Below are 72,089 nucleotides of genomic sequence, written 5' to 3'. Positions count from 1 at the left end.
AATGTTTTTGATATGAAATTTTTTGTTTGCAGTGTTTTTGCACCTAAGAAAACAGTACTAAATCCAGTATCATGAAACTTTCTCCCTATACTTCTGGGAATTATTGTAGGTCTTACATGTTTAGGTCTTTGATCCATTGTCAGCTAACTTTTGTGGGGTTTTTTAATATTTTAATTTTTTAACTTAATCCTCAATGTGGTATCCGTTAACTTTTGTATGTGGTATAGTAGTAAAAGCCCAAATGCATTCTTTTGCAGTATGGTGTCAATTTCTACCAGAACTATTTGTTGAAAACATTCTTTTCATTCTTCATTGAATTACCCTGGCAGCCTTGGAGGTCTGTTGACCATATATGTGAGGGCTTACGTCTGGACTCTCAATTCCATTCCATTAATCTACATGTTTATCCTTAAGCCAGTGCCACGTTGTTTTGATTACTACAATTTTGTAGCACTTTTTGAAATCCAAAAGCGTTACTCCTTCAACTGTGTTCCTTTTTTTCAGGGCTGTTTGGCTATTTGTTCTTTCCATTTCTATATAAAGTTTATGATAAGCCTGTCAATTTCTGCTATGAAGCCAGTGCTAAATTTAAAAAAAAAATCAATGGAACTTGTTAAAGCATAGTAAGGCAGACTTTATTCAGTACCATCACGTTAGGTATAGGGACCACTGCAATAGGATTTTGCAGTGGAGGTGACAGAGTAGGCTAACTCTGAATATTATAGCATGAGCAAATGGGAATTTATAGCCAAGTTAAAGAGTAAAGGTCAGTGAATGGAAAATTGCTAAGAGGAATATCAGGGGTATGGAGGACGGTGGATAAACTGACCTAACATGATGTCTGATCACTTTAGCCTATAATTGGTAGATAGTAGAGATTCAGGAACCTGATCAGCTATCAAGGGTGATCTGATACTGAGGGTGGTAGGTTCTTGTTGTACTGGCTTAGCAGGGTTCTTGCTAAAACTCAGTTTACAAAAGTGTACACATGGGCCTAAGAAAAGTTTAAGGAGCTTGACTATAGTTGAGTAAAGCAAAGACTCTGTCACCATCTGGAATTTCGATAGGGATTATGTTTAATCTATAGACCGACTTGGAGAGTACTGCCATCTTAAAAATAATATTAAGTATTCTTGGTCAGGTGTGGTGGCTCACGCCTATAATCCCAGCACTTTGAGAGGCCGAGATGGGCAGATCACTTGAGGTCAGGAGTTCAAGACCAGCCTGGCCAACATGGTAAAACCCCGTATCTACTAAAAACACAAAAATTAGTTGGGCATGGTGGCACATGCCAGTAATCCCAGCTACTCAGGAGACTGAGGCAGGAGAATTGCTTGAACCCAGAGGCAGAGGTTGCAATGAGCCGAGATTGCACCAGTGCATTCCAGTTTGGGCAACAGAGCAAGACTCCATCTCAAAAATAATAATAAGTATTCTAATCCATGAACATGGGGTGACTTTCCATTACTTTTAGTCTTCTTCATCAACATTTTGTAGTATTCAGTATGCAAGTCTCACACATCTTTTATCAAATTTATTCCCAAGTATTTTATTATTTTAATACTATAATAAATGGAATTGTTTTCTTTTCTTTTTTTTTTCTTTTGGAGATGAAGTTTCGCTCTTATTGCCCAGGCTGGAGTGCAATGGTGCCATCTCAGCTCACTGCAACCTCCGCCTCCTGGGTTCAAGCAATTCTTCTGCCTTAGCCTCCTGAGTAGCTGGGACTACAGGCATGCGCCACCATGCCCAGCTAATTTTTTTTTTGTATTTTTAGTAGAGACGGGGTTTCACTATGTTGGCCAGGCTGGTCTTGAGCTTCTGACCTCAGGCAATCCACCTGCTTTGGCCTCCCAAAGTGCTGGGATTACAGGCATGAGCCACCACGCCCAGCCAGAATTGTTTTCTTAATTTCATTTTTGGCTTGTGCCATGATAGTATACATAAATACAACTGAGTTTTCTATGTTGATCTTGTTACCTATAACCTTGTTGAACTTGTTTATCAGTTTTAATAGTTTAGTGGATTCCTTAGGATTTCCTACATAAAAAAATCACATCAGTGGATAAACTTCTCCATTCCATTCTGGATTCATTTTCCTTTCCTTGTTCACTTACTTTTTAAATTCCAAATGGATGTGGAAGTTTTCATCTTCCCTCACAATACTTTCCTCTCTCTCAAATGTAGTAATTAGTTGTGTTGAAAACATTCCTGATAATAAGCCATTCTTGCAATCCTAAAGTAAAACCGGTCATAGGGTGCTATTTTTTCTCATAACTGGATGAATTTTGCTAGAAATTGTATTTAGAAGATTTGCATACAAATGAGTTTTCTTTAAAATATCATTACCTAGGACTAATTTAATCTTACTAAGTACCACTAAATCTTATCATATTTGAATGGATGCATTCACTTATTTGATTCTTACAATACCAAATCAGGCAGCTTATTACAAAATTCATCCACAGTTTACAGAAGATCAGACTGAGGCAAGAGAGGCCATTCAACTTCTACAAAATTACATAGCCAGCAAGAGGCAGAAGCAAGACATGTACTCTAGCAGTCTGACTCTATTCTGTACTTCACTTTGCTCTATGACCAGTACAGCTTTAAAAGTTTCCTCACCTTTTCAAATATGTTGACCTCTGTGAAATGCTCTGAGATATTTCTTGTTTTCTTTTTTTTTTGAGACAGAGTCTACTCCATCACCAAAGCTGGAGTGGTGCAATTTCAGCTCAATGCAGCCTCCGCCTCCTGGGTTCAAGTGATTATTGTGCCTCAGCCTCCCAAGTAACTGGAATTACAGGCATGCATCACCAAGCAGGGCTAATTTTTGTATTTTTAGTGGAGACAGTGTTTCACCATGTTGCTCAGGCTGGTCTCAAACTCCTGAACTCAGAGTGATCCGCTTGCCTCAGCCTCCCAATGTGCTGGGATTATAGACATGAGCCACCATACCTGGCCTGAGATATTTATTTTCATGTCCACCTGGCTGAAATTAGTATATATTTGGAGGACCAACTCCCCTTACCTAAAATTAATGTTTCAGTACGTCAACCCCTATCCTTTTCTCTTGTTTTCTCTTCATTAAGATAAAAGTCCCAGCCACGTATGTGGCTCATGCCTGTAATCCCATCACTTTGGGAGGCCAAGGCGGGTGGATCACGAGGTCAGGAGATCGAGACCATCCTGGCTAACACGGTGAAACCCCGTCTCTACTAAAAATACAAATAATTAGCCGGGCGTGGTGGTGCATGCCTGTAATCCCAGCTACTTGGGAAGCTGAGGCAGGAGAATTGCGTGAACCCAGGAGGTGGAGGCTGCAGTGAGCTGAGATTGTGCCACTGCACTCCAGCCTGGGCAATAGGGCGAGAGTCTCTCAAAAAAAAAAAAAAAAGAAAAGGAGATATAAGTCCCTTAAGGAGGCCAGGTGCAGTGGCTCACGCCTGTAATCCCAGCACTTTGGGAGGCTGAGGTGGGCAGATCACAGGTTCAGGAGATCGCGACCATCCTGGCTAAGATGGTGAAACCCCGTCTCTACTAAAAATACAAAAAAAATTAGCTGGGCGTGTTGGTGGGTGCCTATAGTCCCAGCTACTCGGGAGGCTGAGGCAGGAGAATGGTGTGAACCCGGGAGGCAGAGCTTGCAGTGAGCCGAGATTGCGCCACTGAACTCCAGCCTAGGAGACAGAGCGAGATTTCGTCTCAAAAAAAAAAAAAAAAAAGTCCCTTAAGGAGACCACAAGGATATGAAAAAGGCATGTGAGTCCAGGCCTACACACAATTCCGCTACATGAATACCTGGAAGCCATTCCACATTTTGAATCACCATGCACACACACACAAACACACACACACACACACACACAGTTCCTGTGTGTGCGGATGGTGTGACCTGGGAGCTTGAGCAGCTGGCTGCACGCAGGTAACAAACAAGCTAAGAGGGCAGAAGTCTAAGAAAGCATTTCACATAGCCATCCAAAGAAACTTTAAGGTTGTTCCTTTTCTCTCAGCCCTTAAAAAATGTCATTTAATTTGCTCTTTGCCTTTATGGTGGTGTGCTTTTTTGTTTTTGTTTTGTTTTTTGTTTTTTGTTTGAGACAGAGGCTCACTCTGTCACCCAGGCTGGAGTGCAGTGGCGCGATCTCGGCTCACTGTAACCTCCAACTCCCAGGTTCAAGTGATTCTTGTGCCCAGCCTCCCCAGTAGCTAGGATTATAGATGTGTGCCACCACGCCCAGCTAATTTTTGTATTTTTAGTAGAGACAGGGTTTTGCCATATTGGCCAGGCTGGTCTTGAATTCCTGACCTCAAGTGATCTGCCCACCTCAGCCTCCAAAAGTGCTGGGATTACAGATGTGAGCCACTGCACCTGGCCTATGGTGGTTTGTTTTGCTTGTTGTTTTGAGACAGGGTCTTGCTGTCACCCACGCTGGATCACAGTGATGTAATCATAGCTCACTGCGGCCTTGAACTCCAGGGCTCAAGTGATCCACCTTGGCCTCCCAAAGTGCTGGCATTACAGAGCATGAGTAACCATGCCCAGCCCTTTATAGTTTCTGATAAGAAATCCACAGTCGGCCGGGCGCAGTGGCTCACGCCTGTAATCCCAGGCCAAGGGGGAGTGATCAAGAGGCCAGGAGTTTGAGACCAGCCTGGCGAACATAGTGAAACCCTGTCTCTACTAAAAATACAAAAAATTATACAGGTGCGGTGGCGGGCACCTTGTAATCCCAGCTACTCGGGGGGCTGAGGCAGGAGAATCACTTGAATCCAGGAGGTGGAGGTTGCAGTGAACCGAGATCATGCCATTGCACTCCAGCCTGGAGTGTGAGACTCCGTCTCAAAAAGAAAGAAAGAAGGGGGGGAGAAAGAAAGAGAAAGGAAAGAGGAAAGAAAAAAGAAAGAGAAGGAGGAAGGGAAGAAAGGAAAGAGAACGAAAAGAAAAAGGAAGGAAGGAGAAGAAGGGAGAAAGGAAGGAAGGAAAAAAGAGAAGAGAGAGGGAAAGGAGGAAAGGGAAGGAGGGGAAGGAAGGGAGGGAAAGGAAGGAAGAGAAGGAAAAAGAAATCCACAGTCAACTGAACTGTTCTTTTATTTATTTACTTCGAGGCAGGGTCTCTATCACCCAGGCTGGAGTGCAGTGGCAGGCTCACCGTTCACTGCAGCCTCTACCTCCCGTGCTCAAGCAGTTCTCTTATTTTGACCTCCCAAATAGCTGGGACTACAGGCACATGCAACCACACCCGGCTAATTTTTTTGTAGGGATGGGATTTTTCCATGTTGCCTAGACTGGTCTCGAACTCCTGGGCTCAAGTGATCTGCCTGCCTTAGCCTCCCAAAGTATTGTTGGGATTTTACAGGCATGAGCCACGAAACGTTCTCTTATAAGTAACATGTTATTACTTCCCAGGCTAATTTCAAGATGTTCTACTTATCTTTAGCTTTCACAACTTTAATTATTGTATGTTTTGGCTTATATTTCTTTGGGGTTATGTTTTGGGTTTATTAAATTTCTTGAATCTGAATATTCGTGTCTTTCATCAAATTTGAGAAGTTTTTCATCGTTACCTTTTCAAAAACTTATTGCATCACACATCGTCCTCTTCTTTTAGGACTCTAATATCATGAATGTTAGCCTTTTGTATGTTACACAGCCCCGTGAGGCACTGCTACTAGTATGCTGAATAGTTTGGGTTTATATTCAGGGCACTTTGAATATTGTAACACTCTGGGCCTTTAAGTCCTATGGAGAACGTAGATTTTTTTTTTTTTTTTTTTTTTTGGATGGAGTCTAGCTCTGTCGCCAGGCTGGAGTGCAGTGATGCGATCTCGGCTCACTGCAACCTCTGCCTCCCGGTTCAACCGATTCTCCTTCCTTAGCCTCCTGAGTAGCTGGGATTACAGGCATGCACTGCCACGCCCAGCTGATTTTTGTATTTTTAGTAGAAACGGGGTTTCAGCATGTTGGCCAGGATGGTCTCGATCTCTTGATCTCGTAGTCCACCTGCCTTGGCCTCCCAAAGTGCAGGGATTAGAGGCATGAGCCACTGCGCTCGGCTGATTTTTTTTTTTTTAATCTGGACAGTTACCCAGTTGGGTTCAGCTTGCAAGTTTTAGTCAACACTCTGAGTTGTGGTTTCAATGGGAGCTTTATTTTCAAAGATTTTGTTGTACTCTTTGTGTCTACCTGGAGGCTAGACAACACGGAAGGTCATCTATCTCACAGTCCAACTCTCAAAGTCTATGGTATGTCTCATTGCCACCACAGGATTGCTTGGAGGCTGGAACCAAGTAAATGGAGAAAACAAACTGAGGTATTTATCTCCCTCTCTTTCTCACTGAGCATTAGAAACCACCCCTCCCACCCCCTTGTTGATATTACCAGAACCAGAGGGTTTCTTCTGGAGCTCTCCATGTTGGTCATAATACGTGCCTCTGGTTTTTCAGCCACACTGAGTACAGACCAGATGAAACCAGAAGGGGGAAAACTGGTAAACTTACTGCCTACTTGGTGGTACTTTAAAAGCTGATTTTTTTTTTCCATCTCCTTGCTGCTATTTACTTTTTAGATGCTTCAAATAGCTGATACATTCTGTCCAGGTGTTATCCTGCATTCAATGGGACAGACAGGATAACTGCATTTACTCCACCTTTCCCTAAACCAGAACCAATTTTGCCAAGTCATACACACACACACACACACACACACACACAAACACACACATAAAATATAGGATGCATTCTCTTGTTACTTCTGGTTTCTTTCACAACATCATGTTTGTGAGATTCATCCACATTAGGGGGTGTACCTGTATAGTAGGCAGAATTCTGAGATGGTGCTTATGAGTCCTGCACTCTGGTATGCCTTGGTATAATCCCCTCCTGTTGAGTGTTGGTAGGATAAACAGTTTCCTCCTAATCAAGAAAATATAGCAAAGGTGATGCAATGTCAACCCTGTATTACATTATTTGGCAACAATGAAGGAATTTTGCAGATACAATTCAAGTCCCTATTCAGTCGATTACACATTACACAAAGCGAATAATCTCCTAGAATATCCCTAGGAGAACTTGATTTACTTACAGTATAGAGATATCTAGAGATATTCACCTGACCAAATTAGGTGAGTCCCTTCAAAGGGGATCTGGATATCAGAGACTAAAAAATAGCAGATGGCTGGGCGCCATGGCTCACACTTGCACTCTGGGAGGCCGAGGTGGGCAGATCACAAGGTCAGGAGTTCGAGACCAGCCTGGCCAATATGGTGAAACCCCGTCTCTAGATAAAAATACAAAAATTAGCTGGGCATGGTGGCGTGTGTCTATAGTCCCAGCTACTTGAGAGGCTGAGACAGGAGAATCGCTTGAACCTGGGAGGCGGAGGTTGCAGTGGGCTAAGATCACGCCACTGCACTCCAGCCTGGGCAACAGAGCGACACTCCGTCTCAAAAAATAATAATAATAATAGCAGACATACTCTCTGTTGCTGGCATGGACAAAATAAGCTGTAAGGAATTCTACAGCCATAACAAAATTAATTCTGCCAACAATCTGACACAGATTAGAAGCACATTATTCTATATTTTAGCCCCAACCTCTCCAGATGAGAAGGAAACAGTGTAAGAATTCTGCCACCATGAAAAAGCTGAATGTTGTGATACCACCAAAGGATCACTGTCACTCTACAGCAATGGTCCCTTTCCAAAATGGAGGCACAGAGATGACAGGTGGAGAATTCAAAGCTTGGCCTGCAGGGAAACTCAACTAGATCCAAGACAAGATTGAAAATCAACACAAACATAAAGCAATCAACAAAATAAGAAATAAACATCTTAAGAAGTAATTAAAGCTACAGGAACTGAAAACCTCACTTAAGGAATTTTAAAATAAAATTGAAAGCTTCATCAACAGACTATACCAAGCAGCAGAATTTCAGAGTTTGAAGACTGGTCTTTCAACTAACCCAGTCAGACAAACACAAAGAAAAAAATGTAATGAGCAAAGTCTCCAAGAAATATGGGATGATGTAAAGTGATCAAATTTACAAATTACTGGCATTCCAGGGAGAGAAGGAGAAAAAGTAAGCAACCTGGAAACCATACTTGAGAGAATAATTTAAGAAAATTTCCCTAATTGTGCTAGAGAGGTAGCCATCCATATATAAGAAATCCAGACAACATTGCCAGATACTACATAAAACGAACACCACCAAGACATATAGTCACCAGCCTAGGGTCAACGCTAGAGAAAAAAGCTTAAAGGCAGCTAGAGGAAACGGCACATCAGGTACAAAGGGAATCTCGTCATCAGGCTAATAGCAGACTCCTCAGGAGAAACCCTACAAGCCAGAAAAGGCTGGGGGCCTATTTTCATCATTCTTGAAACTCCAACCAAGAATTTCAAGCCTGACCAAACTAAGCTTCATAAGAATAGAATAAATAACATTTCTAAAGACAAGCAATCACTAAGGGATTTCATTACCACTAGACCAGCCTTACAATAAATCCGTAATGGAGTTTTTTTTTGGGGGGGGGGGTTGTTTGTTTTTCAGGCATTTCACTCTTGTTGCCCAGGCTGGAGTGCAATGATGCAATCTTGGCTCACGGCAACCTCTGCCTCCCGGGTTCAAGTGATTCTCCTGCCTCAGCCTCCCGAGTAGCTGGGATTACAGGCATGAGCCACCACACCCAGCTTTTTTTTCTTTTTTCTTTTTTTAAGTGGAGACAGGGTTTCTCCATGTTGGTCAGGCTGGTCTCGAACTCCTGACCTGAGGTGATTCACCCTCCTCAGCCTCTCAAACTGCTGGGATTACAGGCATGAGCCACTGTACCCGGCCCCTTAATGGAGTTCTAAACATGAAGACAAAAGAATGATACCTGCTACCACAAAGCAACCAAACCTAAGTACACAGCCCACAGACCTTTTGAAGCAAAAACAAAATAGAAACTATAAAACAACCACCTAACAGCTTCATAATAGGATCAGATCCTCACATATCAATATTAGCCTTGAATGTAAATGGTCTTACCACCCCATTTAAAAGGGACAGAGTGGCAATCTGGATAAAAGCAACAAGTACCATCCTTCTGTTATCTTCAAGAGACCTATCTCACACATATGAGACACCCATGGACTCAAAAAGTGGGAGAAAGAGCTATCATGCAAATGCAAAACGAGAGCATGGATCATTATTCTTTTCTTGGATAAAATAGACTTTAAACCAACAATAGGAAAAAAGGACAAAGAGCACTATATAATGATAAAGGGTTCAATCCAACAAGATGACAACCTCCAACATTAGAGCATTCGCACTCATAAAACAAGTACTTCTAGACCTACAAAAAGACAGCCAAACAAGAATAGTGGCAGACTTCAACACCCCACTGACAGTGTTAGATCACTGAGGCAGAAAACTAACAAAGAAATTCTGGACTTCAATTTGAAACTTCACCAATTGGACTTAATAGATATCCACAGAACATTCTACTCATCAACCACAAATACATATTCTTCTCATCTGCACACAGAACACTCAAAGACCACATTCTCAGCCATAAAGCAAGTCTCAATAAATTCATTCAAAATTTGAAAATCATACCAACCATACTCTCAGACCACAGTGAAATAGAAATAAAGATCAATACCAAGATCTGTCAAAATCACACAATTACATGGAAACTGAACAACTTGCTTCTGAATGATTTTTGGGTAAACAGCTAAATTAAGGTGGAAATGTAAGAATTCTTTGAAATTAATGAAAGCAAAGAAACAAGATACCAAAATCTCTGGGATGCAGCTAAAGCAGGGTTAAGAGAAATGTTTGGAGTGCTAAAACACCTACAGCAAAAACTTAGAAAGTCAGCACCATATGAAGTGAAAAAACAAAAAAGGAACATATCTCAAAATGATAGGGCCATCTATGACATAGCTACAGCCAACATCATACTAAATGGGCAAAAGCTGGAAGCACCCCACTTAAGAACTGAAAAGGCTGGGCACAGTGGCTCATGCCTGTAATCCCAGCACTTCGGGAAGCCAAGGTGGGTGGATCACCTGAGGTGAGGAGTTCGAGACCATCCTGGCTAACATGGTGAAACCTCGTTTCTGCTAAAAGTCCAAAAATGAGCCTTGAACCCAGGAGGTGGAGGTTGCAGTGAGCCAAGATCGCACCATTGCACTCCAGCTTAGGCAACAAGAGCAAAATTCTGTCTCAAAAAAAAAAAAGGAAAAAACTGAAAAAAGGCCAGGCACGGTGGCTCTTGCCTGTAATCCCAGCACTTTGGGACACTGAGGCAGGTGGATCATGAGGTCAGGAGTTCAAGACTAGCCTGGCCAAGATGGTGAAACCCTGTCTCTATTAAAAATACAAAAATATGCTGGTTGCAGTGGCAGGTGCCTGTAATTCCAACTACTTGGGAGGCTGAGGCAGGAGAATCGTTTGAACCCAGGAGGCAGAGGTTGCAGTGAGCCAAAATCATGCTGTTGCACTCCAGCCTGGGTGATAGGGCAAGACCTTGTCTCAAAAAAAAAAAAAGAACTGAAAAAAGACAAGGATGTGCACTCTAACCACTGCTATTCAACATAGTACTAGGAGTCCCAGCCAGAGCAATCAGTCAAAGAAATAAAAGGCACCCAAATAAGACTATTTGTCTTTACTGTTGATACGAGTCTGTACATAGAAAACTCTATAAGACTCCGACAAAAGGCCCCTGGAGCTGATAAACAACTTCAGAATTTAGAAAACTCAATTCAGTTCTGGATACAAAAATCAATGTATAAAAATCAGCATTTATTTGTTTATTTGTTTTTAAAGATACAGTCTCGCTGTTGCCCAGGCTGGAGTGCAGTGGCACGATCTCGGCTCACTGCAACCTCTGCACATCAGCCTCCCGAGTATCTGGGATTATAGGCATGCAGCACCATATCCAGATAATTTTTGTATTTTTACTAGAGACAGCGTTTCACCATGTTGCCCAGGCTGGTCTTGAACCCCTGCCTCCAAGTGACCAGTCTGCCTCAGCCTCCCAAATTGCTGGGATTACAGGCATGAGCCACCACACCAAATCACTATTTCTATACACCAATAATGTTCAAGCTGAGAGCCAAATCAAGATGCAATCCCATTTACAATAATCACAAAATAAAATACCTAGGAATACATCTAACCAAGGAGGTTAAGGTTTCTGCAAGAAGAACTACAAAACACTGCTGAAAGAAAATGGAAAAACATCCCATGGTCATGGACAGGAAGAATCAGTATCATTAAAATGGCCATAGTGCCTAAAGCAGTGTGCAGATTCAACACTATTCCTATCAAATTCTCAATGTCATTTTTCAAAGAATTAGAAAAAAAACTATTCTAAAATTTATACAGAACTTAAAAAGAGCCCAAATAGCCAAAGCAATCCTATGCAAAAAGAACAAAACCAGAGACATCACCCTACCTGATTCCAAACTACACCACAAGCTTACAGTGACGAAAATAGCATGGTACTGTTACAAAAACAGACACATACACCAATGGATCAAGGTTAAAAAATTTAAAAAGCCACATACCTACAACCATCTGATCTACAAAGTCGACAATAACAAGCAATAGAGAAATAATTCCCTATTCAAAAAATGGTACTGGGAATAACTCACTAGCCATCTGCAGAAGAATAAGACTGGATCCCTACCTTTCACCATGTACAAAAATTCAGGATGGATTAAAGACTTAAATGTAAAACCTAGAACTGTAACAATCCTAGAAGAAAACTTAGGAAATACCATTCTGGATATCAGCCTTGGCAAAGAATCTGTGAATAAGTCCCCAAAAGCAATTGCAATAAAAACAAAAATTGATAAGTAGGACCTAATTTAAATAGCTTCTGTACAGCAAAAGAAACTATCAAGAGAGTTAGACAACCTACAGAAGAAAATATTTTCAAATTATGCATCTGACAAAGGTCTAATATCCAGAATCTATAAGAAACTTAATTCAACAAGCAAAAAACAAATCCCATTAAAAAGTGGGCAAATGGTTTGGCGCGGTGTCTCACACCTGTAACCCCAGCACTTTGGGAGGCCAAGACAGGAGGATAACTTGAATTCAAGAGTTTGAGACCAGGCTGGCCAGCATGGTGAAACCCCCATCTCTACCAAAAATATAAAAATTAGCTGGGCATGGTGGCAAACATCTGTAATCCCAGCTACTCACGAGGCTGAGGCAGGAGAAGTGCTTGTATCCGAGAAGCAGAGGTTGCAGTGAGCGGAGATTGTGCCACTGCACTCCAACCTGGGTGACACAGTGAGACTCCATGTAAGCAAAAAAAGGGGGGTGGGCAGGGCAAAAGAACATAAACAGGCAGTTCTCAAAAGAAGACATACATGCAGCCAATAAACATAGGAAAAAATGCTCACTACTAATCATTAGAGAAATGCAAATCAAAACCACAATTAGATACCATCTCACACCAGTCATAATGGCTACTATTTAAAAGTCAAAAAACATGTTGGCCAGGATGCAGAGAAAAGGGAACATTTTTATACACCGTTGGTTGGAATGTACTGTGGAAAGTAGTGTGGAGACTTCTCAAAAGAACTTATAACAAATCTACCACTGTAACCAGCAATGCCATTGCTGGGTATATACCCAAAAGAAAATAGATTTTTCTGTCAAATAGACACATACACTCATATATTCATCACAGCAATATTCACAATGGCAAAGACATGGAATCAACCTAGATGCCAATCAACAGTGGAATGCATAAAACGTAGTACATATACACCATCGAATACTACATAGCCATAAAAAAGAACAATATCATATCCGCTGCAGCAACATGGATGAAGTTGGAGGTGATCATCCTAAACAGATTAACGCAGGAACAGAAACCTAAATACTATATGTTCTCATTTGTAAGTGAGAGCTAAATGAGTACACATGGATAAAACGATGGGAACAATAGACACCAGAGACTACTGGCGGGTAGGTGGGAGGCTGGGGGAGGAGAGGGTTGAAAAACTACCTATGGGATACTATGCTTACCACTTGGATGATGACGGATCATTCATTTCACAAACTCCAGCAATACACAATTTACCCATGTTACAAAAATGCACATGTATGCCCTGAACCTAAAGGTCAGAAAAAATAATGTACTACAATGTAAGCAAAAATTAAAAAGAAACTAACAAAATAGAACACTATAGACTGAACTGTGTATACCCTCCTCCCCCCACAATGTTCATATCTCAAAATCCCAATACCTAAGGTGTTTATATTTGAATATGGGGGCTTCTAGAGGTAATTAGGGTTGGATGAGATCATGATGATGGGGCTCTCATGATAGTATTAGTACCTTATAAAGAAGAGACACAAGAGAGTTTGCTGTATCTGTCAGCCAAAGCAGAGCCAGCAGAATGAGAGATAATGAGAAAGCAGCACTCTACAAGCCAAGAAGATGCCCTCACCAAAAACCAACCATGCTGGCACCCTGAAAACATTTACAGCCTCCATAACACTGAGAAAATTAATTTGTTGCTTAAGCCATCCTGTGATAATTTGTTGTGTCAACACAACTTTACTACAGAAATCAAACCAAAAATATACTATAATAATCAAACCCATTTATTTTGAAAGGAATTAACAAAACTAAGTAAATTATAGCAATATTAATGTTTTTCATAAAGGAGAAAAGGCACAAGGAAATGACATCAGGAATGAAAAGGGGTATGCAAAAGGTATGTAACAGCAAAAGCCACAAATACTTAAAATATCAGAAAATATTATAAACATTGAGCATAAATTTTAAAATACAAAACTACCTATAAAAACAACTCTTGCCATAACAGACTTAAGATGAAATTGGAAAAGAATAAATAAAAACTTTAAAAAGATGAAATTGGAAACCTTACTAGTGCCTACAAAATATAAAAATAATTGAGTCCATGCTTTGAATTCATTCCAAAACATGAAAATAAAATCCCATAACAATGGCAACAAGTAATCCAGATTCAGCTGATTCTGCCAGTGAATTGTGACTGATAATACTTGTAATAAGAAAGTACTGTATGAGTTAAGGAAAGGAGAACTAAGAAAAGAATATTGCTTGGAACAGGCCCCAAGCCTGAACATAAACAGGCCATGAGAAACTGGCCATAAACAAGATCTCTGCAGTACTGTGACATGCTCATGATGGCTATGATGCACACACTGGAGGTTGCTGGTTCACCAGAATAAGGGCAAGGAACACCTGGCCCACCCAGGGTGGAAAACTGCTCAAGGCATTCCTAAACCACAAACAATGGCATGAGCAATCTGTGCCTTAATGACATGTTCCTGCTGCAGATAACAAGCAAGAGCCTGTCCCTTGGTTCTCCATAAAGAATACATTCAGTTAATCTATAAACTGCAGAAATGATGTTTATCATGAGTTTACTGTCAATAAATAGGTAGGTCAAACTCTGTTTGAGGCTGTCAGCTCTGAAGGCTGTTAGCCCCCTGATCCCACTTTGCACTCTTATTTTTGTGTCTGTGTCTTTATTCCTCTAGCACCGCTGGGTTGGGGTCTCCATGACCAAGCTGTTCTCAGCAAGTGGCGCCCAAACATGGGCCCGAACCCGGGTCGAAGGGTCACCAGAGCAATAGTTGGAGAACGTGGAACTATGCTGGAGGACACCTGAGTACTCTTAAGCAATCCCCGTGGTGAGTAAGAAGGGGAGCTCAGAAGCATCAGGGTAACAATGGGACAAGGGTCAAGCAGGCACAATTGAGTCTGCCTCGGCAGCTCCTCAGAAAAGGAGGAGTGAAAGTTAGCACTAGCCGACTTATGCAGCTTTTTAGTGTGGTAGAGAAATATTGCCCCTGGTTTCCGAACTGAGGAACTATGGAGGTAGAGGTCTGGGAGGAGGTAGGCAGCACACTGAAAAAGGCATATAAAGATGGTACTGAGGATATTCCTGAACTGTCTAGTCAGTGTGGGCTCTGATTCATTCCACCTTGGAACCTTTTCACACTGATGAGGAGGAGGAAGGAGACAAGAGGGGGAGAGTGATAATGTTGTGGAAGAGATAAAAGAACAGATCTGTCCACCACTTAAAAGAGACCCAAGAAGGAGAAGCTTGTCCCTGCCCCTCAGCACCCCCTCAATACCTTGAAGATAGAGAATGGCCTGACCCTCTGGATCTTTCTTTTCCAGAGGACACTGAGCAAAAAGTAGTCTCCCCAACAACTGTTCAAGCAGCGCCCTGAGCAACTGCCCTCAGTTCTATTCAGGCAGGAATTCAGCAAGCTAGAAGAGGGTAATTTAGAGGCTTGGCAGTTCCCTGTTAGGATACATCCCCCAGATCAACAGGGGAATGTTATGGCTACATTTGAGGCTTTTCCCTTTAAATTACTGAAAGAGTTTAAACAGGCTATCAATCAGTATGGACCAGGTTCTCCTTTTGTGATGGGTCTGTTAAAGAATGTTGCTACCTCCAGTCAGATGATTCCCATTGGTGGGACGCTCTTACTTAAGCCTGTCTGGCTCCTGCTCAGTTTTTACAGTTTAAGACCTGGTGGCCAGATGAAGCTTCTACTCAAGCTGCCTGCAGTGCACAAGTTCAACCTCCAATTAATATAACTACTGACCAACTTCTGAGAGTTGGTGGCTGGGCTGCATCAGACGCACAAGTGGTCATGCAGGATGATGCTATACATCAGCTTAGAGGAGTGTGCATTAGAGCTTGGGAAAAAAATCTCTTCAGGTGGAGAACAATACCCTTCTTTTAGTGCTGTTAAGCAGGGGCCGAAAGAACCCTATGCAGATTTTATAGCTCGGTTACAGGAGTCTCTTAAAAAGGTGATTGCAGATTCAACTGCTCAGGATATAGTGTTGCGGTTATTAGCTTTTGACAATGCTAATCCCAAGTGCCACACTGCTCTGTGACCTATTAAAGGGAAAGCACATTTAGTTATGTCAAGGCCTGTGACAGTATTGGAGGTAATCTGCATAAAGCTACTCTGTTAGTGCAAGCCATGGGAGGACAGAGTGGGTAAAAGAAATGCTCCATTTCCTGGAGCTTGTTTCAACTGCGGGAAACATGGGCATACGAAGAGAGAATGTAGAAAAAATCAGAGGGTCCAACGGCCCATTGATGGAAAAAAGAAAACTGCTGAACCAGATCTATACCTGAAGTATAAAAAAGGAAAGCATTGGGCCAATCAGTGTCATTCTAAATTTGATAAAGATGGAAACCCAATTTCGAGAAACGCCATGAGGGGCCAATCCCGGGCCACATTCCAAACCAGGGCATTCCCGGCTCAGGCCACTCCCTCACCCCTGTATAATGCTTGTCCCCCACCACAGCTGGTAGTGCCACAGTAGATCTGTGTTGCACCAGGACTGTGAGTCTCCTGCCTGGAAAGCCACTGCAGAAAGCACCAACAGGAGTCTGCAGACCTCTGCCAGCAGGAATGGTAGGACTACTTCTGGGAAGATCTAGTTTAAATTTAAAAGGAGTGCACGTTCATACAGGAGTAATTGATTCGGATTGTAATGGGGAAATTCAAATTGTTATATCCACCTCTGTTCCTCAAAAGGCAGAACTGGGAGAGCATATAGTGCAGCTTCTGTTTTTACCATATGTGGGACTAGGAAAAAGTGAAACTAAAAGAACAAGGGGATTTGGCAGTACAAATAAACAAGGGAGAGCCACCTACTGGGTAAATCAAATTACTGATAACCGTCCTACCTGTGAAATAACTATTCAGGGAAAGAAATTTAAAGGTTTGGTAGATACAGGAGCGGACAGTTAAATCATATCTCTGCATCACTGGCCATCTGCATGGCCAATTCAGCCCACTCAATCTAACACAGTTGGAGTTGATAAAGCCCCTGAAGTATATCAAAGTAGTTATACTTTGCATTGTAAAGGGCCCGATGAACAACCTGGAACTATTCAACCAATTATAACTTCTATACCTCTAAATTTATGGGGGCTCTCCCCCCATAAATTTATTACAACAATGGGGAGCACAAGTTCTAATTCCTGAGCAATTATACAGCCTTCAAAGTCAACATATGATGCATGAAATGGGGTATGTCCCTGGTATGGAACTAGGAAAAAATTTGCAAGGTTTGAAGCAACCTCTTCAAGCGGAAAGACAAAGTTCCCGCCAAGACTTAGGATACCATTTTTGATGGTGGCCACCGTTAAGCCTCCAGAGCCTATCCCGTTAAAATGGCTGACAGACAAGCCAATATGGATCGAACAGTGGCCGCTGAGTAAAGAGAAACTGGAGGCTTTAAATGAACTAGTCAAAGAACAGCTTCAAAAGGAACATATAGCTCAAACGCTCTCCCCTTGGAATTCCCCAGTTTTTGTAATTAAGACAAAACCCGGTAAATGGAGAATGTTAACTGACTTAAGGGCCATTAATTCAGCTATATAACCTATGGGGGCATTACAGCCAGGACTGCCTTCTCCTGCTATGATTCCAAAAAACTGGCCTTTAATAGTCATAGATTTAAAAGACTTGTTTCTTTACTATCCCTTTAGCTCAGCAGGACTGTGAACAGTTTGCATTTACGATTCCTGCGGTAAACAACCTGCAGCCTGCTAAGCATTTTAATTGGAAAGTGTTGCACAAGGCATGTTAAACAGTCCAACAATTTGCCAGACTTACGTAGGGCAAGCAATTGAACCTACTCATAAAGGATTTTCACAGTGTTACATTATTCATTATATGGATGATACTCTTTGTGCTTCCCCCACTCTGAAAATATTACTCCAATGTTATGATCACTTGGAAAATTCAATTTCTCGTGCCAGTTTAATTACAGCTCCTAACGAAATTCAGACTACTCCTCCTTACTTCTACTTGGGAACCTTAGTAAATGTCACCACAATAGTGCCACAGAAAGTAGCCATATGTAGGATCAATTGAAAACATTGAATCAGACTTTCAAAATTTACTAGGGTATATTAATTGGATATGGCCTGCTCTAGGCATTCTGACTTATGCCATGAGTAATCTGTTTTCTATCCTTAGAGGAGATCCTAGCGTCACAAGCCCTTGGCAATTAACAAAAGAGGCTGAGACAGAGCTGCAACTAATCGAAAAGCAAGTCCATAAGGCCCAAATAAATAGAATAGATCCAGAGAATAATCTAGATTTGCTAACTTTTCCAACTCATCATTCACCTACTGGTGTTATTGTTCAAGAGCAAGATCTTGTAGAGTGGCTTTTCCTTCCACATACTAATTCACGGACTTTGACTCCTTAGTTGGATCAAATTGCTACTATGATAGGAAATGGGAGAACTCAGATTGTTAAATTACATGGATATGATCCTGGAAAAATTATTGTCCCTCTCACAAAGACACAAATACAGCAAGCTTTTGTAAATAGTCTTACTTGTCAAGCCCATTTAGCTGACTTTGTGGATATTCTCAATAACCATTTCCTAACATGAAACTTTCAATTTTTGAAATTAACTAATTGGATTCTCCCTAAAATAACTAAATTCAAACCAATTGAAGGTACTGAGAATGTCTTCACAGGAGGGTCTAGTAATGGTAAAGCCTCTTATTCTGGATCGAAAGGTAAAGTTTTTCAGACGCCCTATACTTCAGCTCAAAAAGCAGAGCTTGAGGCTGTAATTGAGGCATTGACTGCTTTTAATATGCCTATTAATGTGATTTCTGATTCTTCATATGTGGTTCATTCTACACAGTTAGTTGAAAATGCTCAGCTATGATTCCACACAGAGGAGCAACTGATGACTTTATTTACCCAATTGCAAACAGCAGTTAGGAGTAGAATGCACCCTTTTTACATCACTCACATTAGGGCTCATACACCTCTTCCAGGATCTTCGACTGCAGGGAATCAAATGGCTGATCGCCTAGTTGCTACTGCAATATCTAATGCTAGACACTTTCACAATTTAACACGTTACTGTCTCCAGTCTCAAACACAGATACAGCATTACCTGGAAAGAAGCTAAAGCTATTATTCAGCGATGCCCAACTTGCCAAATGGTGCATTCCTCATCTTTTACAAGAGGAGTTAATCCTCACGGATTGGAACCTAATTCTCTTTGGCAAATGGATGTCACACATGTTCCCTCGTTTGGGAGACTAGCTTATGTACATGTATGTGTAGACACCTTTTCTCACTTTGTCTGGGCTACATGCCAATCAGGAGAGTCTTCTGCCTGTGTTAAACATCACCTTTTGTGGTGTTTTGCGGTGATGGGCATTCCAGCTTCTATTAAAACAGATAATGCCCCAAGCTATACTAGCCAAGCTCTAGCTACATTCTTCTCTATATGGAATATTGAACACATTACTGGTATCCCATATAATTCTCAAGGACACACCATAGTGGAAAGAATGAATCTCTCCCTAAAACAGCAGTTGCAAAAACAGAAAGGGGGAGACAGTGACTATAGGACTCTGCACATGCAACTAAATCTAGCATTATTAAATTTTTTGAGCCTGCCTAAAGGCTGATTGTTATCAGCAGCTGAAAAACATTTACAGAAGACAGCTAAAAAGGCAGAAGTGGAACAACAGGTTTGGTGGAAAGACCCGATAACAAAAGATTGGGAAACAGGTAAAATAATAACATGGGGCAGAGGTTATGCTTGTGTTTCTAAAGGACCGAATCAACAGCCAATTTGGGTGCCATCAACACATCTAAAGCCCTACTATGTTGGGGTGATCAGACCGAACACCAGGCCATGGGGGCTATGAAGTATGGTGGAGTCAAAGGAATGAGACAAGAGTTCATAGGGTGGGTCCAGGGGGCCAATGCTAGTATGGAGGCTGTGAAGGCCCCGAGCTCTGGGAGCCCACACTATTGGTGATCAAAGAAGCAGGTGGTGAGGACATGCAGATATGGGGGTAGACAGGTGAGGACGTGGGGGTAGAAAGGTAGTGGTGCATCAAGTGTAGCTGTGATGGTTTAGCATATGCTCTGCTACTTGAGATAATGGAGAATAGGTTCTTCTAACTCAAGATACAATCAATTTATGAGCCACAAGGGGTTTTATGCCCTGGGCTTAGACTGTAGTGCAGCGGGGCAGCCTTCCACCCTTAGGCACAGAGCTTGGTGTTCCATAGGCCACGAGGGGTTTTGGACCCTGGACCCAGGACAAGTTCCAAGACTCTTTTACATTATGTCAGACAAGCAGGCCCTGCCTCAGCCCTTCTACCAAAACAGAAGTGGAACAATGGGTTTGGTGGAAAGACCCAATAACAAAAGGTTGGGAAACAAGTAAAATAATAACATGGGGCAGAGGTTATGCTTGTGTTTCTCCAGGACCGAATCAACAGCCAATCTGGGTGCCATCGAGATATCTAAAGCCATACTATGAGCCAGATAACCAGGAAGAGGTTTGGGGAGGATCCCAAAGACCCACTCGTGGCAGCATTATCCAAGTTGACACTGAGGATGACCCCCAGCTGTCACGAGCAACACTCATTGAACGCAGCCACCTACCTGGGGACAGATCAAGAAGCTGTCACAGATGGCGAAGAAAACCTGAGGAAAGCAGGACAACCAGTCACAATGAGTAATTTAATGATAGCTATGATAGTGGTGATCACCATTGCCATGAGTATTCCTTCAGCAAGGGCTGACACGGAGGGCAGTTATACTCATTGGGCATATTTACCTTTTCCACCACTTCTATGGCCTGTAACTTGGCTGGACCCTCCTAGTGGAGGTATACACTAATGATAGCTCTCGGATGCCTGGTCCTACAGATGATAGAGGCCCATCTCACCCACATGAGGAAGGAACTGTTATGAATATTTCTTTAGGATTTAAACATCTGCCCATCTGTTTGGGAAAGGCCGCTAGTTGCCTACCCCCTCAGTATCTATCTTGGCTGGCAATAATGCCTGGACGTAATCACTCTATGGCAGTTACACATGCTTTCTGATCTCAGTATTTACCATAATGAATCTGCTCCTCTAATTGAGGCACACCGCACTCAAAAACCTATTTGTAAACAGGATTGGACCTGGTCAGAAAAAATGAACATGCTTGTTTGGGAAGATTGCATTGCAGAACAGTTAGAGGTGCTGCATGTTTCCTATGGAATCATTATTGATTGGTCCCCTAAGGGGATGTTTAGCATGAATTGCACCTCTGTCTGCATGCGATGGCCACATTATGTTCAGCTGGTCTGAACAAAATGATCAGATGGTAAAAATGATAAGTATGGCAAGAGTTCCTATTAACTGGAAACATGGCGGTATAGTGACCCCTCAACCTCAAATGATATGGCCCACTGTAGGAGCTAAACAGAAGGATTTGTGGAAACTATTAATAGCTCTTGATAAGATCAAGATTTGGGTAGGAAAATGTACTATGCCATCATAATATAATCCTAATTACATTTTAGAACTTGTTGAAAACAGTACAATTTGGATACAACGTTGTGTTCATCCTCCTTTTGTTGGTAATGGGTGATCTAAAATTTGACACCCCTAATTATCATGTAACTTGCCAGGAAGGTAGATTGTTCTCTTATGTGAACTCTTCCTTATTTAATACTAATCATTCTATCCTAGTAGTGAGAGCTCGAGAAGGAGTATTGTTACTGGTGAAGCTTTCCCATCCTTGGGAAGCCTCTCCCTCTGTACATATTACTGAAATTCTTCAGAAAATTCTAAGAAGCTCTCAGTGTTTCATTGCTACTTTAATCTTGATTATTATGGGACTGATTGCTGTCACAGCTACTGCTGCAGTAGCTGGAGTTGCACTACATTCATCAGTGCAGACAGCAGATTTTGTAAATAAATGGCAAAAGAACTCTACTCTGCTGTGGAACTCTCAAACTAAAATAGACCAAAAGATAGTTAATCAAAACAATGATCTCCAACCAACTGTAATGTGGCTGGGAGATCGAGTAGCTAGTTTGGAATACAGAATGCAGCTGAAATGCGACTGGAATACTTGTGACTGTTGTATCACTCCTCACTATTATAATGAATCACAGCATGAATGGGAAAGAACTAAAAAAAGCATCCGGAAGGACACTCTGCAAACTTGTCTTTGGATGTTGCAAAATTAGGAGAACAAATATTTCAAGCATCCCAGGCACACCTGACCTTAATGCCAGGAACTGGCCGTGCTTGAAGGAGCTACAGATGGATTGGCAGCCATAAATCCTATGAAATGGATAAAAACACTTGGAGGTTCTGTGATTTCTATGATGGTTGTGCTATTAATCTGTGTTGTCTTTGTGTAGTCTACAGATGCAGATCCCGACTCCTGCAGAAGTAGCTCACTGTGATAAAGCCACCTTTGCTTTTATTGCCCTGGAAAAACAAAAAGGAAGACATGCTGGGAATAGGCCCCAAGCCTGCCCATAAACAGGCCATAAGAAACGTCATAAACAAGATCTCTGCAGCATTGTGACATGCTCGTGATGGTTATGATGCACACACTAGAGGTTGCTGGTTCATCAGAATGAGGGCAAGGAACACCTGGTCCACCCAGGGCAGAAAACCGCTTAAAGTGTTCCTAAACCACAAACAATGGCATGAGCAATCTGTGCCTTAATGACATGTTCCTGCTGCAGATAACAAGCCAGAGCCTGTCCCTTTGTTCTCCTTAAAGAATACTTTCAGTTAATCTATATACTGCAGAAATGATGTTTATCACAGGCTGTCAATAAATAGGTGGGTCGAACTCTGTTCGAGGCTGTCAAGCTCTGAAGGCTGTTAGCCCCCTGATCCCACTTTGCACTCTATCTCTATGTCTGTGTCTTTATTTCTCTAGTGCCACTGGATTGTGGTCTCCATGACTGACCTGGTCTCAGCAAATATTATATGCCAATGTTAATAATATTTTTTAAAAATCTTTACACTATAGGTATATAAAATATTCTAGCAAAAGAAAAGTTAACCCATTATACTCAAATTGCATTTTTCTGGAATTACAAGATGATGTAACATTGGAATGTCAATCAGTTATCTTTCCACATTTTAAAAAATCTTTTATTTACTTACACATTTAAATATTAGGTATCTATCAAGGGCAGGTTCAGTCAGTCCTAGGTACTTGAATTTTCTGAGTAAGGCAAGATCATCAAAGAGGAATCAGGGGAAAGCATTCAATAAATTCTTAAGCCATTCATGGGAAAGATTCCCTAAACAATGAAAAGTAGAAAAAAGCCTTGACCTTTTAAAAATCTACAGCAACCAATACAGTGATTAGTAATGATGGAAACATCTGCCATTAGGATTAGAAATAAAAGTATGCTTGTTTTACTACTTCTAGTTATTATTCTAGTCTTTTCTGCCTAGACAAGACATAAATGACCGAAGGTTACAAGTTAAGTCAGTTACAGATGATATGAAATATGGAAAACTCAAAACAATACATAAAACTAGGATGTTAAAGAATGTTGAACAAGGCTTCTAGTAAAATTCAGTATACAAAGATCAAGTGACTTTATACAGACAATCAGAAATCAGCTTCTAAAAAAAATAAAAAAGGAAATCAGCTCCTGAAGCTAGGCAATTTCTAGGCTATGAGACTAGAGTATCATTTCTTAGTGATACATCACTATTAGTCCAAGCACCAGAATGAAGCCAACCTACAGTATTGTCCTCACCCATGACCCACAAGTGCTCATACTCCAGCAACTGTGAAAAAGTTTCAGGAAGAACCTATAGGTTTTGAGACAATCAGGATGGCATCTAAGGACAGTCTATGAGGTGACAGAAGTCACACAAGGCAATTAAGACTAATCTGCGTCTTTTGTGTCACTGGCAACAGTTAAACGCAACAAAGATGGGTTAAAATAATCACACTCAAACCACAAGAGAACCACTATAAAACCCGTTCCTCTCCATAAGAAAACATGTAACATGAAAATGCATGGACCTCAATTGTTTTTTTTGTTTTGTTTTTGAGACAAGGCCTCTGTCACACAGGTTGGAGTCCAATGGCACGATCTGAGCTCACTGCAGCCATGACCTCCCTGGGGTCAGTGAGACTCCTATCTCAGCCTCCTGAGTAGGTTGGACTACAGGCACGTGCCATCATACCACGCTAATCTTTGTATTTTTTGTAGAGATAGGGTTTTGCCATGTTGCCCAGGCTGGTCTTGAAATCCTGAGCCCAAGTGATCCACCTGACTTGGCCTCCCGAACTGCTGGGATTACAGGCATGAGCTATTACACCCAGCTGATTCAGGATTGGTAAACTTACTGAAGCTTTGGATTACCATTACACTGGCTGGATTAAGAACCACAGAAAGAATCATCAAGAAACAACAGCCTTAATGGCTGTACATAATATAACAGAAATATTTAAATTTGTACCACTCAGACTGGAACCTGGTTATGCAGCTTTTGTGTGTGTGTATTCCAGGGCCACATTCAGGAAGTGCCAGTGATGGTGTCAAGCACAGCAGAATATCATGATCATCCATGTTCACAGGAGTTTTTCTGTTTTCATAGCACATGGACAAAATGAAAACCCAGAAATGGGTCATACTGCCAATCATAGCAGTTAACTGAGTCAGGCATATATGATTGCTTTGCCAAACAGTGGCATCAAAGACAACATTCGTGGTTCCCACCACCTCTCTGCACTGCCTGATAGTACAAGAGTTCCCACCTCTCCAGGTGAAGGGTTATGGGTGTCCCTCCATGGCCATGAAATCACGGTATCTTATGTTACTATCTGTTAGTTCACCCTTTCTCCACTCAGACCCTTCTTCAACCTTGACCATTTACCTGAAAAGATCAGATTTGAAAAGAGGAACAAGAGTATTTTTACATTTTAAAGCCGTATTATAACTTTTACCTTGGCCAGTGTGAGCCACTACAGGTGGACCATGTCTAAGAATATGACAAACCAAAAAGAGAATCTACACTGTTAAAACAGGATTGTCTGAATCCTGAAGGCCCACTTTAGGTCAGTTGTAACCCAGAGGATGTATAGCAACTAGAGTGGTGTTGCTATAGGAGAAAGACATACCATGCCAGGAATGAGCAGCAGGGTATGAGAAACTTCCAAAATAGTTCTATAGAACCACCCAGAAAGCCATGTCTTTGACAGGTTTCAGGGAAGCAATTCTGATATTCCATACATGCCCAGTTTCTCATAAGTGTGAATGCCCCTCATATTCACTAAAGGATGAAGAATATAAAAAATTACTTTCCAACATTTATTACCTTCATGAAGTTTTTCTCCACTGTGAAATTACAGGTAAACACCAAAGTATTTGGCAAGAATAAAACTTCTGAACATATCTTACATCAAACATATCTTACATAAAAAGGGTTTATCTCTATTCCAAGAACCCAAGGAAACAGTGAAAGCTATTTCCTTTTTTTTTTTTTTTTTTTGAGATGGAGTCTCGCTCGGTCGCCAGGCTGGAGTGCAGTGGCGTGATCTTGGCTAACTGTAACCTCTGCCTCCCTGTTTCAAGCGACTCTCCTGCCTCAGCCTCTCGAGCAGCTGGGATTTCAGGGGCGTGCCACCATGCCCAGCTAATTTTTGTATTTTTAGTAGAGAAAGGGTTTCACCATGTTGGCCTGGATGGTCTCGATCTCTTGACCTTGTGATCCACCTGCCTCAGCCTTCCAAAGTGCTGAGATTATAGGCATGAGCCACTGCACCTGGCCAGGTCTCTACGTTTCTAACATTGTACAGCTTCAGGTTGAACTCTTACACAGTGCAATGTCAGCAGATTCCAATGGTTCTCCCACATGCCTTTAACTTTATGGAGCATCTTCAGAGTGTAAGTTCTTTCCTATCTTTGAAGTGAACAGGGACAAATGAGCACTTTGACACAGTGCTTACATTGATGTTTTCTCACCAGTGTGAATTACAATGTGACAATTAAGGCATATGGACTTCCAAAAGGATTTTCTTCATTCCTTACATAAAATGGGTTTCTTTGGCCAGGCGCAGTGGCTCACACCTGTAATTGTACCACTTTGGGAGGCCAAGGCAGGCAGATTACCTGAGGTCAGGAGTTCAAGACCAGCTTGGCCAACATGTTGAAACCCCATCTCTACTAAAAATACAAAAAATCAGCCAGGTGCAGTGGTGCATGCCTATAATCCCAGCTACTGGGGAGGCTGAGGCAGGAGAATCGCTTGAACTCAGGAGGCGGAGGTTGCAGTGAGCCGAGATCACGCCACTGCACTCCAGACTGGGCTACAGAGAGAGACTTCATCTCAAAAAAAAAAAAAAAAAAAAAGTTTCTCTCCATGGTGTTTACATGTTCAGTAAGATGAAAGAACACCAGGTGCAGTGGCTCACGCCTGTAATCCCAGCATTTTGGGAGGCGGAAGCACATGATCACTTGAGGTCAGGAGTTCAAGACCAGCTTGGCCAACATGGTGAAATTCTGTCTCTACCAAAAATATAAAAAATTAGCCAGGTGTGGTGGTGCATGCCTGTAATCCCAGCTACTCAGGAGGCTAAAGCAGGAGAATTGCTTGAACTTGGGAGGCAGAGGTTGCAGTGAGCCAAGATCATGCCACTGCACTCCAGCCTAGGCGACAGAGGGAGACTCATTCAAAAAAAAAAAGAGAACTAGTGTTTTCCCACATCCCTTACATTTACAGGGTTTCTCTACAGTGTGAGTTTGTACATGTCTAGAAAGATTCAAGTGTTCAGGCTTTCTCACATTCCTTACATTGATAGTGTTACTGTCTCCTGTGAATTTTTACATGCTCAGTTAGGCTTGAGGAAACAGCAAAGGTTTTTCCACATTCTTCACATCCACAGGGCTTCTCTCTAGTGTGTTTTCAAATGTGCAATACGAGCTGAGAAAGAAGCAAAGGCCTTCCCACACTGGTCACATTCAAAGGGTTTCTCTCCCATATGAGTTCTTAAATGTTGAATACGTCCTGAGGATGTACGGAAGGCCTTCCCACACTCCTTACATTTATAGGGCTTCTCTCCAGTGTGAATTCGCACATGATTGGTAAGATCTGAATGACAAGTGAAGGCTTTCCCACAGTCCTTACATTTATAGGGTTTTATTTCAGTGAGAGTTTTTAAGCGATCATGAAAGCACAAGGAATTTCGAAAGGAATTTCCACATGCATTACATTCAGAGGTCTTCTCTGCAGCATGAGTTTTTAAGTGTTGAGTTAGTACACAAGACCTACTGTAAGCTTTTTCACATGCATTACATTTATAGGGTTTATATCCAGTGTGAGTTCTTAAATGATCAACTAGACTGGAGGAGACAACAAAGGCTTTCCCACACTCCTTATATTCATAGGGCTTGTCTCCAGTGTGTCTTCGTAAATGTTTAGTAAGATCTGAGCGTTCCGTGAAGGCTTTTCCACATTTCTTACATTCAAATGGCTTCTCTCCAGTGTGTCTTCGTAAATGTTTAGTAAGGTATGAGCGCTCAGTGAAGGCTTTCCCACATTTCATACATTCATAGGGTTTCTCTCCAGCATGTGTTCGTAAATGTCTGGTAAGATATGAGCACTTAGTGAAAGTTTTACCACATTTCTTACATTGATAGAGTCTCTCTTCTGTGTGAGTTCGCAAGTGAATACGAAGACAGGCAGAAGAGGTAAATGGTTTCCCACATTTGTAACACTTAAAGGGCTTCTCTCCAGTGTGAGTTCTCAAATGAGCAAAAAGAGATGAGAAAGAAACAAAGACTTCCCCACACTGGTCACAATCAAAGCATTTCTGTCCTGTGTTACTTCTTCTATCTTCGATAACACCTGAGGATGTACCAAAGGCCTTCCCATATTCCTTATGCTCATATGGCTTTTCTCCATTATGAATTCTCAAATGTCCAAAAAGAGATGGGTAAGAAATAAAGGCTTTCCCACAGTGGTCACATTTAAAGGTTTTCTCTCTGGCGTGACATCTTATATGTTCAATAAGGCCTGCAGATGTACCAAATGCTTTACCACATTCCTTACACCCATAAGGCTTCTCTCCAGTGTGAGTTCGTACATGTTCAAGAAAACCTGATGGCACAGTGAAGGTTTTGCCACAGTGCTTACATTTATAAGGTTTTATCCCAATGTGGGTTTGCATGTGATTATTAAGGTGGGTAGGGTATCTAAAATCTTTTCCACATTCCTTACGTTCATAGGGTTTTTTAATAATGTGTGTTTCAACATTTACAGCATGGCTTGTGGAGTGAGTAAATGCTTCCCCACATTGCTTCCATTCATAGAGTTTTTCTCTGCTCTGAGTTTTCCCGTGTGCTTCAAGGTGTGACTGATGAACGAAGGCTTTCCCATAGTCAATGCATTCAAAGGATTTATCCTGTGTACACTTTCTCTGGACCTGAACATTTAAAATCAGGCTGAAAGATCTTCCATGCTTACTGAACACAGAAACTTTCCTTATGGTAGAGGTTTTATTGTATAGAGAAAGGAGGTCTTTTGCATACTGAATACATTCAGACGTGTTGTCTCTATTTTGAGTACTCCTATTGGTCTTAGGGCATGAATGTTTACAGAAGACATCTTCACATTGCTTACAGTCATAGAGTTCCTCTCCATTTTGGTTTCTTGCCTGTTAACACAGGAATGAACAATAAAGGAAGCATTTTAGCAGACTTATTAATAGATACCACTCATCTAAGAAACATGATTATTATTATTTTTGCCACTTTTATAACATGCATATATTTTCTACCTTTTGGATTTCCTTCAACTTGAATAATGGAACCCTACTGTAAGAATCCTATGCCATCTGCTCTAATCTTGGAAAGATTCCTATAGCTTTTCATGAAGTTATTTTAAAAACTCAAATGTCTAGTTATACACATCAGAATGAACATTCATGGGAAGTCTTAAGTACCAAGCTTCACACTCGGTATGGGATCTCTCTCCAGATATTTCTCCCCTTGGGTGAATTGGGTGAATGCCACTTCTCTCAAATATCTATCATTTCTGCTGCTTTCTTTCTTTTTTTTGAGATGGGGTTATGCTCTGTTGACCAGGCTGGAGTGTGCAGTAGCACGATCTCAGCTCACTGCAACCTCCACCTCCTGGGTTCAAACGATTCTTCTGCCTCAGCCTCATGAGTAGCTGGGACTACAGGCACACGCCACTATGCCTAGCTAATTTTTGTATTTTCAATAGAGACAGGGTTTCACCATATTGGCCAAGCTGGTCTCGAACTCCTGACCTTGTGATCCACCTGCCTCGGCCTCCCAAAGTGCTGGGATTAGAGGCATGAGCCACTGTGCCTGGCCATTTCTGTTGATTTCTACAATGCAATATCAATCTTCTCTGAATGTGAAAAATAAGAAAGTTCTTTTGTTAATCTTACCAACTGTATCCCATTTGATGTTTTTAAACAAAAATTATCTTGCCAAAGGGCTGGCCCATTGGTTTTCAGGCACATTTTCCATTCTGAAATAAAAGAAAAATATATATGAGAGTTTACACATGAAATGGTAGGTTAAATAAAAAGCAGATAGATTTGAGCAATTAATATAGGTCTAAAATTTGGCAATCATATGGGGTCAAGTTTTAATAATTTTTAGAACAACTTATTCTATGAAAATTAAACACAATAGTGAACAGAAACAGTACTATCAGGGAAGGAAAAGTAGGAAAAATTGGAACAAAAGCATACAATAAAACTATAAACATAAAGAAGGTCATTTGTTAGGTAACAGGGAAGTCTGGATAGATGCAAAGCAATGGAGGATGAAAAGTTAAGATATCCCAAAACATCCAAGTCCAGTGGACTCAGCCTTCTGATTCAAAGGGCATCTTATAAAACTTCATTATGCTTCCAAACATACTGAGAACTTCTCATGGACCAGGGTTGTTCTTCACAAACACTCACCTTGGAGAACTCTTGGCAATGTGCTCAACTCTTCCTCTTCCTCCAGCCAAGAGATCAGACTGGGTTTGAAGAGCTGGTAACCTGTACACAGGGAGATACACCAATGGAAGAGGCTCATGCAAGAAATGGCAAACTTTTCCATGAAACAGGGACTATGTTTCTAATTAAAGCAGTGAAAAGCACTTAAATTGCATATATCCCATCTTTCTGTTCTCTGAAGACACTGGTTATCTCTGACCTCTGAAATTCACATTCAAGTTTAATCCATTTCCTGTTCGCCCCAAGAAATAAGCACTAGCAGTGAGCTGCACTTTTTCTTTCTAAATGGCAAATGTTAAATACAAATTCTAAAAACCACTAAAACCTTTATTAAAATAGAAACTAATGGAAGCTCAAAGACAGATCTTGATTCTCCTGGGAAAACTCCCATTCCAGTAGTTCTGAACTTTAGAGTGAATTACTCATCTGAATACAGGGACCCAACAGCAGACTTTTTGATTTAGTACATCGAGTCTGAGAATGTACACATATCTAAGAGAGTGATGGTGATGCTACTGATGCAAACTACCATACAAGATTAAAACCCATTAGTACAGGAACTGTCTCTGTTATTTCCTATTTTACTTATTAAAAAAATTTTTTTTCAATATGTATATATCCCACTGTATTCAGATTTGACATCACTAATCCTAGAATACAGTAAGTACATAATTTGTATCTTGTTCCAGAATAGGCTACAAGGGATGATGCCAGACTTACCTACTGAGGACAGGTTCTTGTAGTTCTCCAGCATCACATCACTGTACAGGTTTCTCTGAGTTGGGTCCAGTAAAGTCCACTCTTCCTGGGTGAACTCCACAGCCACACTGTCAAAGGTTACCAGGTCCTAAACCATCAGACACATGCTGATTTGAGCCAAGTAACATCTCCACCAATGTTGGCTGAAGAATGAGGAAGGGGGACCCAATCCCTGTAAAGGGTACTGAATGCTCCCACTATCTACACCCCAAGGTTCAATGGCCCTAGGAACTCTTCTATCCACATTCACTGTCAATTTCCTCCAATAACATGGCTGTAACAGAACCTCTTACACGTAAACTTATCAACCACAACTAGAGCGGGAGCTCATCTCATTTGATTCCTCTCTATTGCAATACACTCCTGAGCACATGACAAATACTTGATAAATGAGGATATGGATAAATTCCTTAAGAAAAGAACACTTTCATACCCCTTACCATCTGTCCTGGCACCCAGAAAAATAAATGTGCAGCTGGCACCAGGAAAATGAACACTAATTCGTAACTACAAAAGTACTGAGATAATTTCCAGGGTAATTCCTCACCAATATGAGAGGTATGACTTTCTGGGGAAAATTCAACTAGGGTCTATATTTGCTTTAAGGAAGAATACAGACAGGAGTACCTACAAGAAAATGAGTCTTTGTTGATATCATTACTCCAATTTTAGAAGGATACAACTTTCACACTAAGTTTGGATCTCCCCAAATTCATCATTATCAGAGCATCTCTCCAGAGACATTGCTCCCTCTTGAGTGAATGCTATTTCTCTCAATTATCTTTTGTGCTTATTTTCTATATTGGAAGTCCCAACATTCTCTGAGTGTGAAAAATAAGAAATACCCTTTCTTAACATTACCATTTGTATCCCATTAGAAGTTTGTATTTTCCAAAAATCCTGCTGCAGTGCTGAAACACTGGTTTGATGTTTTATTGCCCAGTCTGAAACAAAAACATAAACTGAGGTTTTTTTTAAAAAAAAAAAAAAAAAGGTAAAATGAAAGAGTTAAAAATTATAGGCCTCATTCATATTTGTTTTTAAAATAAACATAAGAAAAAAGAAAGCTAAATTTGAACATTTAGACTATGTCAAAAAATTGGCAATGATGAGAATAAAGGGTCAAAATTTTAGCTAATTTGCTACAAATTGACTCATTTAAATGTAAAACTAATGTTAAACAGAAAGAATGTTATTAGAAAAGTAGGAAAGATCTGGGCCAAAGCCATATTTCAAAGCAAAGAACTTGAAAAACAAAATATATAGTTTCATAAGATCATAGAAAGTTGGAGTAGATGGAAATTTAAAGAGTATCAGAAATTGAATATTTTCTAACTTCTGAGATAAATGGCCTTAACCTTGTGAGAGAAGGTGCATCTTAAAAAGTTCCCTCAGAGGGCCGGGCGCGGTGGCTCACGCCTGTAATCCCAGCACTTTGGGAGGCCGAGGCGGGCAGATCATGAGGTGAGGAGATCAAGACCATCCTGGCTAACACGGTGAAACCCCATCTCTACTAAAAATACAAAAAATAGCTGGGCATGTTGGCGGGCACCTGTAGTCCCAGCTACTCGGGAGGCTGAGGCAGGAGAATGGCGTGAACCCGGGAGGCAGAGGCTGCAGTGAGCCAAGATCGCGCCACTGCACTCCAGCCTGGCGGACAGAGCGAGACTCCGTCTCAAAAAAAAAAAAAAGTTCCCTCATTATGTTTCTGATGGTTTGGATGTTAGCTCCCTCCAAATCTCATGTGGAAATGTAACATCAAATACTGGAGGTGGGGCCTGGTGGGAGATGTTTGGCTCATGGGGGTGGGTCCTTCATGAATGGCTTAATGACATACTCGGAGTAATATGTGAGTTCTTGTTCTAAGTTCATATGAGACCTGGTAGTTTAAAACAGGAGTCTCCAACTCCGGAGCCATGGACCAGAACCAGGCCACAGCACAGGAGGTGAGTGGCAGGAGAGCAAGTGAAGCTTCATTTGTATTTATAGCTGCTCTCCATCCTAAATGCCTCCTGAGCTCCGCCTCTTGTCAGATCAGCAGCAGCACTTGAGTCTCATAGAAGAGCAAAATCTATCATGAACTGTGCATGTGAGGGATTTAGCTTGCGTGCTCCTTTTGAGAATCTAATGCCTGATGATCTGTCACTGTCTCCCATCACCCCCAGTTCCCCAAATGGGACCATCTGGTTACAGGAAAACAACCTCAGGGTTCCCATTGATTCTACATTATGGTGAGTTGTATAATTATTTCATTATATATTACAATGTAATAATAGTAGAAATAAAGTGCACAATAAATGTAATGCACCTGAATCATCCTGAAACCATCTCCCTGCCACTTGGTCTGTGGAAAAATTGTCTTCCATGAAACTGGTCCCTGATGCCAAAAAGGCTGGGGACCGCTGGTTTAAAAAACTGTGACACCACCCCCAACTTCTCTTTTACTCCCTTTCTCATCATGTAATTTGTCTGCTCCTCCTTTGCCTTCTGCCATGATTGTAAGGTTTCTGAGGCTCTCACCTAAAGCAGATGTCAGAACCATGCTTTCTGTACAGCCTGCAGAATCGTGAGCCTAAATAAACCTATTTTCTTTATAAATTACCCAGTCTCAGGTATTTCTTTCTTGCAACACAAGAACAGACTAACACAGCTTCCAAACATACTGAACTTCTCACTGACCAAGGTTGTTCTTCATAAATACTCACCTTGGAGAACTCCTTGCTGAAAGGTCCTCAACTCTTCTTCTTCCAACCAAGAGATGACACTGGGTTTAAGGAGCTGAAATCCTTTACATGAAGAAATGATACATTAATGGAAGAGGCTCAGGCCAGGCACAGTGGCTCATGCCTGTAATCCCAGCACTTTGGGAAGCTGAAGTGAGTGGATTACCTGAGGTCAGGAGTTCGAGATCAGCCTAAGATGGTGAAACCCCCATCTCTACTAAAAATACAAAAACTAGCTGGGTGTGATGGCATGTGCCTATAATCCCAGCTACTTGGGAGGCTGAGGCAGGAGAATTGCTTGAACCCGGGAGGCAGAGGTTGCAGTGAGCCGAGATCATGCCACTGCACTCCATCCTGGGCAACAAGAGCAAAATTCCACCTCAAAAAAAAAAAATTAATGGAAGAGGCTCATGCAAGAGATGATAAACCTTACATTATAGAACTGTGGTTCTTAGAGAAAGCAGTGAAATTATTTCAAATGGACTAAAACTGAAAATATCTCTTCTTTCTGTGCACCCAAAAATTGGCTATCTCTAACCTCTGCAATGCAAATTAATGCTTATGTACACATTTACAAAGCAATAACCGTTTAGTCACAGAAATAAGGTATGTTGTCAAACTCCTGAATAAAGAAAAAAAAGAAATAAAGTGAAACAAAGAGACCCTTGTATACTTGGAGAATAAAACTACACCAGTGATTCTTATAGTGCATCAAATTGATGTGGAAGGATAGTTAACACACAGATAACAATCCAAGTAGAGAGTTTCTGATTCAGTAGGTCAAAGGCAGAGACTAAGACTGTACATTTCTAAGGGAGTAACAGTGATGCTGTCGAAACTGGACCACACTTTGAAAACAACCACAGTAATTAAGACCTATTATGGCAGGGACAATGTCTCTGGTGAATTCAGTGTTGAACAAACCAATTCTGGAACATAGCAAGTACACAATGTATATCTCTTCCCTAAGAGGCTGCATAAAATCATGGCAGTCTTACCTACTTTGGCCACGTTCTCATAATTCTCCAGCATCACATCTCTGTATAAGTTTCTCTGAACTGGGTCCAGTAAAGTCCACTCCTCCTGGGTGAAGTCCACAGCCGTATCCTCAAAGGTCACCGAGTCCTAAACCATCACATACATGCTGACTTGAGCCAAGTAACAGATCAACCAATGTTCACTGAAGAATCAGTTAACAGAACCCAATGCCTATAAAGAGTTGTGAGTCTCTCACTATCTACCCAAAGCTTAATAATCCCAGGTAAATCTCAGGTATTCCTCTCTCTATCCTTGCTCATTCACTACTTACCAATTCCAGTTGTATGGCTTTAATGGCACATCTCAAACATGAACTTCTCATCACAAGCAGACTGTTGAGTGCTTTCTCAACTTATTTCCCTCTACTAAAAGATATCCCAGAGTACCCTGCATCATATACTTGATAAACAGTGATGAATGATTAGCCTTTTTTTTTTTTTTTTGGGAAGCAGGGTCTTGCTCTGTCATGTAGGCTGGAGTGCAGCGGTGTAATCATAGCTCACTGCAGCCTTGACTTACTGGGCTCAAGTGTTTGTCCTGCCTCAGACTCCCAAGTAGCTAGGACTACAGCCATGCACCACCATGCCTGGCTTTTTTTTTTTTTTGTAGAGACAATGTCTCACTATGTTGCCCAGGCTGGTCTCAAATTCCTAAGATCAAGCGATAATGCCACTTCTCAGCCTCCCAAAGTGCTGAGATTACAAGTGTGAGCCACTGCACCTGGCCAGGATTAGCCTTTGGGTAAAGGATGCTTTCATCTTCCTTTCCATCTGCCAGACTACTCAGCAAATAAGAAACATATACCTGGCACCAATAAGGGACAAAATTAATTAACAATTACTGAAATGCTTTTCAAGGATTACCAGTATGAGAACCTCCACTCCCTGGGGAAATTCAACAAGTGACTCAGTGCTTGAGTCTTTATTTACTTAAAGAAGCTCTGGAGACACATCTGCCTAGAAGGAAACGTGTTTACCTGGTGATGCAAGTATGTCATTTTGTGGAAGTATACATTTTCTGCATACCTGATAACAATTTGTCAGGGAGTAAGCCATCTTCCTTTCTGCCTCTGTCTTTTCTTCATGAAGGCAGATTGGGTTCCTAGAAAGACCTGGAAAAGAAAGAAGGCATAAGAACCCAGACATAATCACAGTTCCAACATTCGCATGTGTGGAAGTTATTCCATCCTGGTCCGAAATTCTCTTATAATTCATATAAACTCACACAAATATACATTACATCCATAAAATGCCACTGCAATTCTGTCTAACCTAGGGCAAGAAAAAGGAATTGTGAGCCAAGCTGTCGTAAGTAAAAGTATAATATCCTCATTGCACAGATAAAGAAACTTTTTTTTTTTTTTTGGGAGATGGAGTTTTGCTCTGTTGCCCAGGCTGGAGTGCAGTGGCATGATCTCAGCTCACTGCAAGCTCTGCCTCCTGGGTTCATGCCATTCTCCTGCCTCAGCCTCCCAAGTGGCTGGGACTACAGGTGCCCACCACCACGCCCGGCTAATTTTTTGTAGTTTTAGTAGAGATGGGGTTTCACCGTGTTACCCAGGATGGTCTCAATCTCCTGACCTCGTGATCCGCCCAACTTGGCCTCCCAAAGTGCTGGGATTACAGGTATGAGCCACCGCACCCAGCCAGGTAAAGAAACTTAAGACCTGAGGAATGTAAGTCTTTTTGTGCCCATGGTAATATAACTCACAAATGAGATTATGCAGCACCTCTTCTCAAAGTACACACATAAGGGGGCTAACTTACACAACAGCCCTCTCTGGCCCACTTCAACACCTCAGAAAGGAACTACTAACGTGAATACTAAGGCCTAGAGCCCTGGATTATATATTCTGCATGGGGTACTGATATGGTGTGGCTCTGTGTCCCCACCCAAATCTCATCTTGAATTGTGATAATCCCCACATGTCAAGGGCAGAACCAGGTGGAGGTAATTGGATCATGGGGGCAGCTTCCCCCATGCTGTTTTCGTGATAATGAGTGAGTCTCATAAGATCTGATGGTGGGTTTTTTGTTTTTGTTTTTGTTTTTGAAACGGAGTCTTGCTCTGTCACCCAGGCTGGAGTGCAATGGCGCAATCTTGGCTCACTGCAACCTCTGCCTCCTGGGTTCAAGCAATTCTCTTGCCTCAGCCTCCTGAGTAGCTGGGATTACAGGCACGTGCCACCAGACCTGGCTAACTTTTGTATTTTTAGTAGAGACGGGGTTTCACCATGTTGGTCAGGCTGGTCTCAAACTCCTGACCTTGTGATCCACTTGCCTCAGCCTCCCAAAGTGCTGGGATTACAGATGTGAGCCACCGCGCCCGGCCGATCTGATGGTTTTATAAGTATGTGGCATTTCCCCAGCTTGCACCCGTTATCTCTCCTGCCACCCTTCTGAAGAGGTGAAGAGGTGCCTTCTGCCATTGATGCCACTCTGTGAAGAGGTGCCTTCTGCCATTGATGTAAGCTTCCTGAGGCCTCCCCAGTCATGCGGAACTGTGAGTTAATTAAACCTCTTTTCTTCATAATTATCCAGTCTTGTGTATTTTTTCATAGCAGTGAGAACAGACTAATATGGGTACCTAAAGCAGATTTTTGGAAAAACTTACCATAGGGCAAATCCATGGCTTCAATCCTGTGAGGCTGACAGTGAAATATGTCTGGACACAGTTTTTTGTGATTCCAAGGACATGTCAGGGTAGCTTATAAATCTAAGTGGATAACTGGCAATCTATTCCTCTTTATATAGAGTATCTGGACTCATGTAGACATCAATCATTAATCAACAAGCATTACTTATCAGTCATCAAATACCATATATTAAATCTTTACTGCTGGTGATATGTGTGAAACCCACTAGAAATACTATATGTTCTGTATAAAATGAGTATTAATAACACCAACTGCCATTTACTAGGGACTGTTATATGTTAGACATTACATATATATACACATATATATATGCATATACATATATACACATATATATATGCTCACTTATCTGAACAATATCCCTATTTAGTGCTGAAAAAAATCTAAATCCAGAAAACACAAATGACTCTTCTAATATCATCTACTTAGGAAGTGGTGAACCAGGACTTGAATGCAGTCAAGTTTGTCCCTAAGTCTAATCCTCTGTGGTTGTTGTTACTCCCCCATAATGACTGCCATATAAAGGACTCGGAATTGATACCTGGCTTACTTAAAATGTACTATTCTACTTTTGACTATAAAGAATTAGAACCAGAATGTCATGGCTTTACAAACAAGTCAGAACTCATTTCCAACTCTGGTTGCTTCAACAGGGTTCCAAGTAGAAACACTGAAGTTAGTGTTCTAAGCTCTGCCCATTGCTCCTGCAAGAGGACAAAAAACATGCAGAGCAGCAATGGCAAATCAGACTCTGCCCCCCTACATTGACTATTTGATGGGTCTTCTCAGAAAATCACCTCTTATTATTATTCATGAGTTCTCTTTTTCCTAAAACTTCTGCTTGTATTTTTATTCCTTCCTTCCTTTATGGTTCTTACAAATCAAATGAAAAACACAATTGAAATCATCAACAGCAGAGAAGGAAAAGAAAAAAATCTTTGAACTTGAAAACAGACTATTTAGAAATACACAAAGGAGAAAAAACAAAAATGAAGAAAAATTACACGATTCAAGGGACATCATCAAAAGAACAAATTTTTGAGTTACAGGAGTACAAGAAGACAATAAAGAAACAAAGAGAAAAGGCCGGGTGCAGTGGCTCACGCTTGTAATCCCAGCACTTTGGGAGGCTGAGGCAGACGGATCACGAGTTCAGGAGATCGAGACCATGGTGAAACCCCGTCTCTACTAAAAATACAAAAAAAAAATTAGCTGGGCATGGTGGTGGGTGCCTGTAGTCCCAGCTACTCGGAGAGCCTGAGGCAGGAGAATGGCGTGAACCCGGGAGGCAGAGCTTGCAGTGAGCTGAGATCGCACCACTGCACTCCAACCTGGGTGACAGAGCGAGACTCCCTCTCAAAATAAAATAAAATAAATAAATAAATAAAAGAAACAGAGAACACATACTTAAAGAAACAATAACAACGTTTCCACACTGAGGAAAATATATAAATATCCATACTCGCGAAGGGCAAACATCGCCAATCACATTCAATCAAACAAGGCTACCCTAAGATATAATATAATCAAACAGTCAAAAATGAAAAGCAAAGTGAGGATCTTAAAAGCAGCATGAAAAAAGATGCAAATCACATATGAACGAGTTCCAATAAGGTTATAAGCAGACCTGTCACCAAAGACGTTACAGGCCAGGAGAGAATGGGATGACATATATAAACTGCTGTCAGGAAAAACAAACAAAACAAAAAAACTGCTCATGAAGAATGCCATACCCAGCAAAGCTGTCCTTCAGGAATGAAAAAGAGATGAAAATTGTCAAAGAAAAACAAAAGCAGAGGTAGTTCATTGACACCAGACCTGACAAGAAATGCTAAAGGGAGTTCTCAAGCTTAAAAAAAGGACACTAATTAGTAACAAGAAAACAAAGTGCAAAACTCAGGTAAAAATAAGCACATAGCTAAATTCAGAATACTCAAACACTGTAATGGTGGTTTATAAATGAATTATATCCTTACTATGAAGGTTAAGAGATAAAAGTATTAGAAACAGTAAGAGCTAAAATAATTCGTTAAGGGATATACAATATAAAAATATGTAAATTACGATATCAGAAAAATAAAATGAGGAGAGGTTGAGTTAAAGTATAGTTATTTTATGTGATCACAGTTATTGGCTTAAAATATCCTGCTATAAGATGTTTCATGTAAGTCTTATGGTAACCACAAAGCAAAAATGTATAGCTGACACACAAAAGATAAAAATTAAAGAATCAAAAGTACACCACTAGAGAAAATTATTAATCACAAAAAAAGACAAAGGAAGAAACAAACAAAGAATATTTAAAAAAACCAGAAAACTTAACGAGCCAGGTACAGTGGCTCATGCCACTAATCCCTGCACTTTGGGAGGTGGAGGCAGGTGGATCACTTGAGGCCAGAAGTTCAAGACTAGCCATGGCCAACATGGTGAAACCTTGCCTCTACTAAAAATACAAAAATTAGCCAGGCATGGTGGTGGGCATCTATAATCCCAGCTATTCAGGAGGCTGAGGCAGGAGAATCACTTGAACAAGGAAGGAGAATCGCTTGAATCTGGCAGGCGAAGGTTGCAGTGAGCCAAGATCACGCCACTATACTCCAGCCTGCACTTTTTTTTCCAAAATGGAAAAAAAAAAAGAAAACTATTAACAAAATGGCAGTAGTAGGTTCTTACCTACAATGATTACTCTGAATGCACACACACTAAATTCTCCAATTCAAAGACAGAATGGCCAAGTGGATTAAAAAAACAAAGACACAAATGATATGTTGTTTACAAGAGACTCACTTCATCCTCAAGGACATACATAAATTAAAAACAAAAAGGCGGGGAAAAAAACACTCCACGCAGACAGAAACCAAAAGACAGCTAGGTTAAGTATTACTTATATCAGACAAAGTAAACTTTAAGTCAAAAACCATAACAGGACACAAAGGTCGTTATATGATAATAAAGGGATCTACCAATCAATAAGATAGAATAACTATAAATATACAATTGGCCATCTGAATTCATGGGTACCACATCTCCACTTATTAGGGTAGATTCAACCTGCCATGGATTGAAAATATCCAGAAAAAAAAAAAAGGCATGGGTCCAACTTTATTATGCATGTGCAGATATTATCCCTGCTCATTATTCCCCAAATAATACAGCAAAACAACTATTTACATAGCACTTAAGTATTACAGTAATCTAAAGATGTTTTAAAGTATATGAGAGGACATGCATGATTTTCAAACAAATACAACATCATTTTATAAGAGACTTGAACATGCCTAAATTTTGGTATCCACAGGTAGGGGAGGGGTTACAGGAAGAGGGGTTAACCTGAAACAAATCCCACACAGATTCCAAAGGATGACTATATATGCCAACAACAACAGAGCACAAAAATATATAAAGCAAATTAATAATAGATCTGAAGACAGAGATAGACTGCAATAAAATAATGGGGGACTTTAATACCCTACTTTCAACAATGGACAGATCATTCAGACAGAAAATCAATAAAGAAACATGAGACTAGAACCACACTTTAGACCAAAACAATCTAACAACATACACAGAACATTCCATCCAACAGCGGCAAAATACACATTCCTCTCAAGTGCACACAGAACGTTATCCAAGATAGAGCATATGTTAGGCCACAAAACAACAACAAAGCAAGTCTTAACAAATTTAAGAAGGTTAAAATCATATCACACATCTTTTCTGACTACAGCTGTATGAAAATAGAAATCAACAACAGGAAGAAAATTAGAAAATTCACAAATAAGTGGAAATGAAGTAACACACACCTGAACAAGCAAAGGATTTAAGAGGGCAGTTAATAGCAATAAATGCCTGTAAGAAAAAAGAAAATCACAAGTAAACACCCTAACACTGCACCTTGAGGACTTAGAAGAACAACAAGAACTAAGCTGAAAGTTAGTAGAAGGAAGGAAATAATAAAGACCAGAACTGAAATAAATGAAACTAAAAAAAAACACAAAAGATAAAGGAAACTAAAAGTTTTCTGAAAATATAAACAAACCTTTAGATAGACCAAGGGGCGAAGAAAAAAAAAAAAGGCTGGGCACAATGGTTCACAACTGTAATTGCAGCACTTTGAGAGGCTGAGGTAAAAGGATCACTTGAGCCCAGGAGTTCAAGGCCAGCCTGAGCAACATAGCAAGGTCCTTATCTGTACAAAAAATGCTTTAAAAAATAGCTGGGACTGGGCATGGTGGCTCACACCTGTAATCTCAGCATTTTGAGAGGCCAAGGTAGGCAGATTGCTTGAGCTCAGGAGTTGGAGACCAGCCTAGGCAACACAGTAAAACCTTCTCTACAAAAAATACAAAAATTAGCTGGGTGTGGTGGTGCATGCCTGTAGTCCCAGCTATTCAGGAGGCTGAGGTAGGAGGATAGCTTGAGCCCAGGAGAGAGAGGCTGCAGTAAGCCGAGATCATGCCACTGCACTCCACCTGGGCAATACAGCCAGAGCTTATCTCAAAAAAAAAAAAAAAAAAAAAAAGGCCTCAGAAATAACACCACACATCTACACCTTTGTACAAACCTGACAAAACAAGGTTTGTACAAAATCTTTGACAAACCTGACGAAAACAAGAAATGGGGAAAGGATTCCCTATTTAATAAATGGTGCTGGGAAAACTGGCTAGCCATATGTAGAAAGCTGAAACTGGATCCCTTCCCCATACCTTATACAAAAATTAATTCAAGATGGATTAAAGACTTAAATGTTAGACCTAAAACCATAAAAACCCTAGAAGAAAACCTAGGCAATGCCATTCAGGACATAGGCATGGGCAAGGACTTCGTGTCTAAAACACCAAAAGCAATGGCAACAAAAGCCAAAATTGACAAACGGGATCTTATTAAACTAAAGAGCTTCTGCACATCAAAAGAAACTACCATCAGAGTGAACAGGCAACCTACAGAATGGGAGAAAATTTTTGTAATCTACAAATCTGACAAAGGGCTAATATCCAGAATCTACAAAGAACTTAAACAAATTTACAAGAAAAAATCAAACCATCCGATAAAAAAGTGGGCAAAGGACATGAACAGACACTTTTCAAAAGAAGATATGTATGCAGCCAACAGACACATGAAAAAATGCTCATCATCATTGGTCATCAGAGAAATGCAAATCAAAACCACAATGAGATACCATCTCACAACAGTTAGAATGGCGATCATTAAAAAGTCAAGAAACAACAGGTGCTGGAGAGGATGTGGAGAAACAGGAATGCTTCTACATGGTTGGTCGGAGTGTAAACTAGTTCAACCATTGTGGAAGACAGTGTGGTGATTCCTCAAGGATCTAGAACTAGAAATACCATTTGACCCAGCAATCCCATTACTGGGTATATACCCAAAGGATTATAAATCATGCTACTATAAAGACACATGCACAGGCCGGGCGCAGTGGCTCACGCCTGTAATCCCAGCACTTTGGGAGGCCGAGGCAGGCGGATCACGAGGTCAGGAGATCGAGACCATCCTGGCTAACACAGTGAAACCCCGTCTCTACTAAAAATACAAAAAATTAGCCAGGCAAGGTGGCGGGCGCCTGTAGTCCCAGCTACTCGGGAGGCTGAGGCAGGAGAATGGTGTGAACCCCAGGGGGCAGAGCCTGCAGTGAGCCAAGATCACGCCACTGCACTCCAGCCTGGGTGACAGCGAGACTCTGTCTCAGAAAAAAATAAAAAATAAAAAAAAATAAAGACACATGCACATGTATGTTTATTGTGGCACTATTCACAATAGCAAACACTTGGAACCAACCCAAATGTCCATCAATGATAGACTGGATTAAGAAAATGTGGCACACATACACCATGGAATACTATGCAGCCATAAAAAAGGATGAGTTCATGTCCTTTGAAGGGACATGGATGAAGCTGGAAACCATCATTCTGAGTAGGACAAGAAACCAAACACAGCATGTTCTCACTCATAGGTGAGAATTGAACAATGAGAACACTTGGACACAGGGTGGGGAATATCACACATCGGGGCGTGTTGTGGGGTGGGGGATGCGGGAGGGATAGCATTAGGAGAAATACCTAATGTAAATGACAAGTTAATGGGTGCAGCAAACCAACATGGCACATGTATATATATGTAACAAACCTGCACATTGTATACATGTACCCTAGAACTTAAAGTATAATAAAAATAAGGAAGTAAGGGAGGGAGGGAGGGAGGGAGGAAGCAAGCAAGGAAGGAAGGAAGGAAGGAATGACGGAAGGACGGAAGGAATGATGGAAGGATGGAAGGAAGGAAGCCAGGCATGGTAGCACAAACCTGTAGTCCTAGCTACTCAGGAGGCTCAGGTGGGAGGATCACTTGAGACCAGGAAGTCAAGGCTGCACTGAGCCATGACTGCAGCACTGCACTCTAGCACAGGCAAGAGCAAGACACTTTCTCAAAAAGAAAAGAAAAAATAAAAAAAGAACACTCAAATAAAATCAGATATGAGAAAGGAAACATTACAACTGTTAACTACAGAAATACAAAGGATCATAAAAGACTACTTGGAACAATTACATGCCAATAAACTGGATAACCTAGCAGAGATGTACAAATTTCTAGACACACAACCTACCAAACACTAAATACTAAAAAGGAGAAAATCTGAACAGACCAATAATGAAGAAGGAGACTGAATCACTAACTAAAAATCTCCCATCAAACACACACTTAGGACTTGACTGCTTCATGGCTGAATTATATAAGACATCTAAGAATATCTAAACCAATCCTTCTGACATTATTCCAAAAAACTGAAGAAGGATGCTACAAAGAGAAACTTATGGGCCAATATCCCTAACGTATACAGATGCAAAAATCCTCAACAAAATACTAGCAAGCTGAATTCAACAGTACATTAAAATTATCATTCATAATGATCAAGTAGGATTTATCCCTGGAATGCATGGATGGTTCAACATATGCAAATCAATGTGATTAGAACCACATTAACAGAATTAAGTATAAGAATCATATGATCTTGTCAACAGATGCAGAAAAAGGACGAGATCACACCACTTCACGCCAGCCTGGATGACAGAGCAAGACTACATCTCAAAAAAAAAAAAAAAAAAAAAAAAAAGTGCCGAAGAACATTAACCAAAAGATTTTTTTTTTTTTTGAGACAGAGTCTCACTCTGTCACCCAGAGCGGAGTGCAATGGTGTGATCTCAGCTCACTGCAACCTCCACCTCCCGGGTTCAAGTGATTCTCATGCCTCAGCCTCCCTAGTAGCTGGGATGACAGGTGTGCACTACCACATCCAGCTAATTTTGTATTTTTAGTAGAGACAGGATTTGGCCACACTGGTCTTGAACTCCTGGCCTCAAGTGATCCTCCCGCCTCTATCTCCCAAAGTACTGGGATTACAGGCATGAGCCACCATGCCCAGCCCCAAAGATCTGTAACCTCAAATAAGTTGAGAAACATGCTCAAGTATCTTAGGGGGAGAGGGATCAAGTACTCCTTCCATTCATTTTTTTAAAAAACATTGAGCTACCATTCTCCATGAAAGCCATCTGCCATAACCCATGGAGCTGGCAGGGGCAGGGAGCACCAGCACCAAACCAGAACAGCATCGCAACATAGGAGGCACATAACAAGTACAGTGTAGTTGGTGCAAATATACAAAAGAGGAGCCCAGTTCTATTGCCAGGGTCCCTTCTTCAAATCACAGTCACTTGTATGTGCACTAAGAAATGCCCAATGCACATGAACAAATGACTCCAGATCCTGGAGAAGAACAGGATAATTACCCCTCTTCCTGGGATCATGGCTGGTAAGCAGTATCTTGGGGTGCATTACTGGGACTAGCACAGGGTCCAAACTTTATGACAAAGACTCTTGGCTAATACTCGGAAGGGACAACACAAAGCATGACACAGCAATACACATAAACTCCAACAAGACAGGCAGCCTTCCCAAATGGTACAGGGTGGAAAGTAAAAAAGTTCCTCTTCAAAGTTTCCCTTCTTGTTAAAGAATAAATCATAAGTGTTAGAAATAATATTTTCTTTTAGGCTGGGCGCGGTGGCTCACATCTGTAATCCCAGCACTTTCGGAGGCTGAGTCAGGTGGATTACCTGAGGTTAGGAGTTTGAAACCAGCCTGGCCAACATGGCAAAACCCTATCTCTAGTAAATAAACAAAAATGAGCCAAGCATGGTGGCAGGTGCCTGTAATCCCAGATACTTGGGAGACCGAGGCAGGAGAATCACTTGAACCCAGGAGGTGGAGGCTACAGTGAGCCGAGATCATGCCACTGCACTCTAGCCTGGGTAACAAGAGTGAGACTCTGTCTCAAAAAAAAAAAAAAAAAGAAAAAAGAGAAAAAAAGAAATAATAGTTTCTTTTAAAGACTAACTTCCTTCAAGCCTCCTTGCTTTGTGCTAATAACTCTTTGTTAAGCCCTATCCTATGTAGCTGTTAGATATAAGGGAATGAGTACATTCTATGTCCTTGTACTTTAACCAAGAGATTTATTCTATACATGCTCAGCCATGTCCCAACTCACAGCTTATGCCCCTTCCTTATTTGGAAATGTTATTACTTCTCTAAGTCTTTTCGTAAGCAAGTTCCTCTTTTCCTTTGTTTTTCCTTGCCTTTACCTATTTAGGAAAGTTTTAAGTTATTTGCCAGTCAGGTTTAGCTTCGATTGTGTGGTCCAGCTCCAGCCAATGAAGACAGGACACAGTAGCGGGGACAAGCTCCATAAGGGATAAAAATTGCTTCCCTCCTTTGTTCATGTGTCCTCTTGCCATTGTTCCATCTGCAAGGAGCACCCTTTCTGCAGAAAGTAAAATTGCCTTGCTGAGAAAATTCTTTGTCTGAGTGCTAGTTCTTCTCAGCACTGAGAAACAAGCATTTCTAAAGGAATAAGCATTTTACTTATACGGCCAATCAGCAAGCCACGAAAGGTCAAAGGGCACTTACAAGAGACTTTCCACCCCAGTTCAAAGTGATCTTCACCCTTTTCACCAACTGTGTTGTAAATGGGGCACTAAGTCACTTTTGTGGGATGTTTCAGGATCCCTCCAACACACTCTGGCAATTACACTTGGAGAGGCTCATGAAATTAGATTTATTACACTCATAGACCCTAGAGAGAGAGGCATGCCATGCCATGCAGGGGGCCATGCTGGAGGAGGACCAAAGCAGGAGGCTCTGACAAGCAGGTAGCGAGCTGAGAGAGAAGCCTCCCTTGAGGGCAACTGCCTTTACTGGGGCTTGGGGTATAGTACTAAAGCAAAAGGCATTAGATTTCATTGGTGCATTTGAATGTTACTAGGTCATGGTCAGGGGAGGGCCAACAGAAGAACTTGTAGTATAAGCACCTTATCATCCTTGTACATCTGGTCACTTGAGCAAGGAGCTCACAGCTTGTTTGTTAGAATGCTGAGGCATCAAGAAAATATGAATTTTTAAAAATGTACAATGTATTCAGGGAAGAATGACAATATGGAACCTGGAATGAAGACATCTGATTGGATCCAGATGAAAGACATGATCTTAAACCCCTGCTATGATTTGGATGTGATCTGTCCCCATCACAACTCCTGTTGAGGCTTGGTCAATATCACAGCACTGGAAGGAGGCGCCTAATGAGATGTTTGGGTCATGGGGGTAGATATCACATAAATAGATTAATGCTGTCAGGCAGAAGTGAATTTTAGCTCACACAGGACTGAATTAGTTCCCACAGGAGCTAACTGTTATAAAGCAAGGCTGCTGTTTGTGTTTGGTCCCTTTTGCACAAGCCTGCTTCCTCTTCTGCCTCTCTACCACATTTTGCTGCAGCATGTGAGCCTCATCAGAAGTAGAGCAGATGCTGGGGCCATACTCTTGGACTTTCCAGCCACCAGAATCCTGAGCCAAAGAAACCTCTTTTCTTTATAAATTACTCAGGTATTATGTCATAGCAACAATAAAGAGACTAACACAACCTAAGACACTATGAGCCTCCCTTACCAGGGATATAGCTTACCCTTTGGTTTCTGAGGAGAAAGCCTTCTGCTGGAAATTTTTTTTTTATTATACTTTAGGTTTTAGGGTACATGTGCACAATGTGCAGGTTTGTTACATATGTATCCATGTGCCATGTTGTTTTGCTGTACCCATTAACTCATCATTTAGCATTAGGTATCTGCTGGAAATTTTTGTGACAATCTCATTTGGTCCAGATACCTTGGAAGATAATATATATTCTCCTCAAGACCCACACCATAATCATTTATTTTTATCATCAGAGTCCTAACTATCATAATGTATCACAAGAAACCCAGGGAACATGTATGGGATGGATTCTAAGGTATTAGATCAAGGAGGTTAAAATGTAACATTAGATAGGCCCAAATTCATTGATATGGAGCACTGATATGGTTTGGATCTGTGTCCCCACCAAATCTCATGTTGAACTGTAGTCCCCAGTGTTGGAGGTGAGGTCTGGTGGGAGATGATTGGATCATAGGGGCAGATTTCTCATGAATGGTTTAGCACCATCTCCTTTGATACTGTCCTCATGAACTGGTCATTTAAAAGTGTACAGCACCTCCCCCTCATTCTCCCTTGCTCCTGGCTCCTGCCATGTAAGATGTACCTACTCCTGCTTTACCTTCTGCCATGACTGGAAGCTTCCAGAGGCCTCCCCAGATGCAGAAGTCACTATGCTTCCTGTACAGCCTACAGAACTGTGAACCAATTAAACTTCTTTTAATTCTCCAATTTAAAACTTTTAACTAAAAATAAACTTTAACGTTGAAAATGCAAACTTGGGGAGGGCAGAAAGATCACACACAAGGCTGTCACTTCACACTTGGAGGGTGGCACAGTGGCTCGACAGAGGCGCTCCTCACTTCCCAGACAGTGGGGCAGCCAGGCAGAGGCGCTCCTTGCTTCTCAGAGGGCAGGGCGGCCAGGCAGAGGCGCTCCTTGATTCCCAGACAGTGCAGCAGCCGGTTAGAGGCACTCCTCACTTCCTAGACAGTGCAGTGGCCAGACAGAGTTGCTCCTCACTTCCCAGACAGGGTGGTGGCCAGGCAGAGGTGCTACTCACTTCCCAGACAGGGTGGCAGCCAGGCAGAGGTGCTCCTCACTTCCAGGGTGGCGGCTGAGCAGAGGTGTTCCTCACTTCCCAGACGGTGGGCAGCCAAGCAGAGACGCTCCTCACTTTCCAGACAGTGGGGCTGCCAGGCAGAGGTGCTCATCACTTGTCAGACAGGGCGGCGGCCAGGCAGAGGTGCTCTTCACTTCCCAGACAGTTGGGCAGCTGGGAACTTCTTTATAAATTACCCAGTCTCATTTTTTTTTTTTTTTTTTTTGAGACACGTCACCCAGGCTGGAGCGCAGTGGCATGATCTCAGCTCACCACAAGCTCCGCCTCCCGGGTTCACACCATTCTCCTGCCTCAGCCTTCTGAGTAACTGGGACTACAGGCACCTGCCACCACGCCCAGCTAATTTTTTTGTATTTTCAGTAGAGACAGGGTTTCACTGTGTTAGCCAGGATGGTCTTGATCTCCTGACCTCGTGATCCGCCCACGCTGGCCTCCCAAAGTGCTGGGATTACAGGTGTGAGCCACTGCACTCGGCCAGTCTCATGTATTTCTTTATAGCAATGTGAGAATAGCCTAATACATGTACTTACTAGACATTTTGAATTTTACATATTAGCTAATGGACCATGGCATGATTCTAATAGCTAAACTGGTTGGATGACTGAAACTTGTATTCATGACCTAGTTAACAGAGTTAATATGTAAAAGCTTCCGTGGCTAATGTAAAGGAGCGAACCCTAGACACATAGGAAGGTTGCACTGGATTTATCACATGTGATCTGCACAGCTTTCCTTCTTCAACTACATTAAGGGCCCAGAAGACACCCTCTTCACAAAGGCATTCAGAAATAGATAACTGAAGGGAGTACCTCCATTCTTGAAAAGTTCTGTTTATTCTCCTTTAAACATTTGTTAAGACTATAGGAGATACAATCATTGAGATGAGTTCCCTGTTTCAATGGGGATGATGAGAACCTTGAGTGCCAAAAATCAAGTGGGGAGCACTTAATTATCAAAGACAATGAGGCTACATCAAATGTCAAGGGCACACTGAATGTACCAATAATTGGAATGCTTTGGCCTACAGAGATTATTGGTGTTAGCAAACTGATCACATTTCGTCCCTAGGATGAAACAGATAAGCACCCTACTACAACAGGGATCAATAAATCTTGTTGTAATGGGATATATAGTAAATGTTATACTTTGTGGATCACACAGTCTGTTACAAATACTCAACTCTGCCCTTGTAGTATGAAAGAAGCCTCAGAAAATATGTAAACAAATGAACATGGTTGTTCTGTTCCAATTATAATTTACAAAAACAGGCTGAAGATTAGGTGTGTCCCATAAGCCATAGTTTGCCAATGTAAGTCTTGGAATATTGCTTGATCTATGTAACAAGAAGTCTCAAGTCTAATGGCCAAAAATCTGATAAGAGTCACCACAGGGGAGATTCACAGTCTCTCACCCAATCACCAGACCTAGGTAACACACCACTCAGGATTGTGCAGAAGTCACATGGACTTTGGAGAATTACGGGGGACTATCATAACTTATATCAATTCTCCTGTTTTCCACCAAAATAGAGTCTTCAGAGGTTTTGCTATTACACAAAACATTGCAACACTCCATCACACTGAAAATATTTTGTACATGATATCCCATGAACAGGAAACAGTAAATAGTTTGGATACCTTTATAGGCTACAAAGTAGAGGATGGGAGATTCAAGAGCCAGCTAAATCAACAAAGTTGGTTTTGTTTTGTTTTTTTGAGACAGGGTCTTGCTCTGCTGCCCAGGCTGGAGTGCAGTGGTGTGATCATGGCTCACCACAACCTCCACCTTCTAGGCTCAAGTGATCCTCCCACCTCAGCCTCCCAAGCATCTGGGATGACAGGTGCACATTAGTATGCCAGGTAATTTTTTTTCTTTTAATCTTTTTTGGTAGAGATGGGATCTCACTATGTTGGCCAGGCTGGTCTCGAACTCCTGGCCTCAAGCAATCTGCCTGCCTCGGCCTCCCAAAGTGTTAGAGCTACAGGCCTGAGCCACCATGCCCTATCCAATCAACAAAGATTTGGGGGTTCAGTTGTCTAGACCATATCAAGATATCCCCTCCAAGGTGTCATTCCTAGTTAGTGCTCCCCAAAATTAGGTGCAACACTTGGCAGACCTATAAGATTCTTGGCCAGGCACAGTGGCTCACACCTGTAATCCCGGCACTTTGGGAGGCTGAGGCTGGCAGATCACGAGGTCAGGAGATTGAGACTATCCTGGCTAACATGGTGAAACCCCATCTCTACTAAAAATACAAAAAATTAGCTGGGTGTGGTGGCACGCATCTGTAGTCCCAGCTACTCAGGACACTGAGACAGGAGAATTGCTTGGACCTGGGAGGCAGAGGTTGCAGTGAACCGAGACTGCACCAGTGCATTCCAGCCTGGGTGACAGAGCGAGACTCCGTCTCAAAAAAAAAAAAAAATTCTTTAGACAGCATATACCACATTTCGATGTGCTTTAACCCATCTACAGAGTTGGTTATAATGCTTACAAGTGAGTGAACACCAAGTGATTGCAGTGCACCAAGCTCAGGCTGCAGTACAAGATTTTTAAGCACTTAGTCGATATAATCCACCAGATACAATGATACTCGAAGTATCCATAGTAAATAATATGTTGCTGGAAGCCTCTAGCAACCACCAGTAGGAAAATCATAGCAGTAGTTCAGAATAAATATATTCCCTCTTCTGCAGGAAACTAGCCTCCTTTTGAGTAAACAGTTATCACTGGGTTCAACACAGAAGTCGTACATGGGACATCAAGTGACCAAGTGGCCTGAGCTTCCTACCATGAACTTGAGGTTGTCTGACCCACAAAACTCCAAGTTCAAGGAAAATGCAGCAGCAATCTGTTATCAAATGGAAATGGCACAGAAGACATTGAGCTCTAGAAGTTCCAGCTAGTACAAGTAAACTGCATGAGCAAATGGCAAAGACTCAACACAAGCTCCATTTGCACTGTCTCATTTCCCTCAATCCATACCTGTGGCTTCCTGAGCTATTTCTTACGCCTATCTGAGACAAGTCCTGTTTACAGATGTGTCTGCACAATATGCTAGCACGACCCAAAAGTGGGAGCACAAACACAATGGCTCAGCTGAATAATGACACCAAAAGACTGTAATATCTTTCAGATAAGAATAGCATCCCAGTGGCAGAACTTCTCGCAGTATATTTGACTATGCTCTGGGTCTGGAGGACATGGCCAGAAGGACACGTAAACAATGATCCATGAGCAGTTGCTAATGGTTTCACTGAATGGTCAAAGATGTATATGGAACAAGACTGGTAAGTCTAGAAAAACATATATGGATAGATCTCTCTTAAAGGACATGAGCTGTGAAGATATTTGTGTCCCATGTAAATGGCCAACAAAGGCAATCCACTAGAAATGAGACTTTTAATAATCAGATGGACAAAATGATACTCTATATAGAAGTCAATTGCTTTCCCCTGCCACCCCAATGTTTGCTCCATAGGCCCTTGAATAAGATGGCCAGAAAAACAGAGATAAAGTCTACTATGGCTCAACAGTATGGACTTCCATTTACCAAAGCTAATGCAGCTAATGCTACTGCTAGGTGCCTAATATGCTAAAAGCAAAAACCAAAACTGAATACATAAGGTCATTAATTTCTTTTTTCTTTTCTTTTGGGGGGAGGGGGACAGGGTCTCACTCTGTCACCTAGGCTGGAGTGAAGTGGCATGACCACGGCTCACTGAAGCCTCAATCTCCTGGGCTCAAGCAATCTTTCTGCCTCATGCTGCTGAGTAGCTAGGACTACAGGCATATATCACCAAGCCTGGCTAATTTGGGGGTTTTTTTTGTGGGGGGGTTGATTTTTTGTTTTTGTAGAAATGGGGTTTCACCATGTTGCCCAGGTTAGTCTTGAACCAAGGGCATTAATTTCTAGAGTAACCAGGGGAGCCAGCTGGTGGCAAGATGATTACATTGGACCACTCCTATCGTGAAGGTGACTAAGATTCATCTTCACTGGAATAGACTCATGTTCTGGATGTGGATTTGCCAGAAGCCTAACTAGTAGAGAGGCAAATCCATATAGGATTTATATAGAGGCAGATTTGTACAGGGGAGAGGCAAATCCACTAGGCTTCTGCCTATACAATGCATCATCCATGCACTCACAAAATGCTTTCACTGCAATCACAGCATTCACACAATACCGTCTTTCATCAAGGAACCCATTTCACTGCAAAGGAAGTGCAACAGTGGGAACATGTCCCTCTCATCAGCTGGTCTCATCACACACCCCATCACTCAGAAGCAGCTAGTCTAAATGAAAGATGAAATAGCTTACTGAAAATTCAGATACAGGGCCAACTGGGAGACAGCCTCTGAAAGAATAGGATTCTGTTTCACAAGACATAGTGTATGCTCTGAATCAGAGATCACTAGATACTACTATCTCACCACAGTCAGAACAAACAGGCCCAGGAACTGATGAGTGAAGGCAGAATTAGCTCCACGACAAAAATTTTGCTTCCAATCCCAGCAATGTAGAGCACTGTAATTTGGAGATCTGAGTCCATAATGGGGAATGCTTCCCCAAGGGCAACTATTTGGTCCCAATACACTGGAAAGAGAGATTAACATCTGGCCATTATAAGTTTCATATCCATTAAACCAAGAAGAAAAAGAAAAATAAGGAGGTGAGAGGGAATAATCTATTAACTGAAGGGATTAATCTCAATTACCAAAGGGAAATTGGGGTACTGCTATACAACTGAGGCAAAAAGGATGAAGTCTAGAACCTCCTAGCACTTCCATACCACTTAGAAAAGTTAACAAAAAATTACAATAGAAAAAAGGCAGGAAAATGGAGGACCAAGATCCCTTCAGAAGGAAGGTTTGAGTCACTCCATCAGGTACAGAACCCAGAGCTGCTGAGTTTCTGGCTGAGGGCAAGGAAAATACAAAAAATGTTCATTGAAAAAGTAAAACCATGGATATCAACTATAACTTCAAGATCAACGACAGAAACAAGAACTGCAGTAGTTTGGCAGGTTTTCTGTTTTTGCTTTTTTGAGACGGAATCTCACTCTGTTGCCCAGGCAGGAGTGCAGTGGTGCGATCTCAGCTCACTGCAACCTCCACCTCCCAGATTCAAGCAATTCTCCTGCCTCAGCCTCCCAAGTAGCTGGGATTACGGGTGCCCACCATGCCCAACTAATTTTTGTATTTTCAGTAGAGACAGGGGTTCACCATGTTGGCCAGGCTGGTCTCAAACTCCTAACCTCAAGTGATCCACCCACCTCGGCCTCCCAAAGTGCTGGGATTACAGGTGCTAGCCACCACACCCAGCCCCAGGTTTTCTCTTTGATTGTTATGTATACATGTTAGTTTCTAAGCATGTATTTACATAACCCAATCATTCACTTCTATCTCTTTTCTATTTCTATTTTGTATATGTTACTAGAGGTTAAATTTTTAATTTAGTCTTCAGGTAACAGAATATTCAAGGAGAGTATGACTAAATTTCAGTAGAAATTAACATGGCTTTGGGCGTGGTGGCTCACACCTATAATCCCAGCACTTTGGAAGGCCGAGGCGGGCACATCGCCTGAGGTCAGGAGTTCGAGACCAGCCTGGCCAACATGATGAAACACTGTCTCTACTAAAAATACAAAAATTAGCTGGGCGTGGTGGCGCACACCTGTAATCCCAGCTACTTGGAAGCTGAGGCGGAAGAATCACTTGAACCTGGGAGGCGGAGGTTGCAGAGAGCTGAGACGGCACCACTGCACTCCAGTCTGGGCGAAAGAGTGAGACTCCATCTCAAAAAAAAAAAAAAAAAAAAAGAAATTAATATGGCCTGTGATGAGGGGCTGTGTACATTCTCACTTAGGGGTGAGAAATTCTCCCTTCAATCTTGTTAAGTGGAAAGGCAGACTTAATCATTATAAGAGAATCAAAGTGTGTATACATGGGCACATGTGGATGCTGACTAGGCAAAACGGTGAACATGCCAGTTACCAATTTATCCATCTCAACTCCAAATTCACGATCATTATCTGCTATGGAACAAAGAGCTGCATTCCTTAAGCATTTATCTTTTAATGGAACATGTTAAGCTTTATCGTGTTGCATTAAAAGATGGGAGGGAGGCCAGGTGCAGTAGCTCACCCCTGTAATCCCAGCACTTTGGGATGCCAACGTGGGTGGATCACCTGAAGTGAGGAGTTCGAGACCAGCCTACCCAACATGGCGAAACCCTGTCTCTAGTAAAAATACAAAAAATTAGCCGGGCATGGTGGCAGGTGCCTGTAATCCCAGCTACTCAGGAAGCTGAGGCAGGAGAATTGCATGAACCTGGGAGGCAGAGGTTGCAGTGAGCCAAGATCACGCCACTGCACTCCAGCCTGGGCGACAAGAGCAAAACTCCACCTCAAAACAAAACAAAACAAAACAAAAAATTAGCCGGGCATGGTGGCGAATGCCTGTAATCCCGGCTACTCAGTAGGCTGAAGCAAAAGAATCACTTGAACCCGGGAAGCGGAGGTTGTGGTGAGCCAAGGTCACGCCATTGCACTCCAGACTGAGCAATAAGAGTGAAACTCCGTCTCAAAACAAAACAAACAAACAAACAAAAAACCTGCAGGTAGATTCTAGGAGCTGAGCACAGCCTCCAGCAACAGCCAGCAACAAGTCCTATAGGTACAAGGAAATGAATTTTGCCTATTGACTGAATGTGGAAATACATTCTTCTCTAGGCAGAGGTTGCAGTGAGCCGAGATCGCACCATCGCACTCTAGCCAGAGCAACAGAGCAAGACTCTATCGCCAAAAAAAAAAAAAAAAGACTGTACTGTAGGTTTCAGCTAAGGCAATTAGATAAGACACAGCATGCTTATCAAATTTGTAAATGGACTATAGAATTTGATGACTGATAGAACTGGATTCAAAATTACTGCCACAGGCTAGAGTGATACACTGAATAAACAGGATATTTATTTTCAAAAAAATAGAATATACAACTCAAGAATTAAACAATACTCATATAAAATGTCTCACACATAAAATATAAACCAAAACACTACACTTCTGGCCAGCCACAGTAGTAGCTCACGGCTGCAATCCCAGCACTTTGGGAGGCCAAGGTGAGCAGATCACTTGAGGCCAGGAGTTCAAGATCAGCCTGGCCAACATGATGAAACCGCATCTCTACAAAAAAATACAAAAATTAGCCAGGCGTGGTGGTGCATGCCTGTAATCCCATCTACTTGGGAGGCTGAGGCATGAGAATCGCTTGAACCCAGGAGGCAGAGGGTGCAGTGTATTGAGATGGCACCACTGCACTCCAGCCTGGGCAACAGAGCAAGAATCTGTCTCAAAAAGGGCAGGGTGGGAGGGGGGGAAGAAAGAAAAGAAAGAAAGTAAGAACACTATACTTCTGAAAATATATTTGAGTATTCTTATTCAGGATGAAACTGAACCAGACGCTGACTTTCTTTTTGAAAACAAGTGGCTTTCAGTTAAAACTAAAATCTATCTTCAAAGGTGGCAACAGTAAAACAAACAAACAAACAAAAAACAAAAAACAAACTAAAGTCTGCTCCTTCTTTCCAGAATAATTTTTACACAACTTTACAATACCTCCATTCAGAAACTGCCAAATGGCGGTCAGATCATGAGGTCAAGAGATTGAGACCATCCTGGCTAACACGGTGAAACCCCATCTCTACTAAAAATACAAAAAATTAGCCGGGCGTGGTGGCGGGCGCCTGTAGTCCCAGCTACTCGGGAGGTTGAGGCAGGAGAATGGCGTCAACCCAGGAGGCGGAGCTTGCAGTGAGCCGAGACCGTGCCACTGCACTCCAGCCTGGGCGACAGAGCAAGACTCCATCTCAAAAAAAAAAAAAAAGAAACTGCCAAATGGTGCAAGACCTATGGATGGGAATTTATAATATCCAACAAAATTAAATGTACATTTGTCCTCTGACCTAAAGTCCAATATTAAAGGTTTAACCTGGTAATACACTTATAAAAATGTTAACTACATATAAAGAAGTTCATTTACTGCAGGTTACTCATGGATGCTAAAATAATTAGTAGAAACGTTGCTGGGGAACAAGATATTCCAGGTGTCCTGCAAGGGATGGTGGCTCATGCCTGTAATCACAACATTTTCTGAGGTTGAGGTGGGAGGATCACTTGAGCCCAGTAGTTCAAGGCTGCAGTGAGCTAGGATCATGACACTGCCCTCCACCCTGGGCGACAGAATGAATCTCAAAAAAAAAAAAAAAAAAAAAAAAAACCAAAAAAAAAAAAAAACCCACAAACATATATATATATATGTGCGAATACAGAGTTATAGAGATATCTCTCTCTACATATCTATGTGATAGATACATTCTCATATAGATACATAATATACATATGATATATATATTCCAGGTGTCAAAATATCAACCCACATATTACTTTCTTTTGTGCTGATGACATGGTAAAAAGGTATGAGGGAGGCACATCTCACACAAGAGTGTGAAAACTCAACCCACAAAAGGATCTCACATATTACTTTCTTATTCAAAAGGAAAAGGCTATCTTTAAAATAAAGTGCTCTGGCCAGGCGTGGTGGCTTGTGCCTGTAATCCCAGCACTTGGGGAGGCCAAGGTGGGCAGACCACAAGGTCAGGAGTTCAAGAGCAGCCTGGCCAGCATGGTGAAACCCCTGTCTCTACTAAAAATACAAAAATTAGCTAGGCATGGTGGCGAACACCTGTAATCCTAGCTACTTGGGAGGCTGAGGCAGGAGAATCACTTGAACCCAGGAGGTGGAGGTTGCAGTGAGCCAAGATTGCGCCACTGCACTCCAGCCTGGGAGACAGAGTGAGACTCTGTCTCAAAAAATGAATAAATTAATAGATCATTCTACCATAAAGACACACACACACAAATGTTCAAAGAAGCGCTATTCACAAGAGAAAAGACATGGAATCAACATAAATGCCCTTCAATGACAGACCGGATAAAGAAAATGTGGTACACATACACCATTGAATACTACGTAGCCATGAAAAAGAACAAGATCATGTCTTTGGCGAAAACGTAGATGGAGCTGGAGGCTATTATACTTAGCAAACTAAGGCAGGTACAGAAAACCAAATACTGGCAGTTGTGTGCTAGGTCACCAAGATGTCGTTCCCAAAGTATACTCCATCATGCCTGGCCACTCTGCCCTCGACGCTTGACCAGGCCAACTATGTATGACATGTCTCTGGAAACCGGGAGGGCACAAGCTAAGCAGTTGGCCATAAGAGCCCAGCTTCAGCAGGAGTACCTGCTCCAGTACAATGACCCTAACCACCGCTTGTCGAAGATCCTGCCTTGATTCGTTGGACCTATGCAAGATCAGCAAATGTCTATCCTAATTTCAGACCCACTCCTAAAAACTCACTCTTGGGAGGGCTATGTAGAATTAGGCCCCTCTTCTTCTGGTATTATGTTTTCAAAACTGACACGGATAGGAAAGAAAAACTTATCCGGAAGGAAAATTGGATAGAACATTTAACATCCCATATTAAGTCTGGCAATGATGATTATATATACTCTTGCTTAAATAAATCGTCTATTAATCAATAAAAAGAAAAGAAAAGAAAACCAAATACCACAGGCTCTCACTTATAAGTGAGAGCTGAAAGATAAGAACTTACGAATACAAAGAAGGAAACAATAGACACTGGAGTCTACTTGAGGGTGGAGGGTGGGAGGAGGGAAAGGAGCAGAAAAGATAACCACTGGATACTGGGCTTAACACCTGGGTTTCTTTACCTATGTAACAAACCTTCACATGTACTCTCAAACCTAAAATAAACGTTAAGAAAAAAAAAAGGAAATCAGTATATTGAAGAGATATCTGCACAAGAAAAAAAAAAGGAAATCAGTATATTTAAGAGATATCTGCACTCTCGTTTGCTACAGCAGTATTCACAGTAGCCAGGATTTGGAAGCAACCTAAGTGTAGATCAACAGATGAGATGAATGGATAAAGAAAATGTGGTACACATATACAATGGAGTACTGTTCATTCACAAAAAAGAATGAGATCTGGGCCAGGTTCGGTGACTTACACCTGTAATTCCAGCACTTTGGGAGGCTGAGACAGGTGGATTACTTGAGCCCGGGAGTTTGAGGCCAGCCTGGGCAACATTGCGAAACCCCATTTCTATAAAAAATACAAAAATTAGCCAGGTGTGGTGGCGAGCACCTGTAGTCCCAGCTACTCAGGAGGCTGAGGTGGGAGGATCACTTGAGCCCAGGAGGCGGAGGTTGCAGTGAGCTGAGATTGCATCACTGCACTCCAGCCTGGGTGACAGAGCTCAAACTTTCCTCAGCTGCCGCCAAGGTGCTCAGTCCTTCCAAGGAAGCTAAGGCCGCATTGCAGTGAGGCCCTCACTTCATCTTGCAACTAGCACCGCATCCAGCAGCACCAGCCCCATACTGGCCCGTGACATGGCCTCTGTCTCTAAGCTCGCCTGCATCTACTCAGCCCTTATTCTGCACGACGATGAGGTGACCATCACGGAGGATAAGATCAATGGCCTCATTAAAGCAGCCAGTGTAAATATTGAACCTTTTTGGCCTGGCTTGTTTGCGAAGGCTCTGGCCAATGTCAACATTGGGAGCCTCATCTGCTACATCAGGGCTGGTGGACCTGCTTCAGCAGCTGGTGCTGCACCAGCAGGAGCTCCTGCCCCCTTCACAGCTGCTGCTCCAGCTGAGGAGAAGAAAATGGAAGCAAAGAAAGAAGAATCCAGGGAGTCTGGTGATGGCATGGGCTTTGGTTTTTTTTTTTGTTTTTTTTTGTTTTTTTGAGACGGACTCTCACTCTGTCGCCCAGGCTGGAGTGCACTGGCGTGATCTCAGCTCACTGCAACCTCTGCCTCTTGGGTTCAAGCAATTCTCTGCCTCAGCCTCCTGAGTAGCTGGGATTATAGGCACCTGCCACCACTCCCGGCTAATTTTTTTGTATTTTTAGTAGAGACAGGGATTCACCATCTTGGCCAGGTTGGTAGAAAACTCCTGACCTCGTGATCCACCTGCCTCGGCCTCCCAAAGTGCTGGGATTATAGGCGTGAGACACCAGACCAGGCCTGGCTTTGGTCTTTTTGACTAAACCTCTTTTGAAATGTGTTCAATAAAAAGCTGAACTTGAAAAAATAAAAGCGGGGGGGGTGGGGGGGACAGGGAGGAAGGCAAGAAAACAAAAGACAAAAAAGGAGATCCTGGCCAGGCGCGGTGGCTCATGCTTGTAACCCCAGCATTTTGGGGGACTGAGGCAGGAGGATCACGAGGTCAGGAGATCAAGACCATCCTGGCCAACATGGTGAAACCCCATCTCTACTAAAAATACAAAAATTAGCTGGGCATGGTGGCACGTGCCTGAAATCCCAGCTACTCAAAAGGCTGAGGCAGGAGAATCGCTTGAACCAGGGAGGCAGAGGTTGCAGTGAGTCGAGACTGCACCACTGCACTCCAGCCTGGCGACAGAGTGAGACTGTGTCTCAAAAAAAAAAAAAAAAAATAGAATGAAATCCTGTCATTTTCAACAACATAGATAGAACTGGAGGACAGTACGTTAAGTGAAATAAACCAGGCACAGAAACACAAAGCTGGGCGTGGTAAGCAGTGTTTGCAGTGAACCAATATCATGCCACCACACTCCAGCCTGGGCAACCAGGCAACAACCTGCCTCAAAAAAACTCTCAAAAAAAAAAAAAAATCTTGAATAGAACTCAGATCCAAAAACATTCCGTTATATTTTAGAACAATTTGGAAAACTTTCATTTATTATACACAGTAAGTATTAGATAACATTATTTTTTAAATTTTTTTGATGCAAATAGTATTACGGTTTTAGTAAAACAACACTCATCATTGAGTCAGGCATTACCCACTACTTAAATGTCGAGCTTACCATCCTGGCTAACACGGTGAAACCCCATCTCTACTAAAAACACAAAAAATTATCCGGGCATGGTGGCACGCGCCTGTAATTACAGCTATTTGGGAAGCTGAGGCAGGAGAATCGCTTGAACCCGGGAGGCGGAGGTTGCAGTGAGGCGAGATCGCGCCACTGCACTCCAGCCTGGGCGACAGAGCGAGACTCCCTCTCGAAAAAAAAAAAAAAACTCGAGCTTCATCTCTGCAATGAATTTCCCATTGACTGCCAAACAGTTCACCATAAAATTTATTTACGAGACAGCAAATACACAAAACGCTAAAAAACAGGTGCAGCTACAATGGATATTTATTCGTCGTACTGGATGGTCAACATATCCATAGGTTTAAGTTTTTTCGAAAGAAAAATGCGGGAAAAATACACTTAGTACAGTCATCCTGTTAACGGTAAATTCGATTATTCTAGTATTAGTGTGTAAACCCTCCATCCTTTCTTCCAGGAAGCCTGGTTATGAAGCTCTTTAGAGACGTACAGAGCTAGGAACTTCAGATGAAAAGAATGGCTGAGTATTCTTAGCTTTTAGTAGAAAGACTCGCGGTCTACAAACGTTTATATGCACATGCAGAAATACGCACACCCTAGACAACTAAGAAAGCACCTTTCTACCTGAATGTAATGTGTCAATAATATACAGGCTTCACAAAGACAAAATGCCAAAATCTCACATGAAACACTCGTTTGCATAAAAAAGGAAGCAGCTGCCCCCTTGAACCAACTTTCTCCCAATGCTCACCCGAACACAGTGGAGTCGCCAGGTCCGTGGGGCTGCAGGATCTTGGGGACGGTGTCAATCGAACGCGAACGGCAAAATTCTTTTCTCTCTGAAACACAATTCACAAACGTTGCCTTGGAGACTTATTTTTTAAGGCCTCAGAACGCTTGGACACTTTTGAAGACGGGAACACACGGCTGAAAACATCCCTCGGACGCCGCCCATATTGCACTTCCCACCCGGCTCCTCTAGGGGACCGAAGGTCCCAATGGCCTCTTCGACGTGGCCTCGCCCGATGGCTCCGCGGCTCCTGCGGACTCCTGTGGAGTGGTCCAGGCCTCTGTAAGGAGGTTCCTCGCTTACCCTGGGTCGATTGTGACCTCTGCCACCCCCCGAAACACCGCCCAACCCACTAGTCCACACAAGCCTCACCAAAGTAGTGAACGACCAGAAGACACAAAGGAAAAACTGGCTGAGGCAATAGGCGCCAGCGACCAAAAGAGAGAACTGGTGCGCCGCAACGTCACTTCCGTTTGGGGCATCGGAAGGGGCGTGGCTCGTTGTGTGGCCAGTTGGACAGGATGAAGCTCTTCAGGATTCTAGTTTCCCTCCGCGTGGGTGCGGAGGTATCAAGGGGTCGGCTCAGTGCCTGGGTGGGCAAGAGAGAAATGGGCCCACAGGGCAAGGTGGGGGTTAAATCAGTGCTGTGGGCGGGGACGTGGGCGGGGCCCATGCCCGGGGGCGGGGCTAGAGGTGGGACCAGACCCAGCCGGTGGCTTCGGTGGCAGAATGGACCAGGAGGGCGAAACGTCGGGCGATGGACTCACCCCTCAGGATGCTCATGAGAAACTCCCCCACGTTCCTGGACCCCTTTCAGGATTCTCTCCAGTTGATAATCTGCCAATCCACAAAATGGCCTGCTTCCTCCATTCCATCACGTCTTTAGAACTTTATTTTCTCTTATTTCTTTTTATTTATCTGACCTTGCTAAACTCTAATCATTGATTTCTCTGCGCTTTCAATGTATCGATACTTTCTGTAAATATTGTAAAAATATTGTAAAAATATTGTAAAAATTGTAAAAATTGTAAAAATTTTCTTTCTTTTTTCTTTTCTTTTTTTTTTTTTTTTTCTTTGAGGCAGGGTCTGGCTCTGTTGCCCAGGCTGGAATGCAGTGGTAGGAACACGGCTCACTGCAGTCTCGACCTCTCCAGGCTCAAGCCATCCTCCCTCCTCAGCCTCCCGAGTAGCTGGGACCACGGGTGCAGCACGCCGGCTAATTTTTGTATTATTATTATTATCATTATTATTATTATTTTGTAGAGACAGAGTCTAACCATGTTGTCCAGGCTGGTCTGGAACTCCTGGGCTCAAGCAATCTGCCCGCCCTGCACTCCCGAAGTGGGATTACAGGCGTGAGCCATCACGCACCATGCCTGGCCTTATTGTATTTTTTTTCTTCTTCAACTTTGTATTTGTTACTATTTCTCAGATCTTACCAAATGATTCAAAGCCTCCCGTACTACTTTATGAAATACCACTGATACCAGGCATTCTTCACTTATTCTGTGCAGAAAAAAAAAGAAGACTGTTGGACTTGTGGTAGAGATTTAGTTGAATCTTCGAGTTATATTGGTATCTTTATAATACTGAGTCTTCCTATGTGTGAATATACAATATCTCTCTATTTAGGTCTTCTTTAAACTCTTTCAGTAATGTTTAGAAATTTTCAGTTTACAAATATTTTACCTCTTGGGGTAAAGTTATTCCCATGTAACTTATTTGTAAAAGGGATCACATTCTCAGTTTCCTTTTCTGATTGTTCTTTGCTGGTGTATAGACACAAAACTAATTTTCATCTCGATGTTGTACCGTGCAACTTTACAGAATTTATTACAAGCTCTACTAGTTTTCTTGTAGATTCTTCAAAATTTTCTATATATCAAATATCACCTATAAATATATTTTTATGTGTTTTATTCTAATTGGGAAACCTTTTATTTTATTTTCTTGTGTAATTGCTCTGGCTAGAATTTCCTGTAGAGGCTGGGCGCGGTGGCTCACGCCCGTAATCCCAACATTTTGGGAGGCGGAGGTAGGTGGATCACCTGAGGTCAGGAGCTCAAGACCAGCCCGACCAACATGGTGAAACCCCGTCTCTACTAAAGATACAAAAAATTAGCCAGGCATGGTGGTGGGCACCTGTAATCCCAGCTACTCAGGAGGCTGAGGCAGGAGAATCACTTGAACCTGGGAGGCGGAGGTTGCAGTGAGTGGAGATGGCACCATTGCACTCCAGCCTGGGTGACAAGAGCAAAACTTCATCTCAAAAAAAAAAAAAAAAAAAGAATTTCCTGTAGAATGTTGAATAACAATAGAAAAATCAGACATCCTTCTCTCCTTCCTGATCTTAGGGAGAATTTTCAGGCATTCACTACTGAATATCATGTTAGCTATGTTTTTGTAAGTGCATTTTGTCACGTTGAATAAACTCCCTTCTATTTCTAGTTTTCTTAATTTTTTTTTTGAGACAGTCTCTCTCTGTCACCCAGGCTGGAGTGCAGTGGCATGATCTTGGCTCACTGCAACCTCCACCTCCCAGGTTCAAGCAATTCTCTGCCTCAGCCTCCCAAGTAGGTGGGCACTCCCAAGTTCCCACCACAACACCTGGCTTTTTTTTTTTGTATTTTTAGTAGAGACAGAGTTTCACCAGCTTGGCCAGGCTGGTCTCCAACTCCTGACCTCATGATCCACCTGCCTCGGCCACCCAAAGTGCTGGGATTACAGGCGTGAGCCACCACGCCTGGCCAGTTTTCTTAATTTTTATCAAGGAAAAGTGTTGGGTTTCATCAATTGCCTTTCCTGCATTAGTTGAGGTGATTCTGTGGGATTTTTTGTCTTTTGTACTAATGTGAGGAATTACATTTTTTAAATTTCCTTTTGTTCCTGAGATAAATCTCACTACTCATGGTGTATAGTGCTTTTAATGTGCTGTTGGATATGACTTGCTAATATGTTTTAAGGATTTTTGCATCTATATTCATGAAAGATAGTCTCTAATTTCTTTCTCTTTAGATTTTTTTTTTTTGAGATGAAGTCTCACTCTATTGCCCAGGCTGGGGTGCAGTGGCACAATCTTGGCTCAATGCAGTCTCGACCACCCCAGGCTCAAGCCATCTCCCACCTCAGCCTCTCAAGAAGCTAGGACCACAGACTCATCACTGTTCCTGGCTACTGTGTGTGTGGGGGGGCGGGGCGGGGGGGTTTGCTCTTGTTGCCCAGGCTGGATTGCAGTGGTGTGATCTCGGCTCACCACAACCTCTGCCTCCCGGGTTCAAGCGATTCTCCTGCCTCAGCCTCTCAAGTAGCTGGGACTACAGGTGTGTATCACCACACCTGGCTAATTTTTTGTTTTTTTTAGTAAAGACAGGGTTTCACCATGTTGCCCAGGCTGGTCTCAAACTCCTGACTTCAGGTGATCCGCCCATCTCAGCCTCCCAAAGTGCTGGGATTACAGGCGTGAGCCACCACACCTGGCTAATTTTTGTATTTTTTTTTTTTTTTGTAGAGATGAGGTTTCACCATGTTACCCAGGCTGGACTCCAACTCCTAAGCTCAAGCAATCTGCCCACCCTGGGCCTCCCAAAGTGCTAGGATTACAGGCATGAGCCACCACTCCCAGCAAGAGGTATTTTTTATCTGGCTTTAGTAACAATGCAATGATGGCCTCATGGATTTAGAAAGTGTTCTCTCTGGCCAGGCACAGTGGCTCATGCCTGTAATGCCAGCACTTTGGGAGACCAAGGCAGGCAGATCACTTGAAGTCAGGAGTTTGAGACCTGCCTGGCCAACGTGGTGAAAGCCAGGCTCTACTGAAAGTACAAAAAATTGGCTGGGCATGGTGGCACACACCTGTAATCCCAGCTACTGGGGAGGCTGAGGCAGGAGAATCGCTTGAACTCGGGAGGCGGAGGTTACAGTGAGCCGAAATCATGCCACTGCACTCCAGCCTGGGAGACAGAGCAAGACCTCGTCTCAAAAAAGAAAAAAAAGAAAGTGTTCTCTCATGTTTTGTTTTGTTTTGGTTTGGTTTGGTTTGGTTTGAGACAGAGTCTCGCTCTGTTGCCAGGCTGGAGTGTAGTGGCGCAACCTCGGCTTACTGCAACTTCCACCTCCCAGGTTCAAGCAATTCTCCTGCCTGAGCCTCCCGAGTAGCTGGGACTACAGGTGCATACCACCACGCCCAGCTAATTTTTGTGTTTTTAGCAGAGATGGGGTTTCACCATGTTGGCCAGGATGGTCTTGATCTCTTTACCTTGTGATTCACCTGGCTCGGGCTCCCAAAGTGCTGGGATTACAGGCATGAGCCACCACACCCGGCCTCCTATTCTCCTTTTTTGGAGGATATTGAGAAACCCTGGTGTTGATTATTCTTTAAATGTTTAGTATAATTCATTTGTGAATTGACAATTCATTGCTGGAAAGTTTTGAAATACTGATTTAATCTCTTTTCTTGTTATAGGTCTCTTGAGATTTTTCATTACTTTTTAATCCAGTTAATTTCTGTGTTTCTAGAAATGTGTCCACTTTATTTAGGTTATCTAGTTGTACAATTAATTGTTCATAGTATCCTCTTATAATCTTTATTTCTGAATAGTTTGTTGTAGTGTGCCTCAGTTTCATTTCTAATTTTAATTATTTGCATCTTCTGTCTTTTTTGTCAATCTAGGTGAAGTTTTTCAATGTTATCGATCTTTGCAAAGAGTAACTTTTAGTTTCATTGATTCTCATTGAATAGATTCTTAACTACTCTCCATTTCACGTATTTCCCTTCTTTATTATTTCCTTTCTTCTGTTAGATTAGTTTACTTTCCTCTTTTTGGTAGTTCCTCAAGATATAAAATTATTTATAGGTATTTATAGCTATAAATTTCCTGCTGAAGCCAGGTAATGTGGCTCACACCTGTACTCCCAGCACTTTGGGAGGCCAAGGCGAGAAGATTGCTTGAGCCCAGGAATTCAAAGCTGCAGTGAGCTGTGATCGTGCCACTGCACTGCAGCTTGGGGGACCAGAGCCAGACCTTGTTTCAAATAATAATAATAATTTTCCACTGAGCACTCTCTTCATTGCATCCTATAAGTTTAGGTCTGTCCTGTTCATTTTTGTTTTTCTCTACATATTTTCTTTTGTAATTTGTTTTTGTTGTTGTTGTTGTTTGTGACTAACAGAAATTTATTTCTTATAGCTCTAGAGGCTAGAAAGTCCAAGAACAAGGCACAAGCAGATTCAATGTCTCAGGAGGGCCTGCTTCCTGGTTCATACATGATTATCTTCCCATAGTGCAAAGGAAAAGGCAGCTATCTGGGCCTCTCATTTTAAAATTACTTTGTTTTTTGATATGTTTTGAGAAAGGATCTTGCTCTCTTGGCCAGGCTGGAGTAGAGTGGCAAAATCACAGCTTACTGCAGCCTCAACCAACTGGGCTCAAGCAATCCTCTCACCTCAATCCCCAGAGTAGCTGGGACTGTAGGCACATGCCACCATACCCAGTTGATTTTTTAGAAAATTTTTTGTAGAGACAGGGGTTCACTATGTTGCCTGACTGGTCATGAACTCGCAGCCTCAAGCGATCCTCCTGCATCAGCCTCCCAGCATGCTAGAATTACAGGCATGAGTCATCGTGCCCAGCCTAATTGCTTTTTTTAATTGACAAATTTTCATCATACATATTAATGGAGTATAAAGTGATATTATAAATTATGAATACAATACAGAATAATTAAATGAAGCTAATTAACATATCCACCACCTCAAGTACTTATCATATTTTGTGGTGAAAACAAGTGCCTTGTAATTTGTTCTTGATCTTCTGTTAAGTGTGGTTAACTCGCACATATTTATGTATTTTAATGTTTTTCTGCCATTATAGATTTCTAGCTTAATTCTGTTGTTCTGACAAGGTACTTTATATTTATTCAGTGCTTTTAAATTTACTGAGACTCGGCTGGGTGCAGTGGCTCACACCTGTAATCCCAGCACTTTGGGAGACCGAGAGTGGATGGATCATTTGAGGTCAGGAGTTGGAGACCAGCCTTGCCAACATGGTGAAACTCTGCTTCTACTAAAAATACAAAAATTAGCCAGGCGTGGTGGCATACATCTGTAATCCCAGCTATTTGGGAGGCTGAGGCAGGAGAGTCGCTTGAACCTGGGAGGTGGAGTTTGCAGTGAGACGAAATTGCACCCCTGCACTCCAGCCTGGGCAACATAACAAGACTCTGTCTCAAAAAAAAATAAAAATTAAAAAAATAAATTTCCTGAGACTCGTTCTGTGGCATATACATTTGACATATCCTGAAGATGTTCCACATGAACTTAAGAATGTGTGTTCTCATGATATCGGATGGACTGTTCTACATGTCTCTGAGGCTTAGTTGGCTTACAGTATTTTTCAAGCTATGTCCTTACTAATCTTCTATGTAGATGTCCTTTTATTAAAAGTGTCATACATAACTCTCCAATTATTGCTATAGAACAATCTATTTCTCCCTTAAGTTTTGTCATATAACTTTGGGGTCTGTTTTTGGTGCATACATGTTTATGATTGCTATATCTTCTTTTTCTAATTTTTACTTTTTTTAAAAGACAGTCTCGGCTGGGCACAGTGGCTCATGCCTGTAATCCCAGCACTTTGGGAGGCCAAGGCGGGCGGATCACAAGGTCAAGAGATTGAGACCATCCTGGCCAACATGGTGAAACCCCATCTCTACTAAAAGTACAAAAATCAGCTGGGTGTGGTGGCACACACCTGTAGTCCCAGGAACTCAGGAGGCTGAAGCAGGGGAATCGCTTGAACGTGGGAGGTAGAGGTTGCTGTGAGCCGAGATTGCATCACTGCACTCCAGCCAGGCGACATGGTGAGCCTCTGTCTCAAAAAAATAAATAAATAAATAAAAGACAGAGTTTCATTGTGTTGCTTACACTGAACTTAAATTCATAGGCTCAAGCAATCCTCCTGCCTCAGCATCTCAAGTCGCTAGAACTAAAGGCATGTACCATCATGCATGGCTTATTACATAGTCTTCATGAATTGAAGCTTTTATCAATATATTGCCATCCTTTGTATATTATAAAGTCTTTTACTTAAAGTTCGTTTGTCTGATATCATTATGGTCAATCCAATTATCTTTTCGTTGCTATTTGCATGGAATATCTTCTTCCCATCCTTTCACTAACAACCTATCTGTTGCTTTTTATATAAAGTGAATTTCTTGTAGACAGAATACGATTTGATCATGGTCTTTATTATTTCATCCATTCTTCAACAGCACGACTTTTTCTTGGAGTGTTTGATTCATTTACATTTAAAGTAAAAATAAAGGATTTTCTTCCTGCTATTTTGCTATATGTGTTCCGAATGTCTCATACTTTTAGCTCCTTATTTCCTCCACTGCTGATTTTTTTGTGTTTACTTGATTTTTAGGGTGAATCATTTAACTCTCTTCTAATTTTCATTGATTGTTTTTGTTTTGTTTTGTTTTTCAGACAGTCTTGCTGTGTCGTCCAGGCTGGAGTGCAGTGGCACAATCTCACCTGCCAGGTTAAAGTTATTCTCATGTCTCAGCCTCCTGTGTAGCTGGGACTACAAGCTCGTGCCACTACACCTGGCTAATTTTTGTATTTTTAGTAGAGATAGGGTTTCACCATGTTGGCCAGGCTGATCTTTAATTCCTGACCTCATGTGATCTGCCCACCTCACCCTCCCAAAGTGCTGAGATTACAGGTGTGTGTGAGTTGCCGCACCAGGCTTTCATTCATATTTACTTTCTTTCTTTCTTTCTTTTTTTTTTTTTTTTTTTTTTTTTGAGATGGAGTCTTCTTGCTCTGTTGCCCAAGCTGGAGTGCAGTGGTGTGATCTCAGCTCACTGCAACCTCCACCTCCTGGGTTTGGGTGATTCTCCTGCCTGAGCCTCCCAAGTAACTGGGATTACAGGTACACACCACCATGCCTGGGTAATTTTTGTATTTTTAGTAGAGACAAGGTTTCACCATGTTGGCCAGGCTGGTCTCGAACTCCTGACCTCAGGTGATCTGCCTGCCTCAGCCTCCCAAAGCACTGGGATTACAGGAGTGAGCCACTGCACCCAGCCAAAACTTTAACAGCCCGCATAAGGATTACATTTACGATTCCAAAGTTATATTAAGATTATTTGAATTTGTACCTACTTAACTTCAATAGCATACAAAAACTCTGCTATACAACTGCACACTTGTGTTTTGTTTTTTTTTGCAAAATGTATCTTTATATATCGTATGCCCAAAACACACACTTATAATTTTTATTGATTTTTTAAAAATCCAGTAAAAAGTAAAAACTGGAGTTATATACAAAAATACCATAAATGTGGTTTTATATTTTCCAATATACTTACTTTTACTAGAGATCTTTATTTCTCCACACAGCTTGAGTTACTGTCTAGCATCCTTTTATTTCATCCCAAAGAACTCCTTTTAGCATCTCGTTTATGTTTAGTTTATTTATTTATTTATTTATTTATTTGAGACAGAGTCTCACTCTGTTGCCCAGGCTGAAGTGCAGTGGCACGATCCCGGCTCACCACAACTTCTGCCTCCCAGGTTCAGGCAATTTTCCTGCCTCAGCCTCCCAAGTAGCTGGCACTACAGGCATGCAACACTGTACCTGGCTAGTTTTTGTATTTTTAGTAAAGACGGGGTTTCACTATGTTGGCCAGGCTGGTCTCAAACTCTTGACCTCATGATCCACCTGCCTCAGCCTCCCAAAGTGCTGGGATTAAAGGCATGAGCTACCATGCCCAGCAGCATTTCTTGTATGGCAAGTGTAGTGGTAACCTTCCTTGGCATTAGTTTTTCTAGGAATGTCTTAAATTCTCCCTCATTTTTGAACATTTCTGGTAAGCACAGAATTCTTGGTTGATAGTGTTTCTTTTTCAGCTCTTGAATATGTCATCTCACCAACTATGTCCCCCATGATTTCTGATGACATATTTCTTATTAATAGTATTGAGAATCCCTTTATATAAGGAATCACTTCTTTCAGCACTTTGTCTTTGCCATTTGACATTTTGATGATAATGTGATTCACTGTAGGCCTGAGTTTCTCTCTTTTTTTTTAATAATTTTTTTTTGAGATGAAGTTTTGCTCTTGTTGCCCAGTCTGCAGTGCAATGGTGCAATCTTGGCTTACTGCAACCTCCACCTCCTGAGTTCAAGGGATTCTCCTGCCTCAGCCTCCCAAGTAGCTGGGAATACAGGCACCTGCCACCACGCCTGAGTTTCTCTCACTTAGAGTTCGTTGAGCTTCTTGGATTTATTTTTTTTTTTAATTTTTTTTTTTTTTTTTTTGAGACGGAGTCTCGCTCTGTCACCCAGGCTGGAGTGCAGTGGCGCAATCTCGGCTCACTGCAAGCTCTGCCTCCTGGGTTCACGCCATTCTCCTGCCTCAGCCTCTCCGAGTAGCTGGGACTACAGGCGCCTGTCACCACGCCCGGCTAATTTTCTTTTTTTAGTAGAGACGGGGTTTCACCGTGGTCTCAATCTCCTGACCTCGTGATCTGCCCGCCTCGGCCTCCCAAAGTGCTGGGATTACAAGCGTGAGCCACCGTGCCCGGCCTGAGCTTCTTAGATTTAAAGATTAATGTCTTTCATCAAATTTGGAAAGTTTTGCTTAATATTTCTTCACATTTTACTTCTTCCCCTTTATTTCTCTCTTATCTTTCTCCACCTTCCATAATGTGTATGTTGGTCTGATGCATGGTGTACTACAGGTCCTTTAAGTTCTGTTTGGTCTTCATTCTTTTTCCTTTAGTCCCCTCAGAGTTGATATTTTTCAAAAGTTCTATCTTCAAATTTGTGGATTCAGTTCTTCTGCATGCTCTCATCTTCCATGAAAGAGAAGATGCAACCAGTGACCAAAGAACTAATGTTAGGAGTTTGGCTTTACAAAGAAAATAGCTCCATGTTATCTTATTTAGAATTGCTAGGTATTTTATTTAGAAAGTATTTTGAAAAGAAAATAAAAAAGGATATAATCTAGAAAGCAAAGCACAGAAAACTTTACAAAGAACACTTAATAAAAACATTTAAAAGGAATTAAAACAGTTACTTCTCTGAGAGTAAATGAAAATGTGAATAAATGGATAGACAATGTAAAGGTGGAAAAGCTCATGTAATTGTGTTTTTTATCTTCTGCCACAGACCCTGGTGGACTGAACAAAGGAGGATGAACACAGGAATAAAGACAAAGATAAAAAGATCTGTTTTAAAAGAAGGGGTCAGGGGGCTCCTTGCTTCTAGTGAACAAGGGCCCTGGGCTTCTAGAGCCCTTTGTATTTATTGAGTAAAGGAAATAGGGAGGAGTGGGTGATTGTCAGCCAGCTGCATGATTTAGTGCAGGCCTGCATGTCTGCTTTCTTTGAGCAGTAGGCTCCAGATATTCCAGTAGATAACCTCAAGGAGCACGGCACCAGGCAGTGATTGCCCTCAGCATACCTTCTGGTGGCAGGCGCAGATGTGAGTTAGCCCACATCCTGCATTCATGATAAACAGTTTGCTGTTTGATCATATAGCCTCCAATGGAATGCTGAATTGGTCACAACCCTCAGGCTTTCAGCTCCCAATATCTCCCCCTTTCTGTTTTTGCATTAACTGAATGAATGTAAGGCCAGGTTGGACAGCTCTCATTTTCTGATTGGCAGTCCATCTAATTTTATAGACTATGAACAGAAAACAAAGACAGAACAGCATTATTCCCAGAACTGTACATGAGATGTTAACGTGGCGCTTTAGATAGGTCCAAGGATTGAGGCTCTCCAGACCTCACTGGAATTTGGTCCAGGCTTCTAAAGAAGGCTGAAACTCTTGAGTTTGCTTATTTAAATCAAGAATTTTGTTTTGTAATTCACCAATATCAAAGGTGATATTGGGTGTGAAAGCTCCCTGCAAATGGGCTTTCACAAGATCCCATGGATACTCACTTTGGTTATATTCTAAGTTGGTTACACAAATATGAGTGTGATTAAAATGACAGCACAATTGCTGTTGCAATTGTAAGCTTTGTACTTGTTCCCCTAACCATAGAACCATGGATTTTAACATTGCCACTTCAGTTTGTAACTCAGTGTTAATTTTACTCTGAAGAAGCCATGTTTTGTTGGTGGTACATGTCTAGCTCTCCATG

General features: G+C 41.9%; 1 protein-coding gene and 2 pseudogenes across 3 annotated transcripts; 2 read left to right on the top strand and 1 right to left on the bottom strand.

Annotated features, from left to right (window-relative positions):
• Positions 1 to 26,547: 26,547 nt before the first annotated feature.
• On the bottom strand, positions 26,548 to 61,379 carry LOC100586328 (zinc finger protein 560). 3 transcript variants are annotated; one of them, XM_030820926.1, is made up of 10 exons: positions 61,303 to 61,379; positions 60,892 to 60,979; positions 35,388 to 35,473; positions 34,327 to 34,449; positions 33,307 to 33,387; positions 31,463 to 31,545; positions 30,563 to 30,689; positions 29,804 to 29,884; positions 29,279 to 29,361; positions 26,548 to 28,516 (listed from the first exon to the last, which is right to left on the bottom strand). In XM_030820926.1, the coding sequence occupies exons 6-10, from the start codon at positions 31,463 to 31,465 to the stop codon at positions 26,756 to 26,758; spliced, it is 2,055 nt and encodes a 684-aa protein (XP_030676786.1). In that variant the 5' UTR covers positions 31,466 to 31,545; positions 33,307 to 33,387; positions 34,327 to 34,449; positions 35,388 to 35,473; positions 60,892 to 60,979; positions 61,303 to 61,379; the 3' UTR covers positions 26,548 to 26,755. The 3 variants fall into 3 exon arrangements, with proteins under 3 accessions (XP_030676786.1, XP_030676785.1, XP_030676787.1); XM_030820925.1 differs by having other exon boundaries at positions 34,323 to 34,449; positions 61,303 to 61,373; XM_030820927.1 differs by lacking the exons at positions 29,279 to 29,361; positions 29,804 to 29,884; positions 30,563 to 30,689; ... (1 more) ...; positions 60,892 to 60,979; positions 61,303 to 61,379 and having other exon boundaries at positions 28,421 to 28,516; positions 34,323 to 34,449; positions 35,388 to 35,432.
• Positions 57,332 to 57,720, top strand: LOC105740314 (annotated as a pseudogene).
• Positions 58,649 to 61,455, top strand: LOC115837032 (annotated as a pseudogene).
• The last annotated feature ends 10,634 nt before the right edge of the window (positions 61,456 to 72,089 follow it).

The sequence above is a fragment of the Nomascus leucogenys genome, chromosome 10 (assembly GCF_006542625.1).
Source record: "Nomascus leucogenys isolate Asia chromosome 10, Asia_NLE_v1, whole genome shotgun sequence".
In the NCBI taxonomy this organism is placed as follows: Eukaryota; Metazoa; Chordata; class Mammalia; order Primates; family Hylobatidae; genus Nomascus; species Nomascus leucogenys.
Note: the sequence above shows the minus strand (reverse complement) of the source record. Positions and strands in the feature narration are given on the sequence as shown.

Coding starts and splice junctions, on each gene's coding strand:
- LOC100586328 (XM_030820925.1), bottom strand. CDS start 35,417: ATGGCTTACTCCCTGACAAATTGTTATCAG. Junction 31,546..33,306: donor TCAGCAAGGAGTTCTCCAAG/GTGAGTATTTAT, acceptor TTTTTGTTTCAG/ACTGGGCAATAAAACATCAA. Junction 28,517..29,278: donor CATCAAATGGGATACAGTTG/GTAAGATTAACA, acceptor CTGTGTTAACAG/GCAAGAAACCAAAATGGAGA.